At 40.9% G+C, this 72,089-nt stretch overlaps 1 protein-coding gene across 1 annotated transcript; it reads right to left on the reverse strand.

The window, feature by feature from the left end:
• Positions 1-11,719: 11,719 nt before the first annotated feature.
• Sec62 (SEC62 homolog, preprotein translocation factor) lies at positions 11,720-38,512 on the reverse strand. Its single transcript, XM_008830119.3, has 8 exons — positions 38,358-38,512; positions 30,775-30,883; positions 29,752-29,857; positions 23,655-23,859; positions 22,927-23,019; positions 20,473-20,533; positions 18,033-18,152; positions 11,720-13,606 (listed from the first exon to the last, which is right to left on the reverse strand). Exons 1-8 carry the CDS (start codon positions 38,391-38,393, stop codon positions 13,140-13,142), a joined length of 1,197 nt encoding a protein of 398 aa, XP_008828341.1. The 5' UTR covers positions 38,394-38,512; the 3' UTR covers positions 11,720-13,139.
• Between the last annotated feature and the right edge of the window lie 33,577 nt (positions 38,513-72,089).

A 72,089-nucleotide genomic window follows, 5' to 3' on the forward strand; every position in this document is an offset into this window, starting at 1 on the left:
ATTGTTCGTAACTCCAGCTCCAGGGGATCCGATGCCCTCTTCTGACCTCTGTGGGCAATGCATGACACAAGTGCACTTATGTACATGGAGGCAATACGCTCATATGCATAAAATAAAAATAAAAAATATTTTTTTAAAAAAAAGATATTTGCTTTTTATCCTGCTGAAAAAAATTAAAGCAAATATACGAAAAAAAAAAAAGAAGATATTTGACTTTTCTGAGTTTACTCTGCCCTCCACCAATGCAGATTACTAGTTCCCCTGCTGGAGGTGCCCTGAGCTGATGGTGACATTTTCCTTTTGCCCAAGCCCAAGTCATCTGTCCCATCCCAGTTCCCAAGGCTCCCATATTTATGACTGTTATTAACTTTGTATTTCCTGTTGTTAACCCAAAGACAGGTTGCTTCACACTTTCCCCGCTCTACCTATCAGCAGGACACTTGCTTTAAAATTCAGTACTGCCTTTAGCAGTGAGATGGATCAGTGGGTAGAGCCACTTTCATGCAGGCCTGACAACCCGAGTCCCATCACTGGATTTCACAAGGTGGCAGGAGAGAACCACCTCCTAAGAACTGTCCATGCATGATAAGTACTGCCTGTAATTCCGGCCCTCAAGAGGCTGAGGCAGGAGGGATGTAAGAGTGAAGTTGAGGCCAGCACATGGTGAGACCCTGCAAAAGGGGGAGGGGAAACCCTGAATATCACAGTCTGAAATGACAGGCAAGTCAAGGAGATGGCTCAGCAGGTAAAATATTTGCCGTACAAGCATGAGGACCTGAATGAGGATACCCAGCATCCAGCACAGGCCCGTAATCCCAGCACTGAGGGGGTGGAGACAGGTAATCCCAGCCAACCCAGCCCAATCAGTGAGCTCCAGGTTCAATGAGGGACGCTGCGTCCAAAAATGTGGAGAGTGATGGAAGACAGCTGATACTGACTTCTGGCCTTCGACATACACAGGCGTGCACGCATGCATGGGGGTGAAGGTGGAGGGAAGGAAGAGGGAGAGAGAGATCGAGATTCCTAATGGCCCAGTTGGAGCTCTGGTAAGTTCCTGCACAGGACTCTGTTTCATCCTGCCTGTTTTAATGGGGGTCGTCTGTCAAAACAGTCTGTCTCCTCCACGGCTTCAATATCTTTCCAGCTTCTCTCCTGAGCACAGACTTAAGCACAAGTTCGAGTCTCTTGTTCTTGAGAGACGGGACTTTTACTCCCGTTCCCGTCTTCCCTATTCCTTCTTTCCCTTCTCAGCCAGACATTTTGCAAGACTGCACTGGCCCCGCACCACTTCCTGTTCTTTCACCCTTGACCCCAGCTCTGACAAATACGCTCTTCAAGCACCACGCTGACCTCTATATTTAAAATGGAATCCGATGCTCTCCCAGCAAGTGTCTGTCCAGTCTGGCTTGTACCTCTCTTGCTCTTCATCTTTGTGGTCAGGGATTATTGAATCAAAACATACAATCCTCCACATTTTGCTTTGCCTCAACCTCTTTGAGCATTGTCAGTGTTTATTGTGGTGCACGCACTCACTAAATAAATGTATCAACATTTGCAGAATCACTCCCTAGGTGCTACTTAGGTGACACGCCCAGAAGTGCAAAGCCGGGTGCACTTCCTGGTTGAGTTCCTACCTCCTGATCTGAAATGGTGATGGTTCCAGGGACCAGCCTCAGCTCACAGGTCTTCTCTATCTGCTCCTGATTGATAATTCTGCCCACTTTCATGATTTTATCCACCAACAGATGGTTGAGTTGATGACTACAAACCTGTGGGCTCGAATTCTCTCCTTTCTCCTCACCTGTCATTATATCAATAGTTCACTGGACATCCCTATTAGATGTCCCATTTCAAACAAAGCATGGTCTGCTTTCAAACCAGGGGCTCTTCTGAAGTCTGTTTGCTTTCTGCTTCTCTGGTTGCCAGAGCCAGAAACCTGGCATCATCTACCAGTCTGCCCCTTTCCTCTCCGTAGTCATCTTTACTGCTTTATTTTCTCTGTCACCCCCACATCTACTCCAGCTCAGTTCCTCACACCGTCACCCTCATTATGAGACCCTGAGGCCTTGAGCTAATTAGGAAGCCAATGGCAGAGCCAAGAGATGTTATATATCCCTGTTAAGTAATGCTTTTGAAATAGAAGGAATAGAATTTGTGATTGCTGTAATTGGGACTGAGGATGACCGAGTTTCTAGCTGGGCCAGTTGTGACTTCAGCTCAGTAAAGACAGCAACCTTGCCAGAATTGGTGTTTACATTCCAGTTGGGATATGTTGTTTATGGAGGTACCGTGAGACTTAGGCCAATGGTGTCAGTGAAGACTGTGGCAAAAGATGTAGGGTCTGAGGAAATGGATGGCAACACTAGGGGATTGTGTAACATGAGCATGGGCCAAGACTGGACTCTGAGGAGCCCCTTACTTAATAAGCAAATACAAGTGGCCGGAAATAAAGAAGACCCCAAGAGAAAGCTATTTTGAGGTGCTGAAGGAAGAGAGAATTAAAAAAATATTTTTTGAGTTTTGAGAAAGCGTCTCCCTAGTAGCCCCAGCTGCCCTGGAACTCACAATGTAGACCAGGCTGGCCTTGATCTCACAGAGATCCACCTGCCTCTGCCTTCTAAGTGCTAGAATTAAAGGTGTGTACCACCAAGCTGGGCTGAAGAGACTTTTAAGATGGGAAGTGAAGGATTTGGTGGCTCATGGTGGGGAATGATATAGAAATTGGGAGGAAGGCTAGAGAGAGACTAATTTGGCTTAGAGGCTGGGAGGGGTTCTTCTCAAATACTTTTCTAAGTAGGACACTGTCCCAGTTTCCTTTCTGTTGCCTGTGATGAAACAGCCTGACAAACAGCAGCTTTGAGGGAGAAAGGTACAATTCCAAGTTCAAGTCCATCCTTGCAGGGAAGACAAGGCAGGAACTCCAAGGAGCTAGTTACAACCAAGTCAAGACAGAGAGATGAAAGTGCTCAACTCACTTTCTCTACTTTTATATGGTCTAGGGTCCCAGACCAGGGGATGGGGCTGCCCACTTTCAGACTAAGTCTTCCTACATCCCTTAAGGAATAAAGACGATTCCCCACAGACATGCCCTGATCCAGACAATCCCTCATTGAAATTCTCTTCAATGTGATTCTAGGTTGTGTCAAGCTGACAATTATAACTAACCCTCACAGGGACCCCATCTCTTACTAAAAATCTGAGCAAGTACATACTGCTTACTTTTCACTCCAGGGAGAGGCCAAAGGACTCAAGGTCATCCAGATGAATCCAACTGAACACCTTGATTCTTTGCAAAGAGTTGGGGCAGCGAGGTCAATTCATGCAGAGGTGCGCTGGGAGGTTCCATGGCCTATGAAGACCTGCTGGCTTGTCCTGGGGGCAGGTTTTTAGGCTTAGGTCTGTTTGATTTTTTCTTTTCTTTTTTTTTTTTTTAATATTTATTATTTGTGTATGTGTGTCTGTGTTATCTGTGTTACATCTGTGCCTGTGTGTTCATATGTGTGGATGTGGGTACACACACCTGTATGCATGCCCAACAGTTGTTAGCTGCTATGTGGGTGCTGGGATTCGAACCTGGGTCTTCTGCAAGAACAGTGTTCTTAACCACTGAGCCATCTCTCCAGCCCAGGTCTGTTCTGTTTTCAAAGGTCTCTTTTCTAGCCTGTCCTTTAATCTTGGGAGCTATTCAACGTTCTGCCACAAAAATCCTGTTTCTACTTCCTCTAGCCAGAGTGGGTTCAGTTCTTTGCAACCAAGAGTTCCCAGGCATACAGCATCTTGGCAGGGGTGTTTCAGAAGACTGTCAGAAGCTAGCTTGCAGTGGGTTAAATTGAAGTGGAAAATAAGAGATTTTAAAAGGGGTTGCAGAGATGGCTCAGCAGGTAAGCACTTGCCCTGTAAGTGGGAGGACTGGAGTTCAGATCCCCAGAACCCATTTAAATGCCAGGTAAGCATGTCAACAGACTTGTAATTTCAGTCCTGGGAGGCGGAGGGAGGGGACCCCAGAACAAGCTGGCTAGGCAGACTAGCTTCAAGGCCAGCCTCTCAAGTTCTGGGTTTGACTGAGAGATTCTGATTCAATGAGTAAGGTTCTGATTCATTGAGCAAGAGAGGATGATTCCTGACATCAACCCTCTGCTTCTACATACTTTCCCACATATGTGCACACCCCCCATACACATGTAAACATGCATACATACATGCACATCTCACACACACACAAATGGAAAAAAGAAAAAGAATCCTTCAAAAGAATAAGGAGTGATGGGGGCAGGGAGAAGCGAGGCAGAATTAGCTTTTGGAAAAGGGGAGTCTGAACATGTTTTAGAAACTAACCAAGTAGTATGGGAGCAGACTCCTTCCTAATGTCAACAATTAAGGTCTCCTGTGATAGGATTTCCACCTGGCTTCCCAGAAACAGACCCAGTATTCTCTATGATTAAGCCAACCAGCACATATTATTATCCACAAATGCCCTATGGTTTCTCTTAGTTTTTTGTTTTGGGTTATTTTTATGTGTATGAGTGTTATGCCTGCATGTGTTTAAGTACACCCATCGTGCTTTGTAAACTTGTTTGTTCATTTTGTTGTTGTATTTTTCTGTTTTTTGAGGTAGGTCAAATACAGCACACACTGGCCTTAAATTCACAGTCCTCCTACCTCAGCCTTCCAATTGCTGGGATCACACATATGTGTCACACCTGGCTCTTTTGTAGTTTTTACTCAGGATATGGCTTGGCCTGTATTATTTCCACAGATCATCATGTATGGCCCAAACACCATCTTAAAGTTCTTTTCTTTTGCTTTTTGATGTATTTATTTTATTTTATGTGCATGAGTGTTCTGCTTGTATGTACGTAAGTGCACTCATGTCGTGTAGTGCCCGTGGAGGTCAGAAGAGGACATTGGATCCCCTGGAATTGGAGTTATGGACGGCCATCAACTACCGTGTGGGTGCTGGGAACTGAACCCGGGTCCTCTGCAAGAGCAGCCAGTGCTCTTAACTGCTGAGCCATCTCTCTACTCCCTTATTGCTCTTTAATCTGAGCTTCATTCTGGCTGGCAGCACTCACACAGCACAAGGATCTACACAGAGGAGAGCTCAGCAAATCCTAGTTGAATTCACAGTGATGAGAATAGAAATATTTTTCCTAGGAACTAACATACAATGATTAAAGTTTCTGGAAATTATTCTTCTAGGCAGGAACACATACACCCTTAGCAGACAATGGTGGCTCTGTGCACTCCTATGAATTAGGAAGATGGGGAAATGGAAGTTTCCATGGAGCTGCAGTCTGTGAGGATCTTTGTAACCATCTACACAGTTTTCCCATCCAGGAAGTGATAATCATCTGTGTGGAGATAATGAAGGAACCGCTGCTATGCAGAGCATACAACTCACAATGCTGCAAAGTGAAAGGCACGCAAAAGAGCTGGGCAGTGCAACTCAGCGGTAGAACACTTGACTAGCACGTGTGAGGGGCCAGGTTTAACACCTTAATACTGAGAAAAAGAAGCGCTGGGATGTAGCGCAGAGGTACCATGCACAAGACCCTAAGTCTGAGTCCAAGCACCACAAAAACAAAAACAAACAACGAAAGTATGCTAAAAGTCCTTAAAACAATTCTACTTGAGGAAGTTCAAACAGAGGGAAAGCTAATCCAAATCAAGTGAGTTTATGGTGGGGACGGGATGCTGGGAGGCGGGGCACGGCAGTTCCTAGGTCTGTCAGTTCCATGATGTGTTAACGTTGTGCTAATTCGCTGAATCTATGAATATGATTTTTGCACTATTTAAAAATTTATTTAAGGCTAGAGAAGGCTCAGCAGGTAAAGGTGCTTGCTGCCAAGTCCGGTGACTCGAGTTCAATTGCTGGAACCCATGTGGTGGGAAAGTTGTCCTCTGACCTACACGTGTGTCATGTCTAATACCTGCACACCTCTGCCCCACAAAGTAATAAAAGCATTATACCTGCACACCTCTGCCCCACAAACAAATAAAGTAATAAAAGCATTTTGAAACATTTATTTAAGGGGCTGGAGAGATGGTTCAGTGGTTAAGAGCACTGGCTACTCTTGCAGAAGACCTGGGTTCAATTCCTAGCACCCACATGGCAATTAACACTGTAACTCTAGATCCAGGGGAATCTGACACCCTCTTCTGATCTCCATGGGCATTGCATGATCTGGGTGCGCTTACATGTGTAGACAATACACTCACACACAAAAAATAAGGTATTAAAAAAAATAAAAATTAGCTGTGTCATGTTCTAAATGATTATAGTGGAAAACAAAAATCAATTGGATGTTTGATATGCTTAACCTGGAACTTCTGTGTTTTAAGGAAATGGAATCAGCACCACACAAATACCAGTATTTCTTAATTGCCCAATTAAGCAGTGTTAGCAACTGAACATTAAAAGGCAACAGGATGTTAGTTGTACACATTAAAACCAACCCTCTTTCACTGGGTTGAGTTTCTGGGTGCCTTTCACCATGGGGAGAACTGATGTTGTACACTGGGGGGACTGAGCTGCACAGCACAGATCTGTTGGAATCCTTTAAAAATTCCATAATTAGCCGGGCGTGGTGGCGCACGCCTTTAATCCCAGCACTCGGGAGGCAGAGGCAGGTGGATCCTCTGTGAGTTTGAGGCCAGCCTGGTCTACAGAGTTTCAGGCAGCTGGAGCTACAGGGAGACCGTGTCTCAAAACGACAAAAAAAAAAAAAAAAAAAAAAAAAAAAAAAAAAATTAGATACATCAAGAAAAAAGCCAGGAGGAAGGAAATGGTATTGTTCTCAGCAGCACAGAACAGTATCTTCTGTTGCTTCCTGTCTGTACTGTGGCCGGCTAGGGGAGGGCAAACAAATGACCATGCTGAAACGATTTTATTTTACACATTGAACTTCAACTGTGACGAACACCAGATATTTAAGTGATAAACAGAATGCTTATTTGATATTGTTCCAGACGTTAGGACTACTCTATGCTGCGGACCTTGGGAATCAAGATTCTAACAAACCACAAGCATCTTTCATTTGATGTCAAAGATGGAAGGCAATATTCCCAGTCTGGAAAAGCATTCCTAATCCATGATAAAAAGGAAGCCTAGAGAATCAGGAGTGAGGGCAGTGCTAAGGCCCTCACTGCTGGCTAAGAGCCATCTCACTAGTCTCTGCCAGCCCATGGTCTCCTTCATGCTCTTCCCCTCTCAGAGGCCACCACTACACACAGGGTTCTGTTTTCACTTGACTTAGCATGTCCTGGCCAGGCAGGCAGCATTCGGGTGGCAGGGATTACAGCTCTCAGAGCAGTAGAGGATCTCTTCCTGCTCTATGCTCACGTGTTCGATGTTGGTTCCTGATCCTTCCTGGACTGTGAGCTGTTGGGGGTCCAGGCTACAAGGTCTTTTGTTTGTAGTTTCCCTGCTTCCATCGAGAGAGATGCTCAGTAAGTGTTGATTCAATGAAGGAAAAGGGACGACTGGTTCTCTCAGTTTCAGGACGCCTTCTGCCTTGGTGCTGCAGAGAGCCTCATTATGTCCTGAAAAAGCAGCCTGTCGGCTAAATGCCATTCCTCCATCCGTACTGATCACCCCACCCCTCATAAGGTGTATGGGTGGAATGTGATGTGGCAAAGGGTGGAAATTCGAGTTTACTTTCGGAGAGCTGGCTGTCTGCTATCAGGAAATTATTCACATATATAATTGTGGCTTGGCATCCACAGTACCTGTGTGTGTGTGTGTGTGTGTGTGTGTGTGTGTGTGTGTGTGTGTGAGTCAGAGAGGTAGGGGAGAGGGAAAAAGAGGTGGAGAGGGAGAACTGAGAGGGTACACCCACATGGATACGAACTTACTTTTGCTAGACAGTATCTGAAACTGTATTTCCTTCAGGTATGAACACAGGCTGTTTGTTGTATTTAGGAGCAGCTGTGACTATGTCAAGGACAGAGGTCAAGTATTTTCCCATCACTGCAGTTGCTGCAGATCTTAGCACAGTTGACACTGCCATGTTCTATTTGGATTCCCTCCTAGACCTACTGACTCACACATACGCTAATGTACCAGAATGCAGCATTACTTTGATCGCTGATACACAATGCTGTAATTTCATGCATTGAAAAACATTACTAGAATACTTGTCTAGCATGCCTAAGGGCCTGGGTTAAATCCTTAACACTGAAAAACAACAAACACTCCAAACAGAAAAATCATAGTCTGGGTTGGGGATGTTGGTCAGTTGGTAGAGTGCTTGCTGAGCATGCACAAAGCTCTGTTTTTTGATCCCCAGAGCTGTTCGAACTAGAGCATGGTGGTGGATGCCTGTAACCCTAGCATCACTTCAAGGTCATTGTTGGCTAGAGTTCAAAGTTGGCCTGGGGCTACACGAAACACTGTATACATAAAAAATTAAAACCAAAGCCTTATAATGAAATAAAGTCCATGGTATAAAAAAGGTGAAGTGGTCTAGGCATTGTTAAAATGAAATGAGGATAAAGTATGAGAATTTGATTCCAGAGAAACATCTTGCCCTCTCCTTTAGTGTCAAGAATAGAGATCACTTTAATCCCAGCACTCAGGAGGCAGAGGCAGACAAACTGTGAGATCAAGGCCAGTCTACATGAGTTCCAGAACTGTTGGGCTATGAGGAGACCCTCTCTCAAAACCAAAAACTCCCCCCCACAAAAAAATCAGAGAGAGAAAGAGTGAAAGAGAGACAGAGACAGACAGACAAAGAGGTATCACAGGGCCTAGAGATGGTTCATCAGTTAGGAGAGTTTGCTACTCTTCCACAGGACCTGAGTTTGGCTCCAAGCACCCATGTTGGGCAGCTCACAACTGCCTGTAGTTCCAGCTCCAGGGGATCTGACACCCTCTTCTGGCCTCTGAGGGTACACACACACAAGGCAAATGTTACATACACACACACAAAACACATTTTTAAAAGAAAAAAAAGAGATCATAGGGTTTTTGTGTAACAACCCCCATTCTAAAATGGCAAACTTAAAACTTGAAAGAGTACTCTTCCATGTGGAAATGGCTGAATGGAAAAGCCACCTACCTAAAAGTTTCAAAGGGACTCTGTAGGTTCAAGCAGAATAAATGCATCTTCTGTCTACTCAAAAACTTCCAATTTAAGTGCTACAGACCTTCATTTAAGAGCTTCCTGAAGGAGGCAGATGCAAATGTAAATTCCTTGCAGTGTCCCCTGCAGAGATATCCACTAGAACAGGGTCTCGGTTACCAAGATACAAAGGACATTTATAAGTTTATGGGCTTCTTTCAGGGTGAATGGATCCGACAAACAGGAGAATCCATTACTTCTCTGGTTTACTGCTTCTAGTTCCAACAGAAAAATGGTCCTTACAATGATTCTCTGAGGATACCATACAGTTTTGTAGTGGGAATGGGGACATAAAGAGGACACACTGTGGCTCTAGAAACCACAGCAAGTAGCAGCAGCATGGATACCAACCTGTCTGAAGAGTGGAGTCCCAGCTTAAGAGTGGGGAGGGGAATCTTGGAAAAGCAGAGACCTTGGACAGCTGAGGCAACCTTACTGTGGAGGTAAAGGTCAACAAAGGGAGCAGCACACAGACCATCATCTAATCTCTGGTCAGGACACTCCTGAGCCATACCTGCCCAGAAGCCAGAAGGTACAGGAGCCCACTGCTGATCTCCATGCAGGCCAGGCTCAGGAGGCAGGAAGTCAAGTGAAGCTGAGCAGGTAAGAGACAGCCAGCACATCTGGCAAATCCCTGCACAGAACTCATCAGACTTTTTTGGTGGTCCAAAGATGACAGGACTGGACTTTATTCATGGCTGTGCCTGGTAAGATTCTGACAAGTGGTGGGAGCTCAGTATTACCGAATCAAAGAACACAGATCTGAAATGTTGCTGTACTACAGTAAAAGCAAGTTATCAGCTATACACTTGGGAACTATACTTCCAGGCAGGGTGAACACTTAAAATGTTACTCAAACACTCGAGAATGATTCATCAGTAAATCCTGTTCTCTAGGTCAGACATCAGAGCTTTATAAATAGTCAATCATAGTTTTGAATGCTGTTTTTGGAGTCTGTATTTGTGAAACTGTCAAAACTTCCTGCAGTGCTCTTACGGCCATGTGCTGCGCAGCAAAATCCTGACTTGCCCAGTACACACATCTTAACTGGGGTTGAACGGAGACTTGTTGATCCCGATCTCGTACTGCAAGTGATGGGCCCTTTTGCTCCATTTAATGTCAGTGTTTTTTAATTTTGTGCTTTTTCTTGGTGATTTAACCGGTTTTAAAGTGATGGGCACTAAAGGCAGTGTTGAAATGTTGTCCCACGTTCCCTAAGGGTGAAAGTGCAGTGATGTGACTTCTGGAGCAAGTATGTGCTAGAAAAGCTTCATTTAGGCATGAGCTCAGTGTTAAGGAGTCAACAACATATATGAAAATGTCTTTAAAACACAGACAGCTAAAGAAAGTTGACTTATGGGCTGATTAAATGCTGTGAACAGAGGTGTACAGAAACCTAGCCCTGTATTTCTCTTAGAAGCGATAGTTCAGTGTTTGCTAATCCAGTGTTCCAGAGATGTCACAGAACATACCTGTACATACTGTTTTCCAACTCCTAAAAGTTTGAAAATAGAAAACTCAAATCTGCAAAAGATATTTCTCTAGTCAGCAGTTAATTGATATTGATGGTATAAAACCAGAAAGAGGGAGAAAACACCAAAATCCATCATCACTGCATAATTTCAATTTAATATATTAAAATTTATTACTTTCTGAATAGTATTCATTGAAACTAATTAACATTCTCTAGAAGGCCTTATAATTTAAATATTAAAGAATTCAGTGGGAGGGAGAAGGAAAAGCACCCTATTTAGTATGTTGACTTTAAGAACATTCACATATGTAGTATTCTTACCATCTGGACTCAGCCCCTGGTTAATTCAATCCTGCTTAGTTGGCAATGTATACACACTCCACAGTAAATCCATTTCTCAAAAGCTTTGTGCTTTACTTACAGCAGTATGACAACCCTTTTTTTAAAAAAAATTACCACTCTTTTGGCTATTGTAAACAATTCTCCATGCTCTGACACAAGGATATTTATGTTAGCCAACAAAGACAGCCATGTATTCTTTTGAAGACTATTAACAGAGGAAGCATTTTGATTTTTATATTTGTTTAAAGTGTTCAACCTTGAAGAGAACAACAGAAACTAAGCTGAAGTTTCTAACTCACATTCTAACTACAATAAGAATGATATTTCCCTCCAGGGATCATCAAATATTTATAAATTTGTACTAACATTCTGTAAGAACTCACACATATCAGTAAGAAGCAGACTTTGTAGTCTGCTGTGCTCCACATTTTTTTAGACTAGACACAGTACATATAAAGAACTTTCAGATAAATATCGAGTGCCTGGGTACCATAGTAGTAAAGATTAAAAAAAAAAAATCAGTTTTACTTTTCTAAAACATTTTGGTACCATTTTCATAGCCCCAAATATGTATTCATGTTACTGGTGATCAAGAAGCTCAGGAGCTATAATTCCACTTTTCCTTACTGCAAAAATGAAGTGGCAGAGCTCTGCAATGTGAGGGGAAAATACCCAGGCACTGAAATCAATGAACATTCGCTAAGAGAAAACTCTTAAAATGACTGCAGTCTTGAGAGTGCTGCATAACATCAAACAGCCACATTTCTGTCCACTACAGGGAACCATAAAGAAGCAATCAAGCCACGTTTAATAAGATGTGTCAATATACAGAAAATGCATTTTATCACAATTAGAGGTCATCTTTAGTCAACTACTCAGATGGGAAACAGCCTAAAGAAAAAAAGACTGCCATCTTCTACCACCTATTCAACTACAAAGCAAAAATGCTTATTGTGACTGGAGAGGAAAATCACATAATATTCACTATCAGTTTGTAAGAGCCTAACTCCAAGGAATGCTTATAAATAAACAAGATTTTTCTAAGATTTTTAACTAAGGTGTATAAAATATAAAATCAAATGGTAAAACTAGTTTGAAGCAATTAGAGTCCGATGGTTTTCTATGTTTTCTTTTATATCCTTTATTTTAAATTGGTATTTTAGAACAGCAAATTGTCTTTCACAGCAGTGCCTCCTGGTCTGATAACACAGTCCCCATTCTAATGTAAAGATTTAAGATAAATCAAAATGAACAGTAAGGCATACAAACAGCTACTTTAGGTCTGCTCTTACTTAAAGGATCAGTTTTACTCGTATTCAAATACATGGAATGTTGGCACAAAACCGAAGCTGCTGCAGAAAGCCCACAATGTCTGTGGGCTACTGAAACCTCCATCTCTAAAAAAATACCCTTACATGGTCTTCATTTTACAAATTTAACTGTTGAGAAATGTCTAAATAATAAGTAACAATTAAAATAAAATGTTTTATTTGTAAATTATGTACAGAATACACTTTGTTATGATAAGGAGATGGGGAAAAAGGAAGAGCCCTCACCTTCCAATCAATGCTCTTCACGTTCTGATGGAGAGGACCACCTTTCTCTGAATTGACTGTACAATTCAGTGTGGATTTCCTAAGTTGGAAAAAGAGAATTTGTAGCTAAATTAAAAGTGTTGCTGCACTGTTATAAGTTGGTTTGTTTCCACAAAATGCTCTTGATCCCTGCTACCTCAAAAATTTTAAAAGGAATTTCCTAGTATAATTTTATAAAGAAAAACAAAAACATAGCTATCAAGAACAATTTCATCCTAAAGAAACTGACATGGCTATGTAACTATGCATAATCTGAAATGCTGTGGTTTCTTTAGTTGTTTTGATTAGTCTAACAGTAAAAAGCCATATAACTATCAAAAATGCCCTTAATCTAAATGTCTTTTTGGACAATGAATCTTTGATGACTATCAAAACGAGACCTACTTAACTGTAAAATTATCAAATGGATAAAACTTATTCATGGCTTTAGACTGTACCAGTAACAGTACCAATATTCTATAAAACAAAGGGCTGACTGTAACTAGATGTCAAATACATTTCAGAAAACAGATTTAAAGAACTCTACAAATGCCATGTGTACATAATGATCAGTCAACATAGAAAATCCAACCTCTTGCACTTAATTCAGTTCCCAAATTAGTCAGATTACAATTTTTCATGTGCAGATTTAGGCCTTTCTCCGTCTCTGTCATCTTCCTCCTCATCACAATCCCCATCAGTCTGCTGTTCCAGTTCCTCTCTTGTGATCATTTCAAAGTCATTCCCATTTCCACTACTGTGCTGGGACCGGTCATCTTCCCTCCTGTCACTGTCTGTGTCTGAATGCCGTTCTCCACCCGAGGCTTCTGCTCCAGGATTTCCTGGTCCTGCTTTTCCCTCCTCATCTTCCTTTTTCTCACTATCTGACTTTTCCTCACTGTCGGACTTCTGCTGCTTTTTGGTTTCAGATTTCTCGTCTTTCTTTAAGTCTGTTTTCGGTCCTTTGTATTCATGTGTGTACAGAGGCCTGAAGGAGTCAATGAAGCCCACATCGGCAGTCAGGTTTGGCAAGAACCAAAAGTGGTGCCTTCCTCCAGTTATCAGCCAAATGATGAGGAACAGAATGCAACGAGCTGTGGAGAAAAGTTTCTCTGCTGAGTAATTTAAGCACTGGATCAACTACAGGGGAAATCTGTTAATAAGAACTGGGAAAGCATTTAGCTTTAGCTGCATATTTTATACACCTTAAACACAAATATTTAAATCTGACTAGCCTAGCAGTTATGACAGTATTCTAAGAGCAGAATCTTCTGTTCTGAACTCAGAAGCACAAATGCTCTAAAATCACTTCGTTTTTTTCATCTGGCTGCTGTTTCATAGATTTACTTAGGATTTATGCATTTTGTGATGTTATACTTCAATAAACATAGCAGTCAGCTGGAAGTGTAAGCATTCATGAGATCATGGTGTAAGGAAGGAAGAAAATGTAAGGGACGAAGGGTATTTTAAGGACAAAGCTGGTGAAAATACAAAATGCAGGCTGCACCATGATGTCCTAGGCCCTATATACTTTTGTCTTCCTCTATTAAAGACTAAAATTGGGGCTGGAGAGACGACTCAGTTCTTAAGAGCACCGGCTGCTCTTGCAGAGGACCCAGGTTCAATTATCAGCACCCACATGGTGGCTAACAACCATCAGTAACTTCAGTTCCAGGGGATCTGACACCCTCTTCTGACCTCCGTGGGCACTTGGGTACACTTCCATACATGCAGGCAATAGATTCATATACATAAAATTAAAAAAGACTAAAACCATATTTAACATACATTACGGTATAAATACAAATATAATGTTGTACAGATATACTATTACATCAAAATATATATATTATTTCTGATTTTAAACTAAATGAAAACAATTCTGTGGATCCTTATGCATACTGTGGATCTAACTCTGTCTAAAACATAGCTTAGTCTTGGAAAAAGAATCCACACATTAGCAAGTTTCTATATTTTTGTTCTATTAATTAGGTAATTAGGTCATTTTTGTTTTTATTTAAGTACCTACTGCCATAGTATTAAGAAACAATATAAGCCAGGCATGGTAGAACATTCCTGTAATCCTAGCACTTTAGAGGCTGAGGTGAGAGGATCATGAATTCAAGACCAGCATGGGGTACATAGGGGTCCTGCCTCAAAAACTTCAAAGAAATAAAATCCAGAGAAACTCCAGAAATCAACACAATGCTAACAAAAGCAATACTGCTTAAACACATGGTTTATGAAGCTATCCGCCTCTTTTTGGTGGTGCTGGAGATTGAGCCCAGCACTTCCTCAAGGCTAGGCAATGTGCTACCATTGAGCTATTATATTCAACTTTTAAATTTTATTTCAAAACAGGCCAAGTTGTTCAGGCAGGCCTTTGGCTTGCTATATAATACATGCTGGTCTCAAAATGGATGAGGTTTGCCATCCTCCTATGTCAGCCTTTCAAGTAGCTGAAATCACAGGTGCTCATAACCATGACCAGCTGAGGTTACTCTTAGAATACAACAAAACTCAGTATTTCAGACAGTCTTCTATTAATTTACCAATTATGTGACGGTTAGTGATTTTTTAAGTCATAATGATTATATGAATGTTCTAGGCTAACCAATTATGACAAATTTTTTGTTTATTCTGTTTTCTTTATAACTATATTATCATTGATTGAAAAGAAAGCTTTAAAAAGTTCATCCATGCTTCTTTCATTATTGTGCTTTGGCTAAATCAAAGGAAACAGTTTTATATCTGTCTTACTTTATAAAACAATACTTGTAAGTAAACTAACTTATAAAATAGTGTATTCATTTTCACAAGAACATACTAAAAGAATACTGCAGATTAGAATCATTTGTGACACAAACAAAACAGGTAAATATATTTTGGTGTTTGGAGGGAGGGGTTGGTATTTTGAAACAGGGTCTTATTACGTAGCCCTGGCTAGCCTGGAACTCATTATATAAACCAGGCTGGCCTGGAACTCACAGAGATCCACCTGCCTGTCTCTGGAATGCTGGGATTAAAGACATGTACTACTATGCTTGGATAGGCAAATACATTTAAAATTATGATTTGCAAATAAACTCCACTGATAAAAGAGCTAATGAACAACTTCTGAGGAGGCAGCACATTCTTTTCTACATTTTTTTTTAATAGAGTTGAAAAGACAAATGAATCTTTTAGCAAATCCAAGAAAAACGAATACAGAAATTCGTACCACACGTAAACTGGGCACATCAGATTTCTAAATTCTACAGTTTTTCTCTATATGACATTTGATTATCAGGAGCAAAAAAAAGGGAAGAATCACAGGAAAACTGTGACATGTACTCTCCTACTGTTCTTATAGTAAAAGTGACACATTTTAGAAAAATGCCCCAAGTCTTACTTTAAGTAACCATATATATTCAAAAACACCAAAAATAAGTCTGAACAATTCTACATCACAGGATTTGTAGGTGGGTTACAGAGCAAAACTATCTGAAAGAATATTTTGGGAGCTGGGATGTAGTTTAGTTGGTGGGTGCTTGCCCAACATGAATAATACCCTGGATTGGATCCCCAGCACCACATAAAACTGGGTATTGGGGTGTATGCCTGTAATCCCAACAACTGGAATATGGAGGCAAGAGGATCAGAAGTTCAAGATCATTCTTGGCCAGCCTCAGTAAGTTACCTGAGACTCTGTCTCAAAAAAAGGGAATATTTGGAGTTGCAGGTTTCTAATGTTGGGTTTGTTTTTACTTTATCTGTAATAAATATTTAAATACATAGGAACCTTGAAGAATTATTTTAAAAATTTAAGAAATAAAATTTAAATCTAATACCAATACTGGTTTAATTAAAATAAAACAACGAGACTATGTGGGCTGCATGTGGGTGCTGGAAACTGAAATCAGGGTCTCTACAAGAGCAAGTGCTCTTAACCACTAAGCCATCTCTTCAGTCCCCAATTTTAAATAATACTTCTGTCTGTCCCCGATTAACACATTGTTTACAGAAAAACACAGACAAGTAGAAATAAGAACATGAAAGTCTGTCACCACCATTCTTACGTGGTGCATTTCCTTTTAGTCAAATTCTCCCTGGAGTTTGAATATTAACATTTCAAAAGAAAATATTCCTAATTAATAGGAAAAATGTCTCATTATCTTAATTTACTGTTTACTAGTGATGAGTATTTTCTTTTTTTGATTCACTTTTATTTTGTGTGTGTGAGTGTACTGCCTGCATGTATGTAAGTGCACCCATATTGTGCAATGCCCACAGAGGTCAGAAGAGGGTGTCAGATTCCCTGGAACTGGAGTTATGGACAGTTGTTAGCTGCCATGTGGGTGCTGGGGATTGAACCAGGTCCTCTGTAAGAGCAGTCACTGTTCTTAACTGCTGAGCTATCTCTCCAGCCCCATGACAAGCACTTTCATATAGTGTTAATCACTTGTGTTTCTTTTTAAACCCTCTTCTAAAGGATGAAAGGGCATTCATGTCTTCTGCTCTATTTAACATTGAGGTCCTCTATGAGTCAATAAAAATTAAATCTTTTGTCTGTTGTTTTTTGTTCTTAATTTTGTTTGATGTGAAAAGGACTGTTAAAATTCTTCTATGATCTAAATTTACTAACCCTTTTTATTCTTATATTGCTTTTTAGGTATGAAAGATTCCAATAGTTCAGAATGTTAAAAAACATTTAATATGTTTTCCTATTTTGTTTTCAAGTCATTTAGTTCTTTAATGTATCTAGAATTTATGTTGGGACCCGAGTGAAAATTAGTGCTTTTCCAAGTGAAAAATAAATCGTTTAGAACCACTTATCAAATACATGAACTGAATTGTACTATTAAATCCAAGTTATATTTACCTTATGTCAAATAAAAAATATGCATCTAATAAATGATTCACTACTGCAAAAACTTATTATGGCTTTTTTTTTTTTTTTTTTGGTCTTTTTGAGACAGGGTCTCCCTGTAGCCTCAGCTGGCCTGGAACTCACTATGTAGACCAGGCTGGCCTTGAACTCACAGAGATCCACCTGCCTCTACCTTCCGAGTACTGGGATTAAAGGCATGTGCCACCACACCTGGCTATGGCTAATTTTTAAAGCACACTTACATGCAGATTAAAATATAACAATGTATTGTAAATTTTCAAAATAAAGATGAGGGTAAATTTCAAATGTCTCATCATAAAAATTGATGGCTGAGCCAAGTAACAGACACATGTACATATTTAATCTTCTTCTCTGCACAGATTAAACATCAAACTGCACCCCATAATGCACACAATTATGATTATTAATCAAGTATAATAATAATAATACAAAATAAAAATCTGAAAAGATACTATCTCAGATCAGAGTCAATGTAATCTGGTCTGAATCCGAGATATGACCTAGAAAGGAGGATCACATACTTCTTATCTACATTAATTTTTCTATCAGCTTCATATTACACACCAGATTACAGTCTAACTGCCCAACTCCTACCTTCCACCAAGATCAGCATTACTACCAGGACTCACCAATAGCAAGGAGAAGAATGCTGGCTACAAAGCAGCCTGCGCCCACACTGAGGTAATAAACCCCTACTCTCATTTCTGCTGGCCAGAGGGGGAAGAGGGTGGCTGCTATTACTGCAATCACTGCAACAAGAAATGACAGGTTATACAGGTAGCTTTTACAGTAAGAATTTAAATGGCCTGGTTGCAAAAACAGTGAATACATTTTTAGGGGGAAAAATTCTGATGAGCACTCACTTTGTCATTTGTGTAAGAATGATCAATTAGTAGAAATTTCACATAATTCAACCTAGTGTTTTATCCTGTTCCTAAATCGGAAGAGTATTTTTCTTGTCTACATTACATTTAATTATGAAAAAAAATACTATTTAGAAATTAAAAACTATTCCTTAAACCATCAACTACTGCCATTTTCAAGCTGTATCTGTATTATTCTTTGATTATTAGGATCTGTCTGTTGAGTAGGGGAGCTTGAAGAAAGAAAAGAACTCCCCTGGCCCCAAATTCCAAAGCCCCTACCCTGGGGGATTCTGATTCTGAGCTGGACCTTTCATACCCACAGACTTAAAAATCTCACTAGGTAATCCTAATAGATATTTGAGGTTTTTTTTTTTTTTTTTTTTTCTTTTTGGGCAGTTAGAAAAGCTGTCTAGAGAAACTGAAGTCGAGTGGGGCCCCATGAAAAAATTTTAAGGAATGAGAAGCTTGATTATTAGGTCTTTAGCATAAGAACAAATTCAAATTCTATCATGTAGGTAACCCTTTCAAAGCTAAGTTACCTTATATTTAATAGGTACCTACTTCTATTTCTTAAAAGTTAGAAAGATGAATTGAGACAAGTGTAAAGTATTTACAACAAAGCACTTATCACACTGTAAGTAATCAACAGCATTAGCTACTTGGGTTGAACTGAGTTTCAATTCATATCATAAATTGAATTTTTTTTTTTTTTGTCTTTTTGAGACAGGGTCTCTTTGTAGTCCCAGCTGACCTGAACTCACTATGTAGACCAGGCTGGCCTGGGACTAAAGGCGTGTGCCACCATGCCTAGCATAAAAGAGTTATTCTAAATGGGATCTTATGATATCCCAGTAACTAATCAAATATATAACTAGTGTCCACTGTTTTTCTATTTGTCAAATTAGTCTTTCCCACTCATCCCTGCCCAGAATGTGAGAGAAATGAACATGCAATTTTAATACCCCTATAAAAAAAAAAAAATCCACATCCAAAGGTATAGTAAGTCTTCACCAATTTTTGCTCCAGAGGTTAAGCACTATTAAGATTATCCCATATTCCCAGAAACTGCTTATATAAAAGTAAAATTAACTACAAAGATGTTTTTCTAAATAAATGAACTTATGTAATTCTCATGCTTTTGTGATTTTTTTCATTTAGTCTGTTCTAGACATTGTTCCTCCTCCCATGCATCCTAACTCCTTAAAAGTGCATGGTATTCTATACCGTAACTTATCTCACCCTTCTACTGAAGAACTTGAGCTGGTTTTCAGTTTTAAACTGTAACAGACAATAATAATGCAATTCTACTTGTACATTTGTAGGACTATGATTACATAACAGAATGAGTTCTAGGCTAGGGATGCAGCTCAATGGTGAAGTGCTGGGCTAGCAAGTGTAAGACCCTGGGTTTGAAACCAGGCACTGCAACAAACAAAGGAAAAACATTAACAATGAAAACTCATAATGAATTTGGTTTAAATGGAAATTAGGCCAAAAGACACAGGCATTTAAAATTTTAATACGCTTCCCTTTTTTTTGCAGACAGGGTCTCACTATGTATCCCTGGCTGGCCTGGAACTTGCCATGTACAACAGGCTGGCCTTCAACTCACAAAGATCCATCAGTCTCTGCTTCCTGAGTGCTGGGATAAAGTGTGCATCACCACTCCCAGACTTAGATTTTCTTTAAATGTAGTATGGGGTATGTGGGTTAAAATAGGTAACACATTTAAGGGTATACACTTTGTGCTACTTCTAATTCCCAGAAGAATGTGTACATGCATCTAAAATTTGAAAGCTAATGCAAAACTGCCTGCCATAAAAGTAAAAAATGGGTATACCATCATTGTTGGAGTGTTTTCTCTATGACTTTGTTAGCTTTGCAATCCTAATCTCTGCTACTCTACTTCGTGCTTATTATGAGCACGATTAAGTATTATTCATGCTGATCACTGTGTTTTTGCATCTAAGAGCTACCTACCTTTATTATTTTGTACCAGTTGTTAACTCCTTAAAAATCTTTAATTGTTGCAAATACTTTTATAAACTTTGGCTTATCCTTTCTCTTCTAACTTTATTTAAAGTACGTTTTTGAAAGCAGTATTTGTTTTGGGCTAAGTTTAAAGATATTCTTTGTGATACTGCATTTTTGTCCTCTCAATTTTAGATTACACTGTTAGAACTACTTATATCCTCCTACTTACCAAGAATTAATCCCATGACAAATGTTTTAATGTGAACTGGGTCATAGATCCACACATAAACCTAGAAGAATCAAGAAACCTCAGTGCTTAAAAGTTCTAAGGTCACATTAGTAAGTAAAGTTTACTTCTATATTTTAGTTCTAAGGCATTCCTCAATGACCTAACACATTGAGGACCACTTTCTAAGTAAGGTAAACAAACTGCCAAGACCTTTCCTTCAGTGTTAGTGGTTCTTTTACCATTCATTCAGTTAGAAGATGATTTTAAGAAAACTAAATTCTGTAATGTACATAAATAAATTTGCATGTATTTACATGCATTTGCTTGTGTATACGTTTAAATCATTGTTTAGTCAACCTAAAGACCAACTACTTTAACCTTTTTGTCCCTAATATAATGCTGAAGTGGCTGGGCTAAGGACATAGCTGGAAAGACTCTAGCCAGGTCTTATCGCAGACCAGAGGCACTCAACTCTACCTCTCCTCCACTACTGAGAGTACATAAAGAACGACTGATTATTAAAGATCATGCATAGTTGAACACTAGGAAAGAGCCTATGACTCTGCAATAATTTCACTGCTCACCCCTCCGTGGAGTATTTGTAGTCCTAAGTAAGAAACCACTGCTCCAAAGTTAGTTTACTTTTAGCCAGCTATTAAGTTTATAAATAGAACATTATCATTGCGGATTAGAACTATTCTCAATTATAATCCATGAGATTCTTAGTATTATTTCTCAGTTTCTGTAAATAACAGTATTCTTCCACTTCCTACTTCTATTTTGAGTAGTACCCTTTATTGTTTTTGATTTACTTATAATGGTTAACATTTAGGGTTCTTCAACTTCTATGTTACTGTCCATATTTCTCCTTAGACTCACAAATATTAGTTTTGCAAGTCACCATTTAAAGAAAAACAAACAAACCCATGCATTAAAAAAAGACATTCCACAACTTTAAAAGTCTGCAGTACATGGTGCTTCCTATAGGGGGGAAAATCTCACCTCTTCAGGATGGCAGCACTCAAGCTTCTGTTTAGCCTGCTTCCTTCCCAAATAGACCTACAAAACCTTTCTGGTACTTGGGGCAATCTGCCAGCCAGTTCTGAAGGCTCAAGTCAAGTTTCTGGGTCTCCAGACCCTCCTTACCCTCCCTGATTAAAGTAAACATACCTAATTGGTGTTCTCACACCATTAATGCCTACTACAATGTTTAAGTGCCCATGTTTTTAAGTGCGCATGTTTTTAACGTAGACTATAAAAGCTTCCCTGGAAGGGAGCGTCACTGTATTTACTATGTCAATCTAAGCACCTCTAAGAATGTCTGGTACAGACTGATGCTCAACGGAAGGTGTATGTGCTCTCCTTTTAGGAAACACCTTTGCTCTTCTAGTATAGTATTATTAGCGAAGTTTTAAAATTATCAGAATTATCTGAAGCTATTTTATATAGATACCTTCTACCTGAAGACTTCCACTCCATGGACTTTTCAAGGGTATGTCTGGAAAGAGCCTAGAGCACACATTTAAAAAAAATATTTCCCGAATTTCAAACATAAAGCCCTAGGAATCACTGTTTTATACATACGTCATCATTTGTACAGGTAGATCAAGAAAGAAAATGCCTTGAAATCTACAACAGTCCAACAGCCAGGATACAGCTACTATTTTTGTATTTGTTAACTGATTACATTATGCAATCTTCATCAAGGCCATCATCATGCAAATCATATTATGAAACATATAATAAAAACTATTTCCTTGAACAAATCATTAGTAACTGAAAATTTCATGTCCCTAAAGAGGTTATGTCTGATGATACACTGTAGGCGAGGCGAAGATCAGTAGGTGTCCCCCTAAACCATTCTGCTCCTTTTCTTTGATAAGAGAAACTCTGCATTTTAGCTGGGCAAATTAAGGCCTCAGTATAAAAAGTACATTTTTCTAAAACTTTGTTTCGGGTAAGTATGACCACCTGACTAGTGAATCCAAGTTTTGAGCAAATCTCCAGCTTCCTAGCTGCAGTAAGACAGTCTGCTGAAGACACACTCTCATCTCCTCCTCTCTTCTATGGAGATACGGGGCTGGCAGTCATTTGCGCCAGGAGGCAAGTAAGAAGTGCAGCATAGGAGAAAAGTAAGGAGGAGTCTGGGCCCACCAGGGAGCTTCTGCCTGCGCTGATTAGCCCTGGATTATACTAATGAAAAGAAATAAGCAGCTATTTGCACTCTGCCACTGCGATGTCAGGTCTCCTGTCACTCACAGACAGACAAATCTGCTTCTTTTTATAAAATGAGATTTTGAAAAATTGGTTTGAAATAGTAATTTTTATGTACTTACATTTATGATTAGACTTTCCTAAATTCTTTTAGTGAGGGCAAGAAATATATTTCTAAGATGTTCTATGAAAAAACTGCATTTCTAATCATAATCAAATTTAATACTAATCTAATCTCACCTCATTTCCATCCAGAAAAATTTGATCATCATGTGGCTCAAGTTTGAACTTTTTTTTAGTTTCCTTCTTTTTGGGAGTTCCTGGAGTTTCCTCCTATGAAAACACAGGGTGAGAAGAACTAGCACATGACAGCAAAAGCAATGTGCCATTTGTGAAGGCAACATGTTCCACAATTTTCAACACTAACTAAAATGCTCAACCACAGTATTCACAAGTAATTCTGATTCAAGTGGCTGTTAATGAAAACTTTATGATCTTAGACCAATAAAAGTCATGTGTACACAATGACTAAAAAAATATTTTATTTGGGGGCTGAGAGATGGCCCAGTGGTTAAGGGTACTTGTTGGTCTTGTAGAAGATCCGGGTTTGGTTTCCAGCACCCACATGGCAGCCAACAACCATCCTTAATTCCAGTTCCAGGGGACCCAAAACCCTTTTCTGGCCTCTTCCAGCACCAGGCACATACTTACATACATGTGGGCCAAAATACTCATCCACACAAAATAAACATTAAAAATTTTTTATTTCACTGGGTGTGCTGGCACACCCCTTTAATCCCAGCACTCGGGAGGCAGAGATAGGCAGATCTCTTTGAGTTCAAAGCCAGCCTGGTCTATATAGTGAGTTCCAGGCCAGATGGGGCTACAGGGAGACCCTGTCTCAAAATGACCGAAAAATAAAAGTTAAAAACAACTTTTAAAAATTTCATTCATTTAGTTGAACTTACCTTTTTGGAATCTTCCTTCTCACCATCTTTTTTTTTCTCTTTTTCCTTTTTTGACTTTTCTTCCTTTATATTTTCTTTCTTGCTCTTTTTGTCTTCTTCTTTCCCACTTTCAGATTTTCCTTTATCTTTTTCTTTCTTTATGTCTTTCTCATACTTCATTTTCATGACTTTCAGTGCCCGGTGAAAGAACTGTTTTTTTAAAAGCCTTGGGGGAGAACAGGCCTAATATTACAATTCCCTTCAATTACAAAGATACAGGCTTTTTTTTTCCAAAGGCAAACATATCAAGACCTGAATAAAATGAGCAAAGGAAGATGTAAACTGAAAACTCATAAGAGAAATTACAATTAGTAAGCCTACAGAAAAATTAGTCAAACTCCACTAAAGCAAAAAGCCCAATAGATAATTAGACTATGTAAACGTTGTCTCAGAGATATTTGGTATAATTTTCACTTTTAACTAATTTGGGTATAAGAGGTTATTGGTGTAAGATTTTTCCATATAAAACTTCTCTCTAGGTACACTGAAAGAATTAAGACTCAGCTTCACTTAAAGTCAAATATCAACTGTAAGAATAGAGGTAACACAGAGGAAACAGTTTGAGAACTGTCAACAGATAACATGTGCTCATGACTGACAGATCACATCATGTCTTATTGGCTGTGTTTCTAGAGATTATTTTTCTGCATGTACTTCACTACTCAGCCTATTGCTGTAATGAAATATCTTCAAGTAAGCCATGGAGAATGCTGTACACTCAGATGACATTTCTGCAGTCTGCTAAGTAACCATTCTCACAAGATCAATCTAAAACATGTTCATCATCTTAGACAAAACACTATGTATTTCCAGAGTCAGTAGTTTCTAAAGACAATTATTCTTCCTTTTTAGTATAAAAAAAAAAAATTCTCAGGGCTGGAGAGATGGCTCAGCAGTTAAGAGCACTGAATGCTCTTGCAGAGGACCCAGGTTCGATTCCCAGCACCCACATGGCAGCTATGAACCATACTTAACTCCAGTTCCAGGGGAATCCGAAGCCACCCTTCTGACCTCCATGGCATTGCATGATACGGGTGCACTCACATACATGCAGGCAATACACTCATACACATTAAAAAAAAAAAAAAATCTCACCTTAGGGCCTTCACAAAAGCTGTTCGCATGACATGGAATGTTCTTTCTCCAAAAAGGCATGTCTTTTGGCTTATTTTCTTACTTCAAGTTTTCCCTCAACTACAACCTAACCTGCTTAAAAAAACATAAGCCGACTTCATCCTCATTCCTGTGACCTTATGGATAAGACTTATCTTCTAACTTAGGATGTGATTTATTAGATGTTTGCTTCTTCCCTAGACTGTAACTACTTAAAACCTCATTTTATTTATGAGTTCAGAAGCTTAGCTGATCTCAAATTGAGTCAATCTTGTTGACTGTTTCCTTCTAACCTTCTAATCCTACCCAAGAAACGATGCAGTTCTTGCCCTTGTTACTTCTAAGCCACTTTCTCAAATCTCATGCTCCAGTTTGAAGAGTTCCTGATTTTATTCTTCATCCTTGGCTTGGTACTGTATTATACAATGACCTAACGCAACCTGAAAGCCAGGTCTCACTACTACCATCTGTCCTTACTGGTGACTAGTCACCCTTCTACTTAGACCTCCTTGCTGCCCAATCCAGTCTATTTTACCACTTGTTTATTATTTTTTTCCTTTCTGCCTAGATGACCTGTTCTTTCTGATCACTATGTTGTGGTCTCTGGGGCATCTACATTTTTCACTTGTCTGACTGGGCTTCCATGTACTGCCCAATTAATTCCAGCTCATGAGCATCCCACATAGTTAAGGTCAAGATTTCTTTATTTGACCTATTCTACTTGTTCAGAAGTAGATATTTAGCACATAACTGTGCAACTGTTCCAACTGTTCCCCATCCAAACATTACTATTAATATCTGCTCTGCAATATATATAAACAAAAATTTGAAACGAGACTTTAATGATTACTACTTAAATACAAGGGAGAACTTAATAGCAGTGGGCCATTTGAATATGAAGGGGAGTGTTATATTTTTACTTTATTTCTGAATGTCTTGAAAAAAATTTACTGAAAAATATATATCCTAATTTTGTTTGTACAACTAACATGGTTTCCCTATTTTCTATAAGGAACACTTATTACCACTCAATGTAAAAACAAAAATACACGATTTATTAATTGAAAAAAAAAACCCAATACTTTTTTTTTTAAAGACATGATTTTAAATATTCCTATCTTCTTATCTATTTATAAATGTCAGAGTTCTCGGTCAGACTTGAAAACATTTCTAAACAAGTCCTTGGCAATCTCTAAATTACTCTTGGTGACCTTGATAACCCTTTGACCAAACTTGAGGTCAGAGGGGCATGTAAAAAAGTCACCTTAAACCAATATTTTATACTAGTTCAGATTACACATGTCCATATATTAAAACCAATTTTTTAACTCTGAAGCACTATTACTAGTAATTTAGACTTTCTTCTACATCACTATTCTGTATCTTCAGTTTGGACTTTAGTACAAAAAAATAATCTTTCCCCGGATGAGTACACACAGAAAGATACAGAACCAAGCTGTTTGCTTTAGTTGTCCTTCCTGCACAGCTGCCCCACATCCAAGAAAACAATGTGATTAACTCCCAAACAAATTAGGTGTTTTAAGCAATTTAACATTTACGTACATTCAAATACCATCTTTGCCACTTAACTAGATAGATATTGGGCAAGTTACTTAATTTTCATTTATTTCTAAAATGAAGTATCTATCATAAAAGATTTTTACGATTAAATGAGACGCACATAAGCATACACGTACTCAATAAATGTTAGCTATCATTGCTACAACAAAATCTTCAATTGCTAGTTATGGAAACAGATTTTCACAAATTATTGCATCATCATTCTGGCTTGTAGTTAGTAGAATCACTGACTTTTTCCTTGTTGAGTCTTTAGAGAATGTCTCCTTCAGTTAATCCTATGCTTAGAAAAGTGAAATTGACTTATTGGCTTTGAATATGGGATATGGGATAAAACACCAGCACAAAGCGTTCTGGCACTTTCATAGACCTACTCACACTGCCCTATTTCAGTACGTTCTGTGCCTCTTCCGGAGAATAAATGCCCTTTCTTTTCTTTTTTGTTGGGTAATCACTTATTCATGTTTCAAAATTTGATTAAAATATTTCCTCTGTGAACTCATTCTCAAAAGTTTTCCCAATTATTGCTGTTAGCTATAATTTTCTAACAGACTAGAATATGTATTCTGAGGTAGGGACCAAGTTACAGTAACCATAGTTTTCCTGGGCCTAGTAATGTAAGTATTTGATAAATAAGACTGAATAGCTAATAAACAGTTTTAAAACAGCTTATAAAAAAGTTTTAAATTGTTTGTCTATTTTTCCTGATATCTTAATTATTTTTTCAGATCTAATAAACATTTATTGACTGTCAGATGTGTTAGGAATTTTCATTTTGTAGCAATGGTTAGTTTTAAATAAGTGCAAACATTGTGCTGTTTGTAGATTTATAATAAAGTACAAGAAGTCCTAAAATTGCTTTCTGATTTAGCTTGCAAGCGATTTTTTTTTCTTGGTCTTTTTGAGACAGGGTCTCCCTGTAGCCCTAGCTGGCCAGGATGGCCTTGAACTCACAGAGATCTGCCTCTGCTTCCCAAGTGCAGGGATTAAAGGGGTGTGCCACCATGCCCAGCTTGCAGGTGATTTTTAAAAACCATATGCAAGAATTCTTAAATAGTTAAGAAATGCCAAACTGGATGACACTAACTTGTTAAATGAGAACTGCAGCTACAAAGGTTAACATGGGCTGGAGGACCTGAGGAATACAACATAGTACAGCAACCTGAGGGATGTGCTTATAATACTGAGGTAGTAGGACAGAGAAAGGAGGACCATTCAGGGAATGGGGTAGGTCAGCATCACAGGAAGACCAGGAGAGGCGTGTGCAAACATGTGTCATGATGAAGTCTTTTTTTTTGAAGCAGGGTCTCCCTGTAGCCCCAGCTGTCCTGGAACTCACTATGTAGACCATGACAGCCTTGAACTCAGAGATCCGCCTGCCTCTGCCTCCCAAGTGCTGGGACTACAGGTGTGCGCCACCACGCCCGGCTCACGATGAGGTTTTTATGGTTACATCAGAAGTGGCTGAGATTATCTTAGAGTCCTTTATTTTAGTGCAGAAAAGGCACAAACAACCTAACATGAATAACACACAATACAAAGTGTGTGTGTCTTTAAGACAGTCTCTGTACCCAGGTCATTTAAACTTTTTATATAATAAGATATCAAACTCCCTAAAGGCTACAAGACAAGGACTATCTCCTTAAGAGATCTGGTCTCACAGATTTAATATCCTAAATAATAGTTTGAACGGGTGATAGGTCTTAGTCCATTAAGTGCATCATGATTGTGCTGGAGGAGACAGTGATGGTGCGATGGTGAAGAGTGTGGACCATGGAACCTGACTACTGCATATACAACTTTAGACCTCACTAACTGGATGACTTTGGACAAAGAGTTCTTAACGTCTCTAAGTCCCCAATTCTGTACTTTTTTTTGGGGGGGGGGGTCTTTTGGAGACAGGGTCTCCCTATAGTCCCAGCTGGCCTGAAACTCACTGTATAGACTAGGCTGGCCTGGAATTCACAGAGATCAACATGCCTCTGCCCCAGGAGTGCTGGGACTAAAGGTGTGCGCCACCACGCCCGGCTACAAAAACTATCTTAAAACAGGGAAGTTTGTATTTTTGAATTAATTCTCATTAGACAAATTATTTAAAGGACAGTAAATATCAACTGCATCATTGTCAACTCATTCCCATCCCAATAATGAAATGTTGTATTTCTGAAATGTTCATTAGTCATCTCTAGTGGCTTAGCAACTAAAGTTAAAAAAAAAACACCTGACAATTATTTAACTTTACTGCTTAAAAACACAGGTTGTGAAATGGTTTTTAAGAAGATTCTCAAATGGCTAAAACTTTTTTTTTCCTTTTTGAGATATGGTCAAGTAGCCCATGTTGGCCTCCAACTCACTATATAGCCAAGAATAACCTTGAACTCTTTATCCTCCTGCTTCTCAAGTGCTGGATTATAGGAATGTGCTACCATGCCTGGTAGATGGCTGATACTTAAACATGGTTATCATCAAATGCTATATGTACCTCCCAAACAAACAAAATCTAAAATTTCAAATACTTAGATTTTAAATTTGGTACTAAAAACCAAAATATAGTTAATACAGATTAATAAACATGACTTTTAAGTATTAAGTACTTCAAGTATTAGGTACTTAAGGAAAAACTGGAAAGTAGGAGAATGATTTGGTCTTTTAGGTATGTAAGTTACTACCAAAAGTTTCTTTGCAAAGAAAAGTGCCTGTTATGAAAAACAGGTATACGTTATCAAACTCTCTGTATTTCATCTAGAAATCTTCAAGAACTGACTAGGCAGATGGTACAGCTGCTTTGATTTCACAAGGAATACTACTCTAGCAACCACTAAAAGCAGGAAAGGGAGCCTGTCTTATGGTCCAGGACAAAGCCACTGAAAACAGGAGAGAAGAGCTAAAAGTCATTCCTATAAAAGAAGGGGAAGACTCCCTGGTCATTTTCTATACAGAAGAGTTTTCTCACTGTAGGCATGGTTTATGATTCTTACTCTTGATTCTTCATTTGGTAGTCCTGGCAAATACACAAAAGTAAAAGAATAAAAACAGTAGGGCATGGTGGTACACAGCTTCAATCCCAGCACTCAGAATGCAGAGGCAGGTGGATCTCTGTGAGATCAAGGCCAGCTCAGTCTATATAGTGAGTTCCAGGCCAGCCAGGGCTACATAGTGAGACCCTATCTCAAAAATACTCTAAAACAAACTAACAAATAAATAAATATGAATTATATACAGTAAAAATTCCAGAGATACTGACAAAAATCTAGGTTACATGTGAAAACTGTTTAATATTACATTTAACAATAAAAACAGTTAAAGAGCTTCAGAACTAGAGAGAACTTTACAGTATTAAATGTTATCCTTCACCAAGAAACACTACCTGCTGCAGTAGTCAACCACGGACTCCCTGGTTGTAAATAAAGCTTCCTCTCCCTTCTTAGCCTTGGCCCATTTTGAATCCAAAAGGCAATCCACTGCTTTTGAAGCTAAAGAAGAAATTTGTTATTTTAAATTTAGTATATGTGAACATTTATGTGTAGTTAAATAGTATGTCATAAACCTCAACATTCTGACAACAGAAAGCCAAGAGTTCAATAGAAAATGAAGTCTAATGACCACCATTAATGGTCCTTAAGACCTCAACTTGTGAAATATATTAATAAGCATCTTCCAAAGCAATACTGGAAAATGAATGGTATTTGGAAATACTAATCAAAGAAAGATAAACTAATGGGGAAATATTTTCAACAATGAAAAACCCCTGAAAATATTTGTATATAACTATCAATCATCAAACAATCACAATCAAATATAACCTAACACCTTCTTCTTCTCTTAACAGTAATGAAAATTCCCATCGAGTTTTGTAACCCACTGAGGAATCACTCTGAACAATCTACTACTGTCACTAGAAGCAGCTAAATATATTAGATTTAGAGATTAGCACATTTATTTTACTAAACTTCAAACAACTATCATAATCATTAATAACCCTAAAAAGAAGTCAATTCTGTATAATGGCAACTCAATTTTGACTGATAAGACAGGAAAACACAAGTACCATTTATAAACTACTGGGCTGCATTATCAATATCAGCTTCTAATGAGACTATGGATAATGCAGTGAAACAAAGCACCTAGTTATTTCCAAGTAGTCAAACTATCTGAAAGAAAGGTAGTATTTACAACGCTGAAAATAAATCCTATTTAAAAAATTCCCAACACATATTATTAGAAAGTACTCTATCTTTTAAACTTTCAATATTAAAAGAAAAGGCAACTCAACTGCTATCACCCAGCCTCAATAATCACACATGAAAGCACTTTTACAACTTCTACACAGCCTAAATTAACATAACTTCATAGGATATGAACAAAAATGACTTTACAGATATAATCCTACCAATGAAATAGTCAACCCGATGTCCCATCATGTTGGTGGATTTTGTTGGACAGTTGAATCGAAGATACTTGGCTACTGCCTTCTCCTCTTTGGATGGCTCACCAACTTCCTGTGGTATAAGAATATTAATTTAGTGTGGTCATTTACTTGAGAAATCCACGCACTGAAAGGATAATTTACAGATCTTCTCCATAAGTTTTTCAGGTAACATATAGGCCTTGTTTTCAGGTCGTCTCTGAAGCAGACCTGATAAAACATATAAAAGACAAAATGGACACTCTGGATACCACCAGTATGGAGACTATTTTGTGCAAGTTTACCTTCATTCTGTGTATCTTCTTTTAGTACTCACAAAGCAGTAATTTTTGATAAGGTGTTGCCAATAGTAACTACCTAATGTCAAAGTAAGTAGAAACAGGTACCATAAATAAATAGTATTAACAACCAGCAAAGATATGCACCCTAATCAAAGGACAACAAACTAAAGCTTCTCAAATTAATCAAAGGTAGCTGCCTCAGGCGGCCATAAGAACTGAGATGCTGAGGACTGGTATTTATTCCCTTCCTTTTCCCCTCTGAGGGAAGATATCAAATACTGTCTGGGACTTTTCCCACTTGGCCTTCTCTTTCTTTAGACAGAGTGGCAACAGACAGAAATGCAGAAGGGGTATTAATGGGTTAACGGTAGTACAGAAACAAAGAATAGTTCTAGGAAGCCCACTTTATCCTTTCCTGTTTTCCTTTCTTCTATATCTATTCCCAAATTTTCTATGACAGACTATTACAACCAGCTGTGGTTATCTGTGGCAAAAAAAATTAAAAGTTCAAACCACTCAATCTGGATTATTAAAAAAAAAATTTGTGAAAACTGTATTTTAAGTAAAAATATATACCAAAGAAAAATGGAATCTAAAAATGCAAATTCACACGTGGCACACGCCTTTAATCTAGCTCTGGGGAGGCAGGGACAGGAGGATCTCTGTGAGATAGAGACCAGCCTGGTACTTCCAGGGGGCTGGGACTAGGGAGACCCTGTCAAAACAAAACAAAACTGCAAATTCAAAATTTTATGCTCCAAGTGCACTAACAACTACAAGGTGTGGCTACAAAACACACTTCCTAAAGTAATAAAAGGTGAAAATGCCCCACTAAAACTTTGAAACCATGCTGTATTAATATATTCATCTAAACATGTTAAATAATAGCATTTAATTACATTTATGTAATATATTACACTTCTAGGAGCTTCCTCTACTGGTAATATTCTGTATGTATAAAGCTGAGAAGGAACAAAGCTGAAAATGACAATATAAAAAGTTCATAGACACCTATTTTATAATAAGTATATATGCTCAATTTTTTTCCTCATTTAAAACATTTGTTGCTAATTTAAAGGTTTATCCAATTAACTATTAGCATGTTCCCAGGATGGGCTTGACTTAAAGTTGAGGTTTATCCTATACTCTTTGGATGCCACAACTGGTACCAAACATTTATAAGGGATGATTCTCGCACTTTGTTACAGAACTGCCGGAAGCAGCAACTACTACCTTCCCAAAGGAGTGGTACATAAAAACATTTTATAAGTCTACAAAGTAGACATGAAATGATCACTGTACACTGAAAAGGTCTCTTAGAGCCTGGCTTTGAAGGACACTGAACAAGTTCTGAGTAAACTGAATGAACAGCATAAACATGGTGGCTGAGAATGAGCAACAACTTGGCTCTACTAGGGCTCAGTTTAAAGCATGTAGAGAGTCTTCAAGGCAAGCCAAGAAACTTTAACTTTCCCCACTAAGTAGCAGAACGATCTCCAGTTTAATAGAACAGAATCAGAAAAGTGATTTAAATATTATTTTTGTGGTTGTGGGCAAGACATATTGGGCAAAAAAAAAAAAAAAACATGTAAGGCAGGGAAGCTAGTTTGAAGACTATTCTAAGAGTTAAGTAAATGTGACATGATACTGGTCTAAGCAGGAAGGAAATGCACAGACTTGAAACACTTCAAATGCAGAGTAGATAGAATTCAATAGTAATGTGTAAATGAAATTAGAAGATGAAATGAGGTAGATGTCAGATTTCCATTTTAATCTACTGAAAGTCTATTTAATTCTCAAGAACACAAAGGAAGTTTGTGAGGAGAGCAATTCTGAAGAATGATCATATCTATTTTGGCATGGTATGTCAATACAGTAATGCTCAATTAAACCATTTACTGATCACAGACAAATGTACTAATTTCCTGGCTGCTGATGAAGGCATCATATGTAAAATCTGGCTATCAAGATATACAATAACTGAAAAGTTGATTCCGTATTATGTAATAAGAAGTCAAGCCAGGTGTGGTGGCACACGCCTGTAGTCCCAGCACTTGGGAGGCAGAGGCAGGCGGATCTCTATGAGTTCAAGGCCAGCCTGGTCTACATAGTGAGTTCCAAGGCAGATGGAGCTACAGGGAGACCCTGCTTCAAAAAAATGACCCCCCCCCCAAAAAAGAAGTCCAATACTACTATTATATATTTGCAAAAATTTTAAACTCTCATTTTAACAATTAACCTCAAGTTAATCAACTTTTCTCCAATTCCATATCCTCCTTGGTAAAGATACTATTAAATAACAACAGACAGAAAGACTCAGAAAATGTGACATTTGAGTAATCTTTTCCAACAAGACACAGAATTACTTGTCTGTTGGTACTTTCCTAAAGAATCACTGAAAGTGAAAACGATACAATTTGTGCTATCTCCTGGGGTGTTAGAACCAGAAAGACTGCTGTAGGAAAGTAGCATCAGAAATGGCTACAGAGTTGGTGACACAGGCCTGCATGACTGTTGCCTTGCTGTGGCCCAAACAAAGCTTAAAGCAGTCCTACCTTTCTGTTTATAAATTAGACTATAGCATAACATTGTCCCCCTTTGTTCCCTTAAAAAAATTTTTTTTTATTATTTTTATTTTATGTGTATGAGTGTATTGCCTGCATGTATGTGAGTGCACCTGTGTCGTGCAATGCCGTGGAGGTCATAAGAGGGCTTCGGATTCCCCTGGAACTGGAGTTAAGGATGGTTCGTAGCCAAGATGTGGGTGCTGGGAATTGAACCCAGGTCCTCTGCAAGAACCGTCAGTGTTCTTAACCACTGAACTATGTCTCCAGCCTCTCTCTGTTCCCTTTTAATGTGAATAGAATACTTTCCTAACTTCTGTGTTAGACTTCTAACAAGAAGGCCGTGTGAGAATATTAGTACCAATTAATAAATAAAAACCAGCTCACCAACTCTCAAACAAATGAAAAAAAAATTTAACTTTAGAAATGAGCACAACTGTTTTGGAATAAGGCACCAAGAGCCAACAAATCTAGGCTGGACCAATTTTTTCTTTGCATCCAAATACTAATCCACTGGTTGCTGTTAATCATAGTCCAACATTACTTAAAAGGAATGTTTAGTTAGACTACTTTCATAAAAAGGTTTTTAGGAGTGGCTAGAGAGATGGCTCAGCAATTAAGAGCATATATTGTTCTTCCAGAGGACCCACATTCGGTTCCCAGCATTTACACATGCACATATCCATACACCAACACACATATATACACAATTAAAAATAAAATCAATCTTAAAAGTGTTTTATTTGGGGGAGGGGTGTCTTTGTGAGACAAAGTCTCCTTGTAGCCCCAGTTGGTCTGGAACTCACTATGTAGACCAGGCTGGCCTTGAATGCAGAGATCTGTCTGCCTCTGCCTCCCAAGTGCTGGGATTAAAGGCATGAGCCACCACACCCTGCCAAATATACTTTAGAATATGTCAGTTCTCAAATAGTGTAATGAAATAAAGTCATCATTTCTACTATTTTAGCCAATAGTTAAGTCTTTTTGAAAAAAAAAAAAAAGATTCAGAGAAAGCCATGGGCTTAATCTTACAGAACTTCTAATAATTTAAAACTATAATTTTCATTGTAGAGGTCTTTGATGTCTTTAAACTGTGATTTTATTTATTTATTTATTTATTTATTTAATTTATTTGAGACAGGGTCTCATTGTATTCCAGTTGGCCTGGAATTTTCAATGTAGACCAGGCTGTCCTGAATCTCACAGAGGTCAACCTGCCTCCCAAGTGCTGGGATTAATGGTCTGCACTACCATACCTGACATAAATTCTTAATTTTTAGGGATACTTAAAAAGTAGCATAAAATATTTGTGTAAATGCAAACAATAGGTTAATAGGAAAAAATCTGAAAGCTACAGCATTTACTTAGAGTAACACAGTCTGCAGAATGACTAGCAGTCTCTCCTTAGTACCTGTAATTCACTTCTATATTTTCTGCGCAACAGGCTTCCTAGGTAACTGCAAAGTCCTCCATTAAACATGTGTATGTGTGTGTGTCTCCCTGCAGATGTGTGCAAGTGTGTGTTTCAGATTTAGGATTAGATTCCTGTGTTCTCTTTCCTTTAGAAGGTTCTGGTGAAATCAATCCTCCAGTCTAAGGTTTAATAGTCCCAAACTTACTTTCTTTTCTTTCCTGAAATTAGGCACATAAGCCTATGATATCTCAGGGTTTTACTGCCAGGGAGACAGATGGGTGCAACAAAAATAACTGATGATGGAGGTTATACAAGTTCTAAGATACAGGAGTCATTTGAATGTCCCAAAACTAAACCAGATATTGTACATATAAGCAGATTATTATAGAGAATCATCCTTTTATAGCAAGAATAAGGCACACTAAATATTATAAAATTTATATAAAGAATTTGGGGGGGGCTAGACAGATGGCTCAGTGGTTAAGAGTACATACTGCTCTTGCAGGGAACCCAAGTTCAGTTCCCAGCACTCACACCAGGCAGCCCACAACTGCCTGCAACTCCAGTTCCAGAGGACCTGATGCCCTCTGCAGGCACCTGCAACTAATGTGCACATATCCCCACACAAATAACTATACAACCCCCCCCACACACACGGACTGGAGAGATGGCCCAGGGATTAAGAGTACTGAGTGCTTGCAGAGGATCCAGGTTCAGTTCCCAGCATCCACATGGAGCCCATAACTGAAGTTCCAAGGGGACCCGATGCCCTCTTCTGGCCTCCGTGGGCACTGCAAGCACATGGTGCACTTACATACACTCATACACGTTAAATAAAAGAACCAATAAAATTTAAAAAAATATATAAAAATAGAATTTGGAATTAAAGTATTTCAGAACAACTTGTTTTTTTTAGTCAATGTTAAGGTGTAAAAAATGTTCAAGATGACTGGTCTAAACCTAGTTTTACTAACTTAAATAATTCTAGTTCAAGATATATAATCTCACTAGACCTCAATCTGTCACTAAAAGGAGCGTCTAGATCAGAAGTCAACTGTAATAGTCCATTCTCTCCTGCCACCACTGATTATGTAATCAAACTCAAGTCATTAGGAAGCACCTCTTCCCTCTGAGCTATCTTGTCAGTCCAGACTGAATTTATGGCAAAGGATTACAAACAAATGTAGCTCACTGACCAGTAATTTGAGTCCAAGGAAGAAATGTGATAATGACTGCCTTGCTTCCAACTCTGATTAAACACCACATTCTAAAATTATGTGCTCTGGAAAAAGTAAATGAATTGACTGTTTTTTTAAAAAAACTCAACTAGCTGGGCGTGGTGCCTTTGATACGAGCACTTGGGAGGCAGAGGCAGGCGGATCTCTGTGAGTTCAAGGCCAGCCTGATCTACACAGCAAATTCCAGGACAGCTGGGGCTATAGAGAGACCTTGAATAGTTTTATTTTATTTGGAGGAGGCTGGAGAGAAGGCTCCATGAACAAGAATGAAAACTGCTCTTCCAGAGGACCTGAGTTCAGATTCCAGCACCCACATCAGGCAGCTCACAACTGCCTGTAGGTTTCAACTCCAGGGGATTTGACACCCTTTTCTGGTCTCTGCCAGGACCTGTACTCCCAGCTATACACCCACACACAGACACACATATACATAATTATAAAATAAATCTTTAAAAGAAATAGGTACAGTTCATATAACTTACAGTCTATGGTTTATTTACTGAAAAGATAATTGTTAATCATTCTTTAACTTACTAAATCCACATAAATTTACCTGATTCCTTTATTCTGGTGGAGGACAAGGAAGAGGTTATGTGTCAAGCATTTTCAATAACTTAGTCATTAACTGACCTGTTGTTTTCATAGCAATTCTATATCCCTCAGAGGGCTTTTTTTCTTCCTTCCTTTTTTCTTTTTTAAAGGTAAACAACCCTTACAAATACAGAAGTTGAGGTAAAAAATAACTCAAGTTACTGCTGATTGGTGGAGCTGGGGTGCTAACAGGTATAGGCTAACTCATAGCCCTTGAACACAATAGTATCTTTTTGTTTGATGTAAGTCACAACTGAAATATGAGCAGCTATTTAAAAAGTACAGTATGCCACTTATACAATACTAAACTGTAAAAGTGTACATTAAACAGTAAAAATACACAAAACTGTACTGCCAAGGGTAAACATGGGGGTATAGGAAATACCAATTTTATCAATCTCAATACAAATTTTAATACAACACTGACATCTACCCAGGTCAAATCACAGGCTAGAAACAACATAAAGAGAAACTTGTCTTTACACTCTGGTTTTAAGAGCTTTGTGCAGTTGGAATCTACCTCTAGTTCCCTTCTGTACCCGGTTCACAATTACTCTGCTATGCTTGCCATGTGGAAAATGTACTGACCACTGGCATCTTTCCCACAGGACGAGAGTTTCAACTTTAACGCATATCGTTCAAAACACCCGTGAGCCAATACATCGATTTAACCTTTAAAGAAGACGGAAGAAACGCCATCCTAGGTGAGGGACGTAAAGTCAAGGATGAGGGCACCAACTTGTGACTGACAGAGTCACAATTTACACATTAACTTCGGATGCCTTTGGGTTTCTGAGATTCACACCGACGTTCAACAAACTTAACTGTGCAGAGAACGTGAATCTACAGTGGGGAAAGCTGCGGGGAAGGGATGCACGAGTGGCACGCTCACGGAATGAGGGAGGATACTGGGCAGGACCGGAGGCCGTTAGGCTCCGGGCTGCACCGACCAGCTGTGTTTGTTTACATCGTGCCGCCAGGAACGAGGCCAGCAAGTTTCCAGCCCACTGTTGGGGTGACACAACACTGCGGGGAAGGAGGGCGGCCGCCGCGGAGCATCAAGGGGAGGAGCCACAGGCCCCGGCGGGCTCGGGCCGCACAAAGGGCCGGCAGCGGCGCTCGGGCACCCAGCTCCGGTTACCCGGCTCGGGCGGGTGAACTCCAGGAGAACCAGGGCGACCCGCGGACCGCCGCGAGGCCCGGGAGCCCCGCGTCTGCGCGGCCCCGCCGGCGGGTTCCGAGCGCCTTCTTCCCCCTCCTTCCTTCCTTCCCCCGCCGCTCCACAGACCCCGCGGCTACTTAGCCGCCGCCAGTTCCAACCCCGCCTCAGGCCCCTCACGACGCCGGGGCTTCTGCCGCCGCCAGCCCCGTCGCCTGCCCCGCCCCGTCGGGACGCTCTCCTCGCTCCTCCTGCTCCCGGGAGCACCCGAGTCCCCAACCCACGGCTGCACCGCGTTACCTGGACCCGCTTCTTGTGTCGCCTGCGTTCCGCCATGTTGGCCGCTCCGCCCGGTTCTTTCTGACGTGGAGTGGGGAAGGGGAAGCGCGCAGGAAGTCTCGCGAGAGCGCGGTTCGTGGCCCGTTATGTAACACGCCGCGGGGCGCCCGGCTAGGGAAGGCCAGCGCTGGCTCTGTCTGTTCCGTCCGTCCTCCCTTGGGGGTTGGACGCTACGGGGCCGGGGGGAGGCGGAGGAGTGGGTCACTGGACGGCCGGCTGGGGAGACGCTCGGCTCCCTAACTGACTGGACGTCCGGGCACCCGGCAGCCTGTAAATACGGATTCCCGGGTCCCGCCCCTCCGAGTCAGCCGCGGCGGGGCGAGGCCTGGAGGACCCAGAAGGCCTCATCACCTGTTCGGTGATGTCCCCAGCAAGCCGGCTCACCCCGCTTCAGAGTCGGGCATTTTCTAAAAGATGAGAAAACGGATGCAAACGCACTCATCCCGCAGAGCTGGGGAACCTCAGTCAAGGGTCCTCTCTCAATGTGAACTTGCACGCTCATGAACAAAAATCTGGAATGTCCGTCCCATTTTCCGAGTGGCTCCTCAGAGCGCAATTCTTAAGGTCCCAAATCAGAAGGAGCCCAGGGAGGTTAAAAGAAGGAAAAGAGAAGATTGTGAGAAGTTGGGATGAAGAAGACCGCAGGCCACTTCTAGACTAGCCAGTTAGAACTATTATAACTCGTTATTTTAGAGCCTCCTAGGCCTAAAAGAAGGCAGATTGGTATTAAAGTTCGTAGATAGAAATTCCTATGACTTAATGGAAATTTGTAGACATTACAGTTGTAGAAAACCGGGAAAATACCCCAAACTAAAGACAGCTTAATTCTCTCACTCAGATCTGTTAATCATTTAAATTTTTTGTCATTTATTCCCACTTGGTATGCATATTAGATGTGTGCATATTGTATTTACCCTTTTCCCAAGCATACAATAGGGTAGACTGCATATTTATTATTTATTTATTTATTTATTGGCTTTTTGAGACAGGCTCTCCCTGTAGCCCAGCTGGTCTGGAATTTACTGTAGACCAGGCTGGCTTCCATCTCAAGATCTTGGCCCGCCTGTTCCCTGAGTGCTCGGATTAACCTCCACGCTCCACAGCTTTTTCACTATTAGATTGAAAACACATTTTATTTCAAAATCCCTGTTTTCCTATTTCATATGTCTCATGTAATAGTACTTGGATATATAATAAAGGCAAATTGCAACATCTTAATGCCTCATCTTTTTGTAAAGTAAAATAGCTAAAGGCTCTTTTTTTTTGGAATATGCAATTCTACTTTCAAGGGAGCCATTGCTTTTCCTTCCCCTCTATGAGCTGTAATTTGAGGTGTGTAGTTAGGAAGTAGGAGAGAACTAATGGTTCTTACCAATTAACCCAAAATATAATATGGAATATAAAATATCTTTATTTTCCCTAGTCCTTCCTACCCAGGACCGATGATGACAAATCTTTTCTGTGCTGTTTTACTTGGAAGACACTGGACTATTTTCATAGGACAGTTGACCTATAAATGAAAATACCATTTCATTTAGTAGACGTTAAGTACTTACCAGATGCAGAAGGTTAGACTAGTGCTATCATAACGAATAAAGGTCTTTGGTTAGGGTTCTCTGCTAGGGAACAGAACTGACTGCTAGATGAATATATATTAAAAGGGAATTTATTAGATTGGTTCACGTGGTATGCTCTGGGTAGATCAACAATGGCTGTCTTTCACTGGAGAGGCCAAGGACCTAGTAGCTGCTCAGTCTAGTAGCTCAGCAGTCCCAGTCTGGTGCTGAAGGCTTAGAGGATTCCTGAAGATGTGTTGGTATGCAGTCCATGTTGGAAGTTGGAAGAAGCTGAGTTCTGATATCAGTGAAGGAATGCAGAGGCAGCAGCAGGGCAGATGAGCTTGCTGAGAAGACTGAAGGTCAGCAGGGAAAGCAAAAGCTTCCTTCTACCATCTTTTATCTGGGCTGCCACCAGAAGGTGCCACCCACATTTACTGTGAGTCTTCCCACTTCAAATAGCCTGATAAGACAGTTCTTCACTGATGTGCTCAATGGCTTGCCTTTTAGCTGATTCCAGATCCAGTCAGGTTGACAACAAAGACTGACCATCACAGGTTCCCTCTCAGCTACTGATTCTCCACCTTCTTCAGAAGGCGATGCTACTTCAGCTTACTGCCTCATGTTCTCCTTGCCATTCACTCCGTAGATCACAGCAGTTTGGTGCCCCCATCCCTAATATTTAATTTCTGAAGTCCAATACCTTTTCAGCTAGCATCTTACTTAGTATTTGACAATAATGATTTTTCACTTCTTATTCTCCACCTTGACATTTATGATACAGTATGTTGTTAATCCATTTCCCCCTTTTTTGTAACAATGTTTGTTCAAGGACTTCTGCAACAGTATGCTGTCTTTGAAAAGTGATATCTAAATTTCAGTTGTGCTAATCGGTTTCTTATTTTTAAAAAAAGCATTTAAAGAATCAATTTAAAGGAACTCTATAAAGAATATAAGTATCATATAGCTAGGACAAAATCTGTGAAAGCAAAAGTACAAGAAGTTACATGACAAAAGTTAGAATTGAATACTCATCTTTATGGAAGGTCTGGAGAAAAAGCTGCCTAGCAGGAACCTCCACACCTCCCCTATCTATACCCATCTCCTCTTACAAAACATCCTCTATTGTTTGGTTTTAAAATGCCATGTCTGCATTTATTTTAACCAGATACCTCCTAAGAGGATGTTGGGGAGTAGGGAAGCTCCACAGAGACCTCAGTCTTAGGTATCTTGCCTTCCTTCCTTCCCAGCTCTTTGTGCTATAAGGCAGACACGCTGAGCGTTGTGTGCCAAGATGGCTTTGGAATTACCCAAAATCCAAAGTGCTCCAAAATCTCAAAAAAATTTTGAACATAACGCTACAAATAGAAAAGTCCATACTGGGTAAGTGATGAGTAGTAGTAAAAATATAGACACATTAAAAATATTGTGTAAAATTAACTTTTAGTGGCTGGGTGTAGTGGCACATACCTTTAATCCCAGTACTCAGGAGGCAGAGACAGGCAGATCTCTCTGAGTTTGCAGCCAGCCTGGTCTTTATAGGGAGTTCTAGACTAGGTGGGCTGCAGGGAGACCCTGCCTCAAAAAGACAGAAAAGCAAAACAAAACAAAAACAAAAGCCACCAAAACTAACTTTTAGTTATGTGTACAAGATGTATTTGAAACCAATATATCTTGTTTCATATATACACAAAGATTCAATTTTCACATAAAAACCCAAAATTTGAGACACTACTGGTCATAACCATTTTGGCTAAGGATTACTCAGCCTACAGATCCTCCTGACTTCCTCGTGGCTCCTCTGTCTTCTTTGACCATTCTGGAGAATCTCAGCCATACTTTTAGTTTAATCCCTAAATCTGCATACGTATGAATTTCCAGATTTCTACTAAATATCTGCACTGGTTATTGAGCTAGAAATCACCCAGCAAAACCTTCACCCTTTACTCTATCTTTTTAACTCTGCTACAAACATCCTTATTCACTCAGTCATGATAGAAAAACCTTGGGAGCATCCCAACCATGCCTTTCTGCCAATCATCCCCCAGTCCTATTTGATTGTGCAACTGAGATGTTTGGGATTATTTTCTTATCATGGTCTTCATCAGGTCTTTGTTATCCATATGAGTAATTACTGTGACAGCTTCCTGACTGTCCTCAATGCTGCCCTCTCTGCGCTCCAGACCATCTTTTATACTCTTGTTTAAATCTCTCTCATGACTCTACCTTGTATACAGCTAATGAATGATGGCCAGTCTTTGGACATATAACCTAAGTTAAATTTCTGGGTTCTTCCTTTCATTTAGTAATTCTATAAAATAGCTCAATCCTGTTTATGCTATTGAAGATAGTAGTGGGGACTTCTTGTGGCCATTTCTTGCCATGAATTTGCAGCTTTATTCCTGTTGTTTGGTTGCGATTTCTCTCCTAAATGGGACCTACCTTTTTAAGTCCCCCCCCCCAAACAAAACTATTGCTGGTTTTTGGGGAAAAGAGGAAAGTTGCATTTATTTGGCGTTCACTGAGGGATTAGTGTCAGTGTTTGTTCTCAACACTTAAGGATATACTAGTGATTCAAAGGCAAAGGTTCCTCCTGCCTTCATGGAACCTGTGTTTTAGGGAGACAAATACAGGAGGCAAGTATAGTTTCTTAAAAGCCTTAGGAGAGAAACACAACAGCATAAAGGGAACTGTTTACAGTTGGAATGAGATTACAGTTTAACTGAAATAGAGCAGTCCTCTTTGAGGGGATATTTGACCAGAATAAGGCATGAAAGGGAGGATTAGCTCAGTGGGTATTTAAGGGAACTATGATTCAGATGGAGTTATGGAGCTGTACTTCAGATGATCCAGAAGTGGGAAAGCCAGGTTGTATTTGAGCAATAGTAAGGAGGTAGGTGCAGAAGTAGAGTCAAAAGAGGGAGGGAGTCAGGGGTAAGGCCAAAGGAGGTGGAGGTGGAGTGCTAATTTTATAAACAATAGTAAAGACTCTGGGTTTTACTCTGAGTGAAATGGGGCTATCAGTGGGTTTGTCAGGGTGGATTGGGGTGGAGGAGTCACATGATAATGGCCTATGTTTTAAAAGATTTTGATTTTGTTGGGAATGGACTTGGGAGGAGATGCAAGTAGAGGGGAAGGAGCTTCAGTTTAATAGGTTATTGTACCAAACACAAGGGGTGATGGGGGCTTTGAGTTGAGTAGTTGCTGTACGGGTGTTGGTCTCCTCCCCGCTGGGGCCTCGCTGTTGCTGGGGAGCCATTACGCACTGGTCCCAGTCTTGGAGGGTCAGACGAGGGAGAAGCTGGTCGGGGAGAAGAAGGTCTTGGGTGGCAGTGAGTATGATGGGAAGAAACACCTGGGAGACTGTGTCAGCAGACAGCTCGGCGAGCTCGTTGTAATATGGTGAAGAAGTTTTTATAGGGAAGTTTTTGGGGCAAAGAGGTGGGTTTGGGTTTTTGGAAGGCAGGCAGGTAGGAGGAGGGAGGGGATTTCCAAAGCTAAGTGGCATCTGCTCATGGTAGTTTCTGTCATGTTGTCCAGTCACACAATTTACAAGGAACCTGATCCTATAGGGTTTGGGGAATGGAAGCTTAGCCTAGAGGCAGTTGGGTAAGAGATCATGGGACAGCCAGCATGTCTGGAATGGAGTGGGCCCAACTCACTAGGAGGTCTCTGGGGTTATGTGGCCCTGCTCTACATTCTGAACATTTTGGCCTTATCCCAACATCTCCCCCTTTATCTTTTATAAGGGATGGGTGTCATCATATTTGGAGAAGGTAGTAGGCATAGTTTAGTATTGGACCAGGACTCGATTGGTAGCAATATTAATGATACCTTGTATGTGGCTTTTGAAAAATTGGATTAGACAGGGTGCCACAAGAAGCAGGGTACATAAAGCTAGAAGGGGACCCAACATGGTAGAAACCAAGCAAGGAGGGGGTTGGAAAACCACGGGGCCTCCCTTCCTGAAATAGAAAGGGCTCTGAGCTCATTGTTTAGTTTTTAGAGAGTTTTAACATTTTGCTAGACAATCCCAGACTCATTTACATAAAAACAAGATTCTTCTTTTAGTAAAAGACAAGTCTAATGGTGCCATTACACCAAAAAAGGGCAGGGGTCGGTGCACATAGGGTTGTGGATATAGAAATATTAGAAGCACACGGGGAGGGGGGTATAGGGGATGAGCTGTAAAACAAAAGGGCAAGGAAGGGAGCTGGTCATAGAAGGGGATATTGGGGAGGGGGCGGTGGTGGGTTGTTTCCTGGGTGTTTCCTTCAGTGATTGAGATGTTGGCTGGAATGGCTGCTAGCAGGGGTCTGGTGAGAGAGGTGCAAAAAAGCATTGAGAGATGTTAGAATGGGAGGAGAGTCGGACAAGATCAGTAATATATTGGAAGTATTGGACCCAAGTCAGGGATGTTTGGATTTGTTTTTTGATACGCCCCTCCTGTGAGAGGATATGTGATTTATTTTGTTCTGATTGCGGAATTGGCACTAGCTGACTAGATATATGTATGTCAGCGTTGGGGTAGGATGCAAACCCATTAGCATATAGCTTGCCATGAATTCCGGTGCGCCATCGGTCATCCCAAGGGTCATTGATAATTATTGTAAATTGTCTTTAATTTCACAGTACAGGCTATCTATTTTGGCACTTTTTCTATGCAGCACGACCAGTACTGGCAGCCTTCGTATGTGTCCTTGTCTTGTAAGCAGTTATCTTTGTTTCTAAAGGTAAAGCAAGCCTAAGCATCAAGCATAGGGGAGGCAGATCAGGACTGGATAGGAATACTGATGGTGGTTTGGCATCCTACTGGGGGGCAGTCTTCAGTGCCGATTATTCTAGTAGTTTTTTCATAAGTTTCTCTAATGGAGAACCGCCACATGAATGCTGTTTGGGCCAAAGCAGAGTTAGCATGGAGTATGACTAAAACAGCCATGAGGATGACTGAGAGCGAGGCATTTTGGGGGCAGGCTGCTTGGGCTTGTGAGACCAGATTGTGGATGTCTTGCCAGGTTACACTGAGTGTTGTCCTCGGGTGGTGTTTCCTCCTCCTGCATTGTTTTGTCTCCATAAGGAAGAGCCTGGCCATTTTCTTGATTGGTGGGGAGGTGTTGGACATTTCTGGCAGGGACCCAGATAGGCCTTGGTTGACCCTGGGGAAAAATACAAGCAAAGCCCATTCCCGTTGTTAGTCGTGGGTTGGGACCCTTCCAGAGTCCGTCCAGGGGATCCTTCCATCTCACCATTAGTTGTGGGAGGATTCCGGGTTTTTTCCAGTGGAGAACTATAGGGGGCTCTGATGATTTTTTTGAGATGTTGAATAAGTTAAGGGTAGTTAATGCCATAGACAGTTGTATGTTGAGGGGGTAGTTGCCTCCATTTTGTTTTTTGAGTTGATTTTTTAAGGTTTGGTGAGTTCTTTCAATAATTCCCTGTTGTTGGGGGTTATAAGGGATTCCTGTATGGTGAGATATGTTCCATTGGGAGCAGAAGGATTTAAAGGTTGAGCTGACAAAGGCTGGACCATTGTCTGTTGAGGGAGGCCCATAATTGCGAATGTCGTGCGCATGTAAGCAATAAGTTTTTTTGAATTTTCATGAGTTTGCGCAGTGGCCCAGATGAATTTGGAGTGTCTACTGTAACAAAAACGATTTTTTGTGGCCGAATTGAGGGACATGAGAAATGTCAATTTGCCAGAGGCATTTGCTTTTAAGCCGTGGGGGTTTATACTCATCGTTCATAGTGCCAAGGTATGTATTAGTGAAGCACAAGAGGAACATGTTTTTAAAATTCGTTTGAGGTGAGCGATAGAGGTGTTGGGGAATTGGGCTTGGAGGCCTTTAAAGTTAGTATGGGTAAGAACGTGAAACCTTTTAGCTTTTGTAAGCGTGGAGTGGAAGGCCCTATAGGAGGCAATGCAGTCGGCAAGGGCATTGCCTTCCATGAGAGGCCCCGGCAAGGGGCTGTGAGAGCGGATGTGTTGGACGTAGAGGGGTTGTTCACGTCCCTGTAAGAGGGTGGATATGGAGATAAGCAGGGGGGACAGAGGGTTTTGGTCGATTTTAACGAAGGATCTTGAGATCCAGGGGAGAAGGTTAGTGACATAAATGCTGTCAGAAAAAAGGTTGATGGGCTCTACCTTAGGGTGAGGTAGACTGAATATAATTCTTTATATTGGGGGCAATTATGAGGAAGAGGATAGTGGGCCACTGGATGGTGTCCCTGTAGAGGATGGCAGGAGCTCCCCTGGAGCCCCTGTCAGTAAAGATCATGATAGCCCCTTCCAGGGGGTTTTGGGAGAACAGGTGGAGAGGGAGCCAGGGGAGGGAGGGCAGGGCAGCAATCCATTTGACCCTAGGGAAGTAGTTGTCAGTTTGTCTTGGAAAACCCGTTAGGCTAATAGCTATCTGGGAGTGGTTACAGATTAGCCATTGTACATTGGAGAGGGAAAGGGGGTGATAATTTTATCAGGTTCTTTCTCTAATGTTTGTAAGGAATGATTTCTCCCTTGACAGATCATATTAGCTAAAGCGTCCATTTCTGTCAACAGATGAGGGGCATTACCAATAGGGGTATGAAGCCATTTCAGGACCCCTTGAGGTTGGTGCAGGGCCCCAACAAGGCTTGGGGAGGAATTGAAAATTAAGAGATGGACCAGGGAGGAAGGCTCATAGCAGTGTAGAGGGTTTGGAGAGTGTTGTTGATGGTTATTAATGTTTCCTTAGCCTGTAATGTAAGTGAGTGTCTGAATGAGGGCTTTTTTGTCCCCTTTTAAGAGGTTGAAGAGGGGTTGAAGAGTGTCTGTAGAGAGTGGGAGCCATGGTCTAAGCCAATTGAGATTTCCTAAGTAACTCTGTAAGGAAGCCAGGGTAAGCCGGTAAGGGAAGGAAAGGATGGGTTTTAGTGGCTGGACAGTTGTTAAGAAATTTCAGTGCCCAGAAATTTTATGGGAGGGATGAGCTGAATCTTTGTAGGGGTGATTTTAAAACAGGAAGCCTCAAGGGAAGATATTAATTGATCCCTGAGGTCAGGTAAGGGTAGCAAGGGGTTCATTCCAGGCAAGGATATCATCCATGTAGTGGTGGACATGGAGTCCTCTTGCAATGTGGGGTTTTAAGGCAAAGGCGACCACCTTCTGGCAGATGGTGGGGCTGCTAGCCATTCCTTGGGGGAGGACAGTCCATTTATATCTTTTTGCAGACCTAGAGTTATTGATGGCAGAGACGGAGAAGGCAAATCTCTTATAATCTCTTGGGTGAAAGAGGATGGAGAAGAAACAGTCCTTGATATCGATGGATAGCAAGGGGGTGTCTATGGGAATGGCTGAGATGGGGGGAGTCCATGCTGAGGGGATCCCCAGATTTGAATGGTTTTGTTGATGGCTCTCAAGTCTTGTAATAAATGCCATCTCCCAGAGCCTTTTTTTAATGGTAAAGATGGGAGTGTTCCAGGGGCTGCGGGAAGGCCAAATATATCCTAATTGTAATTGTTCCTCAACAAGCTTTTCAAGGGTTAATAATTTCTCCCTAGATAGTGGCCACTGTTCAACCCAGACGGGATCATTGGGATTCCATTCCAGGCAGGGAGTTTGATACCTAACAGTGGCCGTTAGGATTGGGGGTAACCGGTAGGTGGCAAAAGGGGCATGAGTCAGATGGATCATCAGGGTCCATCAAGGGAGCCTCATCCCCAGTAGTGATGATTACATCAAGAGTTCCGAGGAGGTCTCTTCCTAGTAGATTGTTGGCTACGTTGGCAACTAGAGGGTGGATATGGCCTCTATTTCCATCAGGGTCCTCCCATGTAAAAGTTTCTTTAGTGATGAAGGCCTGGGAGGTACCCCCTACCCCCACTGATTTGGGACCTGTAGTAAGGACCAAGTTGAGGGGACTTCCTGTCTCCTAATGATAGTTTTATCGGCCCCTGTATCAATGAGGCATTTACAAGGTTTTCATCCTAGTTTAATCATTATTTGGGGGTGGGCTTTCTCTAATATGGTGGATGTCCATAAGGTTCTGACCTTAGGAGGTTGCCCTCTTACTGACGGGGCTGAGGGCTGCCCCAAGAGGAGTTTAAAGGCAGGAGCGGTTTGCCTTCTTTGTCATATTTGGAATGGCAGTCACATTTCCAGTGATATCCCTATTTGCAGTGGGGGCAAACTGTCTTGGGGGCCTCATTTGTTTTAGTTTGGGTGTTGTTTTGAGGGCATTCATTCTTCCAGTGACCTCTTTCCCAGCATTTAAAGCATTTCCCTTCCCATTTTAAGGCAGCCAAGAAAGCTTGGGCTATGGATGTGGCCTTATGGGTGGCCATACCTATGTCTTGGGTGGCCACTACCCATTTATCATAATGTTCCTCCTTTAGGCCCTGAGAGACTTATCTACATTCAGAAGTCATTCCATCCCAAACAGTATTGCTGAGTAGGATGTCTCTTGTCGTGGGGTCAGAAATTTTCCTATCTATGCTAGTTTTGGACCTGAGTATAAAGTCAGCAAGGGTTTCTTCAGGTTTCTGCCAGAGGAATATGATGGATGATTCAGATGCAGGGCCAGAAGGAGGAGTAATATGTTCCCAGGCCTGCAGGGAGCAAAGGCGCACCTGATTGTAATAGCCAAGTGGAAATCCCACCTGTTGGACTCTGGTATCCCAGTCACCCTGACCAAAGAGGGTGTCAAAGGTCCAGTTGATATCAACTTGGTCAGAGTTTTTGCAATGTTGGTGGATACGTTCATCTTGGAAAAAGGCCTCCCACTGTAAGAAGAGGGGGCCAGGTAGAGATGCCCTGCAAATGTCTCACCAATCTTGGGCCGTTTTCAAGGTGGCATTGAAGCCAAGGAGAATATTTTTAGTTCAGGGGCATGTACACCATCTTTGCCTACTGCTTGTTGGAGTTCCTTAAGGTCTCCTGTTGAGTACGGGTACCATTGTAGGAGCCTGTGGAAGGTGGGGAACGGTTGACTGGTAGGGCCCGATAATCTAGATTTTGTGCATCTCTTATATTGCAGAGTTGTTAGGTGGCTGTGGGGGCAGGTTTCGGTGGGGCTGTGGGGGTAAGTCGGGGTTCCTTCTTGGGGGGGTTGGGGTTTTTAATTTCTAACTTCCTCGTGTGGGTAGGGGGGCAGGGGAGATAGAGGTGTGAGGGCTTTATTTTAAAATTAGCTAACTCTTTCCTGATATTTTCTATGGCCCATTCTAGGGATGCCAGGTCAGCCACGGGCCGATCTTCTGGGCATTCCTCATCCGAATCCTCAGGGTGAGGGTTGGGATGAGAGGGGTCTTTCCCAGTGTTGCAGATTGAGTGGGGGGGCACGCACTGTCTGATGGCTGCAATGATGGGGAGGAACTGGAGGAGTGGGGAACCCATCTTCAAACTCTTTGTCTGACAAGATAGGCTACTCTGGTCCAGAGTTCTGAGTCATATGGGTCCCTGGAGACTATCCAGGGGGCAAGTTGTAGGACCTCCTCCCAAAAGGAGGTAGCCTCCTTCTGAGAGAGTTTAACTGCTCTACTTTTTTTTTAGACTTTTAAAAATATTTTATTTATTTTTATTTTATGTGTATGTATGTATTGCCTGCATGTAGGTAAGTGCACCTCTGTCATACAATGCCCACGGAGAAAAGAAGAGACCATCAGATTCCCTGGAACTGGAGTTATGGAACTGGAGTTGTTAGCTGCCATATGGGTACTGGATTTGAACTTGGATCTTCTGCAAGAACGGTCAGTGTTCTTAACCACTAAGCCATCTCTCCAGCCCCTAACCCCTCTACTTTTAAGAAGAGCTCGGAGGCCCCTGATCTGGTGGTCCCTCTTATTCCCTGGAGTGTTGCCCAGATAGAAAAGAAAAGGGGGATGAAACACCGAGTCCTAGAGGAATGTTCCTGTGACCCAGAGGTCACGGGGGGATTCCAGACTAGTCCAGGGCGCAAGCCTGACCACAAATTTCAGAGCACCAGTGGCTGCCCTAGAGGCTTTTAACTGGCCATCGTGTTACCTGTTACCAGGTTTTGTAGTAGAGAGGTGTGTAGATAGAAGGCCTTTGGTGACAGCTGGGTGGGTGGTCAGGTCTGTTCAGAGGACTAGAAGCCTTTGGCTGACATTGGAGAGTGGCCCTGATCAGAAAGCCTCAGTTGCTCAAGTGCTGATCCTCAGAGTGGGATGGCCAAGGCTAACCAGCCAATGTCCCTCTACAGGGGAGTAGTCACTCTTCTCCTGTGCGTGCCCAGAGAGTCTTCCTCAAGCCCAACGTTGGGCGCCAGCTGTTGGTCTCCTCCCTGCCGGGGTCCTTGCTGTTGCCAAGGAGCCATTGGGTTGCTCACTGGTCCCGGTCATAGAGGGTGAGGTAAGGGAGAAGCCAGTGGGAGAGCGGAAGGTCTTAGGCAGTGGTGAGTAGGATGGGAAGAAACACCCAGGAGACTGTGTCAGTGGACAGCTCATTTTAATATGGCGAAGAAGTTTTTATAGGGAAGTTTCATGGGCCAAGAGGCGGGGTTGGGTTTTTGGCAGGTAGGCAGATAGTGGGAGGGAGAATTCCAAAGCTTTGTGTCGTCTGCTCATGGTACTTTCTGTCCTGTTGTCCCAGTCACATGATTTACAAGGACCCTGATTAGGGTTGGGGGAATGGAAGCTTTGCCTAGAGGCAGTTGGGTAAGAGATCATGGGACAGCCAGCATGTCTGGAATGGACTGAGCCACCTCCTGCTGGCCTCACTAGGAGGCCTCTGGGGTTACGTGGCCCTGCTCTACATTCTGATCATTTTTGGCCATATCCCAACATAGGGGTGGTTGGAAATGCTTGGATTCTAGATTCTGAATGTGAGGGGAAGGGAGGAATCAAGACGACTCAAGAATATGAATGTGGTGTTTGGTGTGCTGATGTTGAGAAACCTGGTGAATACCTGAGTGGAAATGCAGACACATACCAGACTTGATTAGAAGTGGCGCTCAGGGAAAGGTTCAGGCTGGAGGAAAAAATTCAGGAGTTGAAGGGATCAGAATACATCCCCCAAAATATGCCATATTGGCATAGGTGCATTTGACCTGAAAGAACTGAGGGAAGCAGACATGGGAAGAGCACTTTCTCTCATATCCGCATTTAAAAGCAGGATATGAACGTGCCTGGATGGCATTCCTTCCCTTCTCCAGGGAAAACAGGCCTTACCTAACTAGTGTAAGAGACAGCACTGAGATGTGTCTGCATAAACGAACCTCAGTAAGGACTGCCTAACCCCATGCATATCTACCTTCCCACAGTTTGCTTGCCCTTAGAAGTCTCTTGTCCCTTATCCAGTCATTCTTCATAATTTTACCATTCTTTGTTAAAATGAAACGTAAGCATGTGTAACTACTGTTTGACTTTCATCTTTATGGGTATGCTGGGAATTGAATGGAGGTGCTCTCACTTCCTTTCTGTTAACCTCTCATGATTGATCAATATATGAACATCAAATTTGCATGTTTTTCTTCTGCCAATCTATTTTTTGCCTCAGGCCCTCCTTATCAAACATAAGAGGGCGAGGCAATATTCCCTTCTTCTACAGAGCGTTGATGGTGTTCAATTCTAAGAACGTGAGGAGTCTCATACCTCCCCTCAAATTCGGGATAGCAACGCTGAGTTCAGAGACTTCTTGGAAAGCTGTGATCCAGCTAGCAGGAAGCCAGGATGGGAAAGTAGTTTTCAGTGCTGTTGAGGTGGCACTGTCTCCCACAAAGATAAAAAGTGGACCCTGGGACAATGCTAGAGAAAAACCCTGGCTCCGTGAGGCTGCTTCCTTGTTGTATCGCTGGGCCCCTGATCACCACCCAGTGTACCAAATCAGATCTAGAACTCTGATGGTAGTCTGGGAAATGAAGTGTCAATTTTCCACCTTCTCTGTGTGCCACTTGACCAGACTCAAGGCCACAGTTCCTCCTTAGAGTGATCTCATCCCTTCCTTTCTGTCCTCCTAGAAATAGAATTCACACCTTAGAACTGCAGTTCTCTCATCTCATAATGTGTGCTTTCATGACCATGCATTTCTGACATTTTTCTTTCCCCTTCCTACTTATTCAATGGTCAGATAACATGACATTTCCACAGTCAAGTTTTCCTTGAATTCACTTTTCAGCAACTCAGTTGCTCCTCCTACAACATTTTGTACAAATCCTTGAGATAGTTTTCATAATTTATAGCATAATTTGCTATTTTTCTTTCTACCACAATGTTATATAGCTTTCAAATACTTCTCAAAATGGTTTCTGCTGTGGAGATGGTGTTTTTGTTTTGTTTTTAAGCTGTAACAGTAGACATCTTTTTGGATCCCTGTTACAGAGCACTTTCCTCAGAGCATAGCAGCAGCATCTTCATCAGAGCTGATGTAAGAGGCCCTCAAGATGGGGCCTGCTTATGGTTCACGTTCCCTCATAGACTGCTGGGATGGGGAGGGTCATTGGACACTCATCTGAGATTCTGGCCACTGCCTCCTGTACCTCCTGGCCAGCTGTATATAATCCATGGTCTTGGCAGATTCAAGAGCATACAGACTGAAAGGTTAACTGAAGGGAGGAACTTCTCAAGGTGCAGCTGCTTTGGGCTCACCCATGTCCTGCAACTAATCCCCCACTGGTGCTCTGTAAGTCAACCAGTGAACTTACTAGTTCCCCAAGTTGGACTTTGGTGGAATTGTACTTTGGTTTGTCATTGGTGTCCTTTCTGAGGGCAATAGGCATGTGTTTGTACATCTCCAGGGCAAGAGTTCATGAAACAATCCCACATATGAGATCTTGGAGAGAACATCTCTGTCCCTTGGAGAGTGTGAGTGAACCTCCTCTTGAGAGTGTTACCTGATTTCAAAATGTCTATAACTCAAGAGCTTGACATTTTGAGAGTTTAGTCCATGGCAGGGCTGTACCCTGTTTGCTGTTTTTCTGAAGACAGAGAATTCAGGCTGAGACAGGCTTTGGAGCTTCAGACCCTCACCAGCATTCCCACTGCCCTCTTGTAATGAGGGACACCATGTACAATCTCAGATCTCTGCTGTGGAATGAGGGGACACCATGTACAATCTCAGATCTCTGCTGTGGTGGGCAAACCAGCTTTTCCTACGAGTGGCTAATATAAGGGTGTAGCCTAAATTTTAATTAGACTTGACTTTCCGTAGAGGCCTGCTTCCATCTTAATTGAGAAGTTAGGCTTCAATAACTTTGGAACTGAGCTGTAGTCGATGCACCTCATCTGTCTAGTATACCTTCTCTGCAAATTTTTTTAGACTATTTTCCACTACTGTGAATCTTAGAAAGTCTCTATGTATGGCAATAAACCACATGATTCATGAAATTATATTTTAATCTCATTTCCATCACACAGGACACAGACTGAGCTTCTTCATAGGCAAGAATGTAGTCTTCTGTTTCAATGTCTGCCAGCGCCTGACTCACAGAAGATGGGTGTTGGTGGGAGAGTAAGAAATGATGAAAATATCTCCTGGCACTTTAGTCACAAGATCTTAGAAAACAGAAAAATTCTGTTGGAATACTTTCATTATATCCCAAGGCTCTGTGGCCTATAGGATCCTTTCTGGTACTTAGAGAGAACCAACTTAAGAGGCTCCCCTAGATTTGGCTAAGGAAGCAAGTCCCTGTGTAAGAAGAGAGACTCTAGGAACCAGTCATTTTTTTGTGACTTCCTATAGCATAGGCTTACCTGAAATGTGTGAAGATCCACTCCCACAGCCTACTGCCAACCCAGCAACTTGGGAGGAAATGCAAGGTTTAGAAAAAATATCTAAACGAAAGCTTTGTAGAAAAGGAAAATCATTTTGCCATCATAGGTTAGTAGAATCTAGGACCTGGTTCTTGTGTAGACTAAATGAATATCTATATTAAGATGGGATGAGAGGTGGGAGATGGTAAGGGTAACAGATAGGGTCAAGTGGCACAAAATTCATGGGCATCACGAGGACCAAGAAAAACAGGGCTTCTAGACCTGGACCTCATATGGAGACTGGGAGAAAAATCCTCACACTTCTTCCACTGGTCTTGCATGATTTCCTGACTTCTGCTCAAGCACTCAGGTTCACCAAAATGAAGAGTAACAGGCTGGCTAGTGGAAACATTTTAACTTTTAGATGGTTACCTAAATAATTTGAGGTAGACTGTTAGAGGTAGCAATTATGAACCCATCGTAAATTAAGGCTATTTGTTATTTGTTTCTCTTAAGGATCTATACAGGAAACTCCTAAAATACAACATTTATTTTCTTACGTGGTATGTAAGGTCCTGCTTCAGGATGCTCTGATTTTTGTTTGTTCTTGTTTTCCTGCCATATGTTCCTTCCAGGTTGTAGACATTCTTCCTCCCTCTCCTGGTGAATGAAAATGAACTTAGTGCATCTGAAATGCCACATTTCAGGGAAAATAGGGAGGAAAAAGTAATAGATACTTTCATATAACTTTTCATAAAGGTTTTATTTTTATTTTTAATTAATGTGTACAAGCATGTGTCAGTATGTGGGTTTGTACACGTGCATGCAGTGCCTACAGAGTCTAGGAGAGGATGTTGGATCCCCTGGAGTTGGAGTAATAGGTGGTTGTTAGCTTCTCTGTAAAAGCAGCAAGTGCTCTTAGCTGCTGAGCCATCTCTCCAGCCTCATACTTTCATATAACTCTTAAGGAAAGGGACTTGGGGGTCTTGATTTTTGCATCTGTCAAGTGGAAAATTTTCTTTCCTATGTATTTTCCATATAGGGATTGACAGTTTGTGACTTAGTGCTCAGTAGTCACAATGAAACTGTCTCCAGCAAGGATCTGTTCACATGGTCAGCAGGACAGGTGAGGATTACTGAAGTCCTTTCACAGATAATTGTTATTCTGATCCTCAACGTTTGGTAATAAAATAAGTGTTGAAAATCCAGAATATACTTTAAAAAATTCCTTAATAATTCTATGCATGATTAATCAAAGGAGATACTTGCTTTTCTATTCTTAAGTTCAAGAGTTAAAAGTATTTCTTTTACTGAATATATACTTTTTCATCATGTAAACCGATATTATAATAAGTGAATTTTGCTTAGCTACATTTTTTTTTGAGACAGTGTCTTACTATATAACTATGGCTGTCCTGGAACTCACTAGGTGGACCAGGCTCATCTTCAACTCACAGAGACCGGCCTGCCCATCTCTCCTGAGTGCTGGGATAAAAGGCATGCACTGTCCCACCTGGATCAACTAGTTTTTAAAATTAAATTTTAATTATTCCCAACTTACCAGTTTGAGATACTTTCAGACTTACTGAGAATGTTAGGAAGTTATTCTAAATAGTATGACAAAGTCCTACATGTTCTTTACCTAGCTTCTGCAAAATAAGAACAGTTTATATAATCATAGACCATTTTCAAAACTGGAAATTATCATTAGTACAGTGTTTCTAAGTAACCACACTTTATTAAAATTTTGTCTGTTGTCTTCCTGACATTGTTCTTGTCCAAGATCCAATCCCAGCTCCTCAGTGGCATGTGGTCTTCTTGGCCCCTTGGTCTACCTTTGACCTAGGACAGTTCCTCAGTTTGTCTTTGACTCATTGGAGATGATTGGACAGTTATTTTCTAAAATGTCACTCAGTTTGTACTTTTCTGCCATTTCTTTATGATTAAATTTAGGTTACTTATTTTTGGTAAGAATATCCTGAAGGCATCAATGTGCTTTCCTCAGTGTGTCCTGTCAGAGGGACCTGGTGAAGGTGGTGTTGGCCAGGAGTCACCACCAGAAACTTACTTTTTTTCCTTTGAAAGTACTTGGCATCATATGAGGGCATACACTGGAACTCTGCAGATATTCTGTTTTTTACCAGGTCTACCATCCATTAATTATGCTGTCTGCAATAATGGTTACTGTGGGTTTCCAAGTCCTGGTGTATTTCTGTCACTCTTTACTTTCACTCGTTTGAGAAACTACTGGAGGGAAAATTTTTTCTGTTCATTTATTTTCTTACTAGGCTTGACTTCCTAGAGAGAATCACTTCAGTATGGTTTGTGAATTAGAGTTGGTATGGCGACCTTCGCACCTCAGTCTGTCCTGCTCCCTTTTATGATCTCTATACAGCAGTGTTTTTGGTCTCCCACACATGCTTTTGGGTGGGATCTGGGAACAAGCTTGTATGCATTATCTAGACCTAGCCTAGAAAGTCTCTGTCTCCATGAATCTGTTTGCATATGTTGACCTATACCAGGGCTAAACCTCTTTCCAAGGAGAAGACATTGCACTTTGTGAGGGATGAGACAGTTTGTCTTGTGGAGGCCAGAACTTTGGGCATGAGATCGAGAAACATTTTAACTCAACAAGCCGATGGCAGTACCTGTGACCCTTAAACCACTTGTGAATGAATGCTTTAGCCGTTTAGATCTAGAACCTATGTAGTGGGAATTTGGGTACATCAAGGAAGGAATGTTCTTCTCATTCTGAAAGATCAGCTGTTTAGACAGCCAGCCTCCAGGGCAACATTATGTGCCAGTTCAACTAGCACACTGCAGGACTCCAGGTCTCTGACCTCTGTGAGATCATCTGCCCCTGAGGCTGGGAAATCCCAATCCAGCTCACCAAAAAGGAAAACAATGACCATAACTGACTCCTGGGCACATGTAAGCTTCCTGAAGATTCTAGAAACTTTCCAGAAATAGGGACATTAGAAAAAAAAAAACCAAAACACCCAAAACTGGGCCTTTTACACACAGATGAGCAAGGGAGAGCAAAGTGTTCTGATATTTGAATATTGATAACATGCTATTTTTTTTTTAAAAAGACTAGGCCTTGTAACTGAGTGGCTCTAGAACATTAAGTTCTCACATAGTCAAACTGAAGTCCATTATAGCCATAAAAGAACCGTGAGACCACCAATCAGAAACTGCCAATTAATCTCCTAGCATCTAACTGGTAAAATATGTCTTCTTTGTCATACTTCTATCTTTAGCTTGTAAAAGCCCACTGCCTGCCTGCTACAACAGAGGTGAGCCTCTTCAAGTTCTGGGTGCTGCCCCATCCAGGAACTGATGAAATAGACTTCAAAGTAAAACTAATCAGAAGAGATAAAGAGGGTCACCTCATTCTGATCAAAGGAACAAGTAACCAAGAAGATATTAAAATCCTGGACATAGATGCACCAAATCTGGTGCACCCAAATCCATAAAAACAACACTACAAGACTTGAAGACAGAGGAATTCCAACTCAATAACAGTAGGGGAATTCAATACCCCACTGTCTCCATTAGACAGGTCAACTGGACAAAGAGTAAACAGACGTCCGAATTAAATGATACCATACATCAAATGGACCTAACAGAAACCTTTGAATATTCTACCCAAGCACCAAAGAATACACTTTCTATTCAGGACCTGATGGAACTTTCTCAAAAATTGACCACATACTGAGGCACAAAACAAACCAACAAATACAGAAAAATTGAAATAATTCCATGCATTCTATCAGACCACAATGAAATAAAGCTCAAAATCAACACTGGAAGAAGCCCTTAATGCCTACATTAAAAAATTAGAAAGAGCCCAAATAAATGACCCAACATTGCAACTCAAGACCCTGGAAAGGCAAGAACAAATGAAACCCAAACCCAGCAGAAGAGAAGAAATAACAAAAATCAAAGCAGAAATTAATGAAATGGAAACAAAGAAAATGATACAAAGAATCAGTGAATCTAAGAGCTGGTTCTTTGAAAAGCTAAACACGATAGACCCTTAGCCCAGTTAACCAAAAGAAAGAGCAAATCCAAATCGACAAAATCAAAGATGAAAAGGGAAACATCAAAACAGACACTCAAAAGATCCAGAACACTATAAGGAAATATTTTTAAAAATCTATACAATTTGAAAATCTAAAAGAAATGGATGGATATCTAAAATCATGGGAACCACTGAAGTTAAACCAAGAAGAGATCAACAGTTTAAACAGACCCATAATATATAAGGAAATCAAAACAGTAATACAAAGCCTCCTGTCTGAAAAAAGGCCAGGTCCAGATTGATTTACAGACATTTGAAGAAGACCTCCAACCAATATTACTTAAATTATTCAAAATGATGGAAACAGAGAGAGAACCCCCAAATTCCTTCTATGAAGCTAGCATCATTCTAATACCCAAACCAGGTAAAGACAACCAAAAAAAGAAAAATATAGACCCATATCCTTGATGAACACAGATGCAAAAATTCTCAACAAAATACTTGTAAACCTCATACAGATGTACATCAAAAAGATCATTCACCATGATGAAGCAGGCTTTATTCCAGAGATGCAGATATGATTCAATACATGTAAGTCAATAAACGTCATCAATCATATAAATGAACTCGAAGGTAAAAACCACATCGTCATCTCAAATAGGTGCAGAAAAGACCCTTGACAAAATTCAGCATGCATTCATTATGAGTTCTAAAGGGAATTGGACTGGAGGGAACATACCGCAACATAATTAAAGCTATATACAACAAACCCACAGCCAACACCATTCTAAATGGAGAAAAACTGGAAGCATTCTCATTAAAATCAGGAACCAGACAAGGATGTCCACTATCATCACTTCTTTTCAACATAGTGCTTGAAACTTTTGCTAGAGCAATAAAACAAGAGAAGGAGATTAAAGGAGTAATAATTGGAAAAGAAGACATCAAATTATCCCTTTTTGCAGTTGATATATCTAAGAGACATCAAAAATTCCACCAGAAAACTCCTAGAAATAATTAACACTTTCAGTAAAGTGTCAGGTTACAAAATTTATCTATGCTGGGTGTGGTGGCACATGCCTTTAATCCCAGCACTCTGGGAGGCAGAGGCAGGTGGATCTCTGTGAGTTCAAGGCCAGCCTGGTCTACATAGTGAGTTCCAGGACAGCTGGGGCTACAGGGAGACCCTGTCTCAAAAAGACAAAAAAAAACAAAACCCAAAACCCCCCAAAACAAAATTAATCTACAAAAATCAGTAACCTCTTCTATATACCAATAGCAAGCAATTGGAGAAAGAGTACAGGGAAACACTCCCATTCACAATAGCTGCAAAAAAATCTTGAAATAAATCTGACCAAAGACACCAAAGATCTCTACAATGAAAATTTTAAATCATTAAAGAAAGAGATTGAGGAAGACACCAGGAGATGGAAGGACCTCCCATGCTCATGGATTTGGAGAATTAATAATGTGAAAATGACCATCCTACCAAAAGCAATATATAGATTCACTGCAATCCTAATCAAAATCCCCGTGACATACTTCACAGAATTAGAAAAAAAACCATCCCTAAATTCATATGGAAGCACAAAAGACCCCAATAGCCAAATCAACCCTGAACACAAAGAACAATGGTGGGGGGTTACTATACCAGATCTCAAAGTATACTACAGAGCTATAGTCATAAAAACTGTGGTACTGGCACAAAAATAGACACATAGATCAATGGAAAATCATTGAAGACCAAAACCTGAATACACCACAATTTCAGTCACCTGATATTTGATAAAGGTGCCAAGAACACGCAATGGAGGAATGATAGCATCTTCAACAAATGGTGCTGGCAAAACTGGATCTCCATCTGTAGAAGAATGAAACTAGATTCTTATCTTTCACCTTGCACAAAAGTCAACTCCAAATGGATCCAAGACCTCAGTGTGAAACTGGAAACCCTGAAACTATTAAAAGAAAAAATTGGAAGTAATCTACAAGATATAGGTATAGGAAATGATTTTCTAAATTGGACAAAAGTTGCTCAGGAATTAAGATCAACAATCAACAACTGGGAACTCATTAAACTAAAAAGCTTCTGTATAGCAAAAGAAACAACCAAAAAAGTGAAGGGAAACAGAATGGGAAAAAATCTTTACCAGTGACACATCTGACAGAGGTTTAACATCCAGAATATATAAAGAACTCAAAAAACAAAGACTTGAGAAACCAAATGACCCAATTAAAAGATGGGCTAAAGACCTAAACAGAGACTTCTCAAAGGAAGAAATTGAGACGGCTAAGAAACATCTTAAAAAGTGGTCAACATCGTTAGTAATTTGGGAAATGCAAATTAAAACCACCCTAAAGTTTCACCTTACCCCAGTCAGACTGGTTAGGATTAAGAGAACAAATGGCACCAAATGCTGGTGAGGATGTGGAGAAAGGGGAATGCTCATTCACTGCTGGTTGGATTGCAAACTTGGGCAACCCCTATGGAAAACAGTGTGGAGAACTCTTAAAAAACTAAAAATGACCCTATCATATGACCCAGTTATACCACTCATTGGCATATACCCAAAGGACTCATCCTATTTTAGAGATACTTAAACAACCAGGATTGTTGCTGCTCTTTTCACAGTAGCTAAGAGATGGAAGCAACGTATGTGTCCCTCAACTGATGAGTGGTTAACAAAAATGCGGTACATTTATCCAATGGAATTCTTCTATTCAGCAGTAAAGAAAGATGAAATAATGAAATTTGCAGGTAAATAGATGGAACTAGGAACTGTTATACTAAATGAAGTAACACAGACTCAGAAAAACAAAACCCTGATTTGTGGATCCAAGCATCAAATCCTTTAAAATTCCATGTCCTTTTAATGAGATGTTGCTGTACAGCAGTCTCTTCTGGGTAAAATAACTACCATCATCATGACTTCAGCTGTGCCTGCTTGCTAAACATTGTCACAATTGGGGAAGGCTAGGAAGAGAAGGCTTGATCCATGCTGAGAAAAGGCTTTCCAGTGCGCATACCCTCAGGTCACTCATTCACCTCAGCAACCCCTCAGTCATCTCTGTAAGCTCAGTAAATCATTGGTTCCCCAGGAAAACTTTAATCAAACATTGATTTAACATTAGAAACTTAGAAGTGTGCAGTCACCGTCAGTGACAGCCGCCCCTCTGTTCTCGTGGGTGCCACTCCTTCATTCTCATGGGCATTGAGGCTGCTATTCTGCTCGCTTGGTGCTGAGGCAGCTCTTCTGCTTGCCCTGTGCTTCCTCCTGTCATCGCCGCTTCTGCCCAGTCCTGGACCCCAGGGCTGGTGAGGAGACTGTGTCAGTGGAGCCGCATTCAGACACAGGAGACCAGGTTCAGTGACACAGGTCTGCTTTATTGCAGGAAGGCACAAGCTTATATAGGGGTAGTGGTCCAATCACAACACAGCAAGTAGGATACCTTATTAGCATAACAGTCTTAGCATCCTATTAGCATAACAGACTTAGCCTATCACAGAATAGAGGATAGGATGCCTCATTAGCATATTGGGTTTCAGATTACAGAGCCTGGATTCCTAGAAACCATGTGACCCTGACTGTTGCAATATCTGAGTGTTGCAAATTTGGATTCCAAGGGTGGTGATTAGGGAGTGGAGAGCTCTAGGCATCAGTCTCATGATTTGCCAATGGGAGCAAATGTCACAAGGCATTCCTTGTGGCTCCAGCAGTCTGGCTGTTGCCTCAGGCCTGGCTGTATGGCTGTCAATAAGACTTTCACCCTAGGCTCAAGCCTGTCTCCCACAGAAGTGGATAAATATTGCTTAGTATCCCCAGGAAAAGAATTCTCACAACAGATGGAAATTTATTTGTTAATGTTATTATGTCCCATAATTGTTAAAAAAGAAAATGAGAATGTAAAAGATGTTAAAAGGATATGCAAATGGAAATATTTTCCAAAATAAACATGAAAAAAATGAGAAAGCCTAAGCAAGTGATGAAGGTCTGTGTAGGTTTGTTATGACATATAAAGGATGAGACAAAAGTAATATACACAAAATCTTAAAATTTCTAAGGTCATAGTTTCCTCAACTGGTTTAAGAAACTTTTAAAAATATATGTCTAGTCAAGGTTTATCTGAGAATGTTTGGTTTTTGTCCAAGCTTTATCTAGATAGAACATGGTAATTAAAAGAACTAAACTGGTGGATCTAACCTTATTGGATGTTTAACAGCCAAACTTTGAGACCTATACTAATCTGGTCAGAGGGACTTAAATGATAGTTTTTGCCCTCCGAGGTTGACTAAGTTCCAGGGGACTATGGAGCATCTCTCAAAATGTCCTGTAACTGTGGTGAGTCACCTGTCCTCTGGTTCAGGGGAGGCAATGGAGACCCCACCAGATGGACTTGAATCAGTTGTCCAGTCTACAATGGGGAGGGTCAACACAGAGGAAACATTTCTTCCATGCTTCTAAGTGAAGCCAGCCACAGTCGAGCAAGACCTTTGACTTATCTGCACATAGATGGGACTGGTAAAAGAAAGGAGCCAGGGGCTCCTCCCAAGCCCATGTGACCCCTGAGGAACAGATCCTCAAACGACCTTAAGAGTAAAAAGAAATTGGTTTATTTGGGCCAACTGAATGGTCTTAAATACCCAAAAGGAAAGTATAACCAAAGATTAAAGTGATTAGTATAGTTCTTTAAAAGTTCAAGGGATCATACTTCCCAGACATTAGGCCTTAAGTCCATATAAAAAGTTAGACAATTATTTCTCATTGATGATTTTGTTCCTAATCAGAAAGTGCTGCTCAGATGTAAGACTTAAAATCTTGCTCTGCAATATTGTAGTGCCCACCTGTAGCTAAGGGAGATAACCCACTATTGTTCCAGAATGATGGCTAAATTTGTTTTCTCCACCTATCTAGAGGCCTTTGGGAGGGAACCGACACTAATTCTAGCCACTCCAGCAGCTATCAAAGTGCCTGAAAACAAATCCTGAGTCCATCACTCTTGAGTCCAGCCTTGGTAGACAAAAGAAAAATGAGGAGGAACGCAGTAGAGGGATGCTTTCGGAAGCTCTCATCAAGAAATTCCAATGGACTCTGCATATATGAACATTTGAAATTTGCCCTGTTTTGACCTTTTCTGGTTCCCTGTCTAGAACTTGTAATACTAACTACTCTTGCCTTTACTTCTTCACATCTCCTAGGCACCAGTCAAGGACTTTATTTTTTCCCTACAGTTGAGTTATGCAATTTGGGAGTGTTTTAGATAGACCCACTGAAGGGATATCCCAATTGCCTAACCCTGCATCCCTGTTCATTATGGAAGAAGCCAGAGCAGTCTGTGTCCCAATTCCTCATTGGCAATTTGGGTAACCTCTTCAGAGGATGGTGTGATAAGAATAGGAGGTAGGAATTGGCTAGGCAGTTAGGGTAAAAAGACCCCAAAGAAAAGTAGCCAGTTTTTTGGCTGAAAGCCAAAATGCCTTTGGGCCTCTTAGCAACATACTCTGTTCCAAAGGCCAAAAATGTCAAAAGTATTTGGGAGCTCTTATCTAATCCAGGACAGCTGGGGCTACTGCTAGAGTAGTAAAAGCCCCACAAAAAAGAAAGAGGACATGAAGTTGTCAGGAAAAAGTAATGGAGAGATATAAGAGGAATTGGAGGGGAGGGAGTGGGCATGGATTTGATCAAAACACCTTACGTGCATGTATGCAATTCTCAATAAATTTTTTTTAAAGTTGAAAGGAAAAGAAGTATCTTCCTACTGCAAATGAACATTAGTTCCTTTTCTTCAGATGACCTTTTTCATCTCCATGATTCTAGCTGCACTAATAAACTCTAAGAACCAGATTTTGAATGGTAACAAATTTATAAGTAACCTGAAAGCTACTGCAGCTTTTATTCTGGTGAGTGGCCACCTACCAGCAAAATCTCTATGAGGGAAGCATGAGTAATCATGATTGAAACTCTTGGGGCCAAGAATCTGAAGGAACAGATTTCACTGTAGCATGCCATCAGCCATCCGGGGGCAGTTGGGTGACTTATGTGGGCACCTGCAGAACTCTCTTGACTTTCTCCACCTGATTAAGCCAAGGTTGGCCTCTGTCTCCCCTTCTTTTGGCTTCAGGTTAGATGAGTCAACAGAAAGCCTGGGAAGAGACTGGTGGGTGGGAGGAGAGGTCAGGTTGTGCAGTCTGTGGGTGCCCTTCCCTACCAGGAAGCAATGGTCTGGCTGTGTCCTTGGCTGAGGATCACAGCTCTTGCTAGGTGACTTTCATTTCACAGCTCTCTGCACTGGGATTTTAGATTGGCTTCCTTTGGGGACTGGAGAGATGGCTTAGCAGTTAAGAGCACTGGCTGCTCTTGCAGAGACCCCAGGTTCGATTCCCAGTAGCCACAGGTGGCTAACGACCACCTGTAACTCTAGTTCCAGGGGACCCGACACCATCTTCTGACCTTCAAGATCACTTTACAATGGAGATGCACTTATATACATGTGGGATATACACTCATAAAATAAAAATAATAAACGAAATGTTAAAAAATTGGCTTCCTTCTTACCTATCCTTCAGGCATAGACATAAGGTAGGTTCCAGCTGCTACTACCTGAGCAGCTGGATGCTGCTAGACTCAAGCCGAGCTCTCTAATAAGAGCAATAGTGTCCTAGTTAGCTTTCTATTGCAATAGGACATTTGCACCAAAACCAACTTGGGGAGGAAAAGGTTTATTTGGATTATGTATCCTGAACACAGTCCATCATTGAGGGAACCCAAGGCAGAAACTCAGGAAAGAAACTTGTGAGGCAAGACTGAAGCCCAGACCATGGAGGAACAACTCTCACTGGCTTGCTCCCCTGGCCTGTGTTCAGTCTGCTTTCTTATACAACCCAGGACCACCCACCCAGGGGTGGCACCAGCCATAGTGGACTGGGCCCATCCCACATCACTCGGCAGTCAAGAAAATGCATCACAGACATCCCTGCAGGCCAACCCAATGCAGGAAATTCCCCAGTTGAGGTTTTCTCTTCCTAAGTATGTCAAGTTGACAACTGAAGCTATCCAGTTCAAGTAGATATATCTTGTTACTCAGGAAGATTCCCAGTCAAACTCTGTGGCAGGGTCCTTTCCATCAGCTACAAGAACTTCATGCCACACATGGCTGACTGGGAGCTGAGGCAATGGTGGATGCCCATGATGGAGCTGGCTTGATGGAGGAAAATTTAGATCAGCTGTTTCCTCCACAGAGGTAGAGAATGAACACAAAATTGCAGCAGGCATTTTTGTTACTTCTTATGAAGCAATATCACAAATTAAAATTATATTGAGGGACGGAAGTGACGGCTCAGTGGTTAAGAGCTCTTGCTACTCTTCCAGAGGGCTTACAACAACCTGTGACTCCAGCTCCAGTGGATCAGATGCCCTCTTCTGGCCTCCTTGGGCACTGCACTCATATGCACAAACCCACACATAGGCACACACATACATATACACACAAATAAAAATAAGAATCTTTAAAACTCTATGGTGAGAAAATATTTTACTCATCAGACTAACAAAAAGTAATAGTTTTAATCAAATTATTGGAGAAGTTATTGAGCCATAGACACATGTTCCTGCCTAAATTGTGCATTGGTGCAGCTTACATGGAATGCAATTTTGTAATGTTTATGAATATTGTAATTGCACAAACCTTTTGGACAATTTGCGCAATTCTTTTTCAGGAATTTGTTTTCCAGACATACCTTACCTCTATGAACTTGTAGGTACATGTTAAAAAATTAGAAAATATGAAAAAAAATCTATCAGCAGAGGAACAGTTAAAAAATCATGTGGTTGATATATAAAATAGAATGTTGCTGAGATTTTAAAAGAAATGAAGAGGAGATGGCAAGATGGCTCAGTGGTTAAGAGTACTGCCTGCTCTTGCAGATGACCTAGGTTCAGTTCCAGGGACCCATATGGTGACTAACAACCATCAGTAAGTCCAGTTCCAGGGGATCTGATGCCCTCTTCTGGCCTCATGGGTACTGGATGATATGGGTGCACTTAACATCTATGCAGACAAAAACACTCATATATGTAAAATAAAAGATAAAAAACACTTTTAAAAAAGAAACAAGGAAACACTTTAGATACTGATTTGAAATAAGCTCTAGATTTTTGTTTTCTGTGAAAACCCCAGTTGAAGTGTGTTAACATTACATAAAAGAGTGCTGTGGTTTGTAAATTGAAATCCCTCCAAATATTTTGATTTAGTATTATAAATGGATCCAAGCACCTGCTGTACCAGTGCTTAGGTATTCTTGGGCCTGAGGCTGAAGGGTCTTTGTTGGCCTCTGGTTCTAAAGCTATAGCTTCATGAAGCCCTATTTGGGTGAGGACAGGGATGTGTGTGAAGTGATTGTTACTGAATTCAGACATTCCCATTCTACTGTCTCTTGGACAAGAAATGCTTGCTGAGCACTTGTTCTCAGAGCCACATGCCTCTAGCTGTTATACCTGTCTATGACACAATAAGGAACACAGTGTTGTCACTGGCAAAGGTTGAAACAAAGGAGATGCTCTGCTTACCTAAAGGTAAATTAAAGAGTAAAAAAACATTAAAATGTTGTTTTTAAACTTGGAAATCACCCAAGATGAGTTTTTTGGAGTAGTAGAAAAGAGAATGTCATCTCTGTGTTCTGTGTTTCATGAAAATCTTTCAGTTTAATGGGAACAATTATCCATTGTTCATGGGGAAGACAATTCAAAGAACTTTAAACAAAGGAAGAATTTTAAACGTACTTTGTTTCCTGGCTTCCTAGCTTTAGCACTGTAACATAGTAGAAATATTGTGTACATGAGGAAAGTCTTAGTTTCAGATGGTCTAAGCTCCTGTAAGCTTTGCTTTCCTTGACTGCTGTAAATCACGGTCCCACGCTCCTTGTCTTCCCCAGTCCCTGCATTCTACGAATTCTCAGGAGGCGGGAGACCAGTGGAAACAGAGAGGTACAGCATCTCCAGTGTCACGTGAAAGAAAAGAGCTAATTTGGATTTTTTTCCATCATCCATCAATTTACTGAATACTTGGTGCACATTGTGTTAGTTACCAGTTGATGATGTGCAAAGATGCCTGGTTGACCATTTCTTTTTTCTCTTTAGGGTCATTCTGGTGAGTGAGTGCTTGCTTTTGATCTCTAAAAATCCTTTTATTTATCTCAAATGTTTATTGAGTACTGCTGAGATAGGATTCAGAAAAATTGGGCCACAAACCACCTTCCTCTTTCTTTAACATTTCTAGGTCCTTAAGAATGGGGTAAGAATGGGGCTGGAGAGATGGCTCAGTGGTTAAGAGCACTGACTGTTCTTGCAGAAGACCAGGTTTGAATCCCAGCACCCACATGGCAAGTAACAACTCTCCGTAACTCCAGTTCCAGGGGATCCGACAGTCTCTTCTGCTCTCCGCGGGCATTGCACGACACGGTGCACTTACCTACATGCAGGCATAACACTCATACACATAAAATAAAAAATAATAAAATATGTTTAAAAAGAATGGGGTAAGAAAACTTCCTCTTACTGCTCCTATACACAGACTTGATTATATTATAATCAGAATGACAATCTGATCAAGTCCCTTTTGGTTTTAATAGCCTTGAGGACATCATTTGAGCCAATGTAATGGCCTGAAGCTAGATGTCTGTATTGTTCAGTTACATGATGCAGTACACTGCATTTGTGCTTTAAGCCTGTTTGACTTTCTAACAGCATGTATTTGAGGCAGGATTCCAGCAGTATACAAATGACACATTTCACAGGTGTGGGTAGGGCTAAGCAAACCCAGCAAGAACTAGCAGTGGTTGGGAGACCTGAAAGGATGGGGAGAGGAACCAATGTATCAGAACTCAGGACTTGGAGAGAGCATAGCGGTCACTGCAGGAGAGGACCCCTCAGCTGGAGCTGTAGCCTCAAGAGGAAAGTGGCCTGGGGAAGTGGAGAGGGAGCAAAGGAATCAACACTCCCACCCGCTTTCCTCCTGCTTCCTTGATCTCTTGTTGGCTCCCACAGCTGAACCCACGTGGAATTCACAGGAAGGAAGACTGATGCAGTCTAGTGACGTTAGCCTTGTGGGCACCAACCATGACGGACAAAGGATCCGGAAGGGCCATGGACAACACTTATCACCCTATAATCCTGCTACATTGTTTTATAAAGTGCTTGTGGGATACTAGAAAACAGTTCCTAAGTAAAAAAGTCACTTTTATGATCGTTGCAATGTATAACAATCATCTCGTTTAATCACTCAGTCCCACTTGCTGAACGTTTGTTGTTTGGATGCTTTGAAATAGTACAAGGAATTTAGAAATCATAGTTGCTACTCTCAAGGGGCTGACAACCAAAAGATGAGAAGAGATATATGCAAATTAAAAAAATCATGGGCTGAAAAGAATTCCAAAAAATCCAGACTTTAGCAATGGACCTATTGGTGTATCCAGCTCTCTTGGCTGCAAATGATTAGGCCACAGGAGAAGCCCCGATAAAACAGATCCTCTCCCCAGACTTTGAGTGCATTGCAAGAGACATGGCAGGACATGGTTATTCAAAGTAGTGATCCCAGCACTGGGAAGCCTGAGGCAGAAGGACTGTGAGTTCAAGGTCAGCCTGGACTATAGACTATGACCCTGTCTCAAAAACAAAGAAAAAGAAAGGAGGAGGAGGAGGAGGAGGAGGAGGAGGAAAAGGAGGCAGGCTTGGTGGTGCATATCTGTAATCCCAGTGCTGAGAGGTGGAGACAGGAGGGTCCTGGGGGCTTGCAGGCCATCCAACCTAGCCAATCAGTGAGCTCCATGTTCAATGAGAGGCCTTATCTCAAAAAATAAGATAGCGACAGAGGAAGACACCTGGCATCAACTTCTGATCTCACAGGTGTGTGCATCCCTCTATACACACACACACACACACACACACACACACACACACACACCACTTATATATTTATTTTGGTATTATGAGTACTCTGTGATGGCTTATATTGGTAATCAGCATTACTGGATGTAGCATTACTGGATGTAGAATCACCTTGGAGATACAATTTCCAAGTATGTCTGTGAGGATTTTCTAGACTGGTTTGAGGTGGGAAGAGCCACCTTAACTTCTGTAAGAATAAAAGAACACAAGCTGAGCACTCTTACTCATCTCTCTCTACTTCCTGAATGCAGATGCAATGGGATCAGCTGCCTTGGGCTTTCACCACAATGACATCTGGTGGTGATGGACTGCATCCTCCAGCCCTGAGCCAAAGCAAACCCTTCCTTCCTTAAGTTTCTTTTCCCAGGTATTTTGTCACAGCAGCAAGATAAATAACTAAGATATAATCTAAACATGATTTAAGTACACAGGAGAGAGTGTGTAGTTTACATGTAATACAATATCATTTTATATCTGTGGGTTAGTCTTCTTTAAGTCCCTAAGAATACCAAGGGAACCAGTTCCTCATGGGCACCAATGGATAAATGTACTGTTTTTGAGCCAAAGATTTCAATGGTAATGAAAAAATTTAAAAACATTTAATTAAAAAACATTTTAAATTTATTTACTATTTTTATTTTTTATGTGTATGAGTGGATTACTTGTAGGTAGGTGCACCTGTGTCGGGCAATGCCCAAGGAGGTCAGAAGAAGGCATTGAATCCCCTAATACAGAGTTATGGACAGTTGTTAGCTGTTATGTGGGTGCTGGGAACTGAACCCCGGTCCTCTACAAGAGCAGAGACTGCTCTTAACCACTGAGCCCTCAATGGTAATGAAAATTTTGAATCTTCCTAAAAACTATTATATTCTATGGCATCTACCCAGACTCAATTCTCTTTCATATACTAATATTTGTAAGTTTTTAAAGAAACCTCTTACTATCTTTATCCTACTTTAAAAAATATTTCATAAGAAGTAACCTACTTAAATTATGAACTTGAGAAAGTTCTTAGGTTGGGAAATGGACTAGCTCAGTGGTATAACACTTCCCTAGAATGTGTGAGATCCTGGGTTGGATCCCTGGCACTGTCAAAAACTACAAAAGGTAACAAACAAGGAAAACACAAAGAAAAGTTCTCTGTGAAGTAAGTAGCATTTAGAATACTTAGGGGATGTTATTTGCCTAAAGAGTTGGTGAATTCAGTCAAAAATCTAGTTAATACTGGTTTTTTTCTTTTTATACACTTAGAATGAGAACAATGATCAGGTCTCAAATAATGACTTTCTTCCATACATTCCCACTGAAAATGTGTATTTTAGTCCTATTTAGAATTGTGCTTCAGAGTTGCTGATCCCCCCTCATACGTATGTGAACTGTAAAATTAAATGTTGTCTAGTGCATTTTGTCCCCTGTGCCTTAAATATTTATCTGTTTGCTGGCTTGGTTAAATGAGTGGTTTAATGACAAGCATTAATACAAAACCCAAATAACTACCCTGATCACTGAGGAAAGACCGAGTTTTAAAGGATTCTGGAACAACTGTTAGACTCTGACAGTAATTTCAGTCTCACAGCAATTAACTAAGATCATCATTGTACAAGAAAAAAGCAACTGTGGATAAAGTTCTTTGGTTGTTTGAAGGAACTTTTTCCTTTTTTATCCTTTTTTATTTTATTTTACATAATATGTGTCTGAAAGGAAAGTGTCGGTATTACTAGAGAACAGAAATTGAAGTCTTGGAAATATCAGAGAACTGTTCTCAACGCTCTTTTTCAAGCCACACCAGTGCTTTCTGTAAACACTATAATCTCTGTTTTGCAGGTGAAAGGAAACTGCAGTGACGCTCCATTATCACAGCACAGCGCAGCACCCCATTTGAAACAACTCCAGCAAATATTGTGCTTCCTGTGCAGAACTGGTTGGCTTACTCATACAAATGTCAAAGAACAGACCCACCATTGAGCAAATTATCAGCCTGACCCATAGAGAAGTACAGAAATGTCTGAAGTTTCCAAATTTTGCAGGGTTCAGAGAGATGAGCGACTTCTAGTCTCTGTTCCAAAGTTCAGAGAGAAGCGAGCGACTTCTAGTCTCTGTTTCTCTTGGGAGAGAAACCGATCTCTGCTTTGTAACAGAATACTAAAAAGTTTGTCTTGTAAATGCTGTACAAAGTGCTCTTAGTTAAATAGAATTATAACACTGTGGAAGAAAAACTTAACAAAAGCTTAAAACGGAGAATTCAGGGCTGAACGTCGTGGCACACACCTTTAATCCCAGCACTCGGGAGGCAGAGGCAGGTGGATCTCTGTAAAATTGAGGCCAGCCTGGTCTACCTAGTAAGTTCCAGGCAATCTGGGGCTGCAGGGAGACCTTGTCTCAAAACAAACAAACCAAAAGCCTCCACAAAAACAGAAACAGAGACTTCAAAGACCAAGGTGTGTCAGACAGAAGCAGTCGGCTGGATCACAGGCACAAAAGAAAGGCTGCTTCATTCTATACACTGTAAATATAATTTCAAAGATTGTGCATCTTAGTGTGTCTGAAAGGCCATGCTATTTTTGGATTCATTTGCATAAGTGCCTTCAGACTTCAGGGCTCTAAGAGGGAGACTGGTTGGAACAACTGACCGCTATAGGAAAATGGAAAGGAATGAGTACATTACTGTTGTAGAAACACTTTCCTAGTGGCAGCACCCTGAATCTAGAATGTGGAGCCCTAAGGGCTGCGGAGGAGGGATGAAACTGCATCCACTGTCAAGTGGTCATGGTGATTGGAACAAATTTCCCTGCCAAGAGTTAGACCCGTGAGTCTTCTAAGAATCATACAAGGCAAAGTTCTTCAGATAGAGTTTGCTTGCTTGGGAAGTACAGAGAAAATTTAGGAGACCATCAAGAGGGATTTAGCAGGAGGATGTGGCTAGAAAAAGGGAGTGTCAGGAACCAAAAGTAGATGACCATCTGCCAGGTGATCTGGGGTGTGATCATAAAGTGTGAGTCAATATAGAATTAAATCAACTCCTAATGACTTAGTGCTATAGCCATAGTTCAATGCATCACACATCTCTCACCAGACAACCTTCTTCTTGCAGCAGATGGTGATTATCAGAGTGATCACTTCTCTATAGGCTGATGAGTGACCCACAACTGATCAACCTATAGAGAATGAGGCTGCAGAGTGCCTAGCCCTGAAAAGGACACCTATATCAAACCTCTGCCTCCCAAAGCCCAGGGATCATTTCGGAGGAGGGGATGGAAACATTGTATGAACCAGCGGTGGGTGACTACAAGGGAACAGAGTCTTCCGGACAGCAGGGCAGTTACTCATATGAACATACAGCAATTGTGACAGCATGCACAAGACCCACATAAGCCCAAGCCAGGAGAGTGTAAGGAACTATTGGAAACTGGTTGCTGCTGGGAGAGGGATAGTCAGTTTTCTTTAAGAGTGTGACACTCGGTAGGTTGACCAGGTGCTAGGGGATGCACCCAAA

Source organism: Nannospalax galili, unplaced genomic scaffold, assembly GCF_000622305.1.
Source record: "Nannospalax galili isolate Female #2095 unplaced genomic scaffold, S.galili_v1.0 scaffold33, whole genome shotgun sequence".
Taxonomy (NCBI): Eukaryota; Metazoa; Chordata; class Mammalia; order Rodentia; family Spalacidae; genus Nannospalax; species Nannospalax galili.

Bases quoted from the DNA above. Each gene is read 5' to 3' on its own strand.
- Sec62 (XM_008830119.3), bottom strand. From the start codon at position 38,393: ATGGCGGAACGCAGGCGACACAAGAAGCGGGTCCAG. The intron at 23,020-23,654 runs GTAAGTTCAACT...GTGTTTTCATAG, and splicing joins AGAAGGAAGATTCCAAAAAG to GAGGAAACTCCAGGAACTCC. The intron at 18,153-20,472 runs GTAAGTAGGAGG...TTCTTGTTGCAG, and splicing joins TGTCATGGGATTAATTCTTG to TGATTGCAGTAATAGCAGCC.